Below are 72089 nucleotides of genomic sequence, written 5' to 3' on the forward strand. Positions count from 1 at the left end.
ATATAATTAAACCTAACACTACCCTATCAATAAAATAATTAAATAAACTACCTACAATTACCTACAATTAACCTAACACTACACTATCAATAAATTAATTAAACACAATTGCTACAAATAAATACAATTAAATAAACTAGCTAAAGTACAAAAAATAAAAAAGAACTAAGTTACAGAAAATAAAAAAATATTTACAAACATAAGAAAAATATTACAACAATGTTAAACTAATTACACCTACTCTAAGCCCCCTAATAAAATAACAAAGCCCCCCAAAATAAAAAAATTCCCTACCCTATTCTAAATTAAAAAAGTTACAAGCTCTTTTACCTTACCAGCCCTGAACAGGGCCCTTTGCGGGGCATGCCCCAAGAAGTTCAGCTCTTTTGCCTGTAAAAAAAAACATACAATACCCCCCCCCCCAACATTACAACCCACCACCCACATACCCCTAATCTAACCCAAACCCCCCTTAAATAAACCTAACACTAAGCCCCTGAAGATCTTCCTACCTTGTCTTCACCATCCAGGTATCACCGATCGGTCCTGGCTCCGATATCTTCATCCAACCCAAGCGGGGGCTAGACATCCACTGAAGAAGTCCAGAAGAGGGTCCAAAGTCTTCCTCCTATCCGGCAAGAAGAGGACATCCGGACCGGCAAACATCTTCTCCAAGCGGCATCTTCGATCTTCTTCCATCCGGAGCGAAGCGGCAGGATCCTGAAGACCCCCAGCGCGGAACATCCATCCGGACCGACGACTGAACGACGAATGACGGTTCCTTTAAATGACGTCATCCAAGATGGCGTCCCTTGAATTCCGATTGGCTGATAGAATTCTATCAGCCAATCGGAATTAAGGTAGGAAAATTCTGATTGGCTGATGGAATCAGCCAATCAGAATCAAGTTCAATCCTATTGGCTGATCCAATCAGCCAATCAGATTGAGCTCGCATTCTATTGGCTGTTCCGATCAGCCAATAGAATGCGAGCTCAATCTGATTGGCTGATTGGATCAGCCAATCGGATTGAACTTGATTCTGATTGGCTGATTCCATCAGCCAATCAGAAAATTCCTACCTTAATTCCGATTGGCTGATAGAATCCTATCAGCCAATCGGAATTCGAGGGACGCCATCTTGGATGACGTCATTTAAAGGAACCGTCATTCGTCGTTCAGTCGTCGGTCCGGATGGATGTTCCGCGCTGGGGGTCTTCAGGATCCTGCCGCTTCGCTCCGGATGGAAGAAGATCGAAGATGCCGCTTGGAGAAGATGTTTGCCGGTCCGGATGTCCTCTTCTTGCCGGATAGGAGGAAGACTTTGGACCCTCTTCTGGACTTCTTCAGTGGATGTCTAGCCCCCGCTTGGGTTGGATGAAGATATCGGAGCCAGGACCGATCGGTGATACCTGGATGGTGAAGACAAGGTAGGAAGATCTTCAGGGGCTTAGTGTTAGGTTTATTTAAGGGGGGTTTGGGTTAGATTAGGGGTATGTGGGTGGTGGGTTGTAATGTTGGGGGGGGGGGTATTGTATGTTTTTTTTTACAGGCAAAAGAGCTGAACTTCTTGGGGCATGCCCCGCAAAGGGCCCTGTTCAGGGCTGGTAAGGTAAAAGAGCTTGTAACTTTTTTAATTTAGAATAGGGTAGGGAATTTTTTTATTTTGGGGGGCTTTGTTATTTTATTAGGGGGCTTAGAGTAGGTGTAATTAGTTTAACATTGTTGTAATATTTTTCTTATGTTTGTAAATATTTTTTTATTTTCTGTAACTTAGTTCTTTTTTATTTTTTGTACTTTAGCTAGTTTATTTAATTGTATTTATTTGTAGCAATTGTGTTTAATTAATTTATTGATAGTGTAGTGTTAGGTTAATTGTAGGTAATTGTAGGTAGTTTATTTAATTATTTTATTGATAGGGTAGTGTTAGGTTTAATTATATCTTAGGTTAGGATTTATTTTACAGGTAAATTTGTTATTATTTTAACTAGGTAACTATTAAATAGTTCTTAACTATTTAATAGCTATTGTACCTAGTTAAAATAAATACCAAGTTGCCTGTAAAATAAATATTAATCCTAAAATAGCTATAATATAATTATAATTTATATTGTAGCTATATTAGGGTTTATTTTACAGGTAAGTATTTAGCTTTAAATAGGATTAATTTATTTAATAAGAGTTAATTTATTTCGTTAGATGTAAATTATATTTAAGTTAGGGGGGTGTTAGTGTTAGGGTTAGACTTAGCTTTAGGGGTTAATACATTTATTAGAATAGCGGTGAGCTCCTATCGGAAGATTAGGGGTTAATAATTGAAGTTAGGTGTCGGCGATGTTAGGGAGGGCAGATTAGGGGTTAATACTATTTATGATAGGGTTAGTGAGGCGGATTAGGGGTTAATAACTTTATTATAGTAGCGCTCAGGTCCGCTCGGCAGATTAGGGGTTAATAAGTGTAGGTAGGTGTCGGCGACGTTGTGGGGGGCAGATTAGGGGTTAATAAATATAACATAGGGGTCGGCGATGTTAGGGCAGCAGATTAGGGGTACATAGGGATAACGTAGGTTGCGGCGTTTTACGGAGCGGCAGATTAGGGGTTAAAAGTGTAATGCAGGGGTCAGCGATAGCGGGGGCGGCAGATTAGGGGTTAATAAGTGTAAGGCTAGGGGTGTTTAGACTCGGGGTACATGTTAGAGTGTTAGGTGCAGACGTAGGAAGTGTTTTCCCATAGGAAACAATGGGGCTGCGTTAGGAGCTGAACGCTGCTTTTTTGCAGGTGTTAGGTTTTTTTTCAGCTCAAACAGCCCCATTGTTTCCTATGGGGGAATCGTGCACGAGCACGTTTTTGATGCCGGCCGCGTCCGTAAGCAACTCTGGTATTGAGAGTTGCATTTGCGGTAAAAATGCCCTACGCTCCTTTTTTGGAGCCTAACGCAGCATTTGTTTGAACTCTCGATACCAGAGTTAATTTTATGGTGCGGCCAGAAAAAAGCCCGCGGAGCGTTAACAGCCCTTTTACCGCCGAACTCTAAATCTAGGCCATAGTCAGATAACGCACCAATTCACTGCACACTAGCATAATACTCTGCACCAGACAGACCCTTCATGTGGAGATTAGATGACCACATCCTAGACAACTAAATAGTGAAAATAGATGTAGAGAAAGTCTTAAAAGAATATTTTAACCTGAACACTACACCTTCTCTAGCCAATACAACCGTTTGGGAGGCACATAAATGTGTCATCAGGGGAGAGCTCATACAACAAAGGGCAAAACTACTCAGCCAATACAGAATAAAATATAATAATCTACTACTACAAATTAAAACATTAGAAACTATTCATAAACAGACCCCTCCAAATTAGAAATATTAACAAAATTAACACAGGCAAGAGAGGATGTCAAAACCCTCTTAAAAGAAGAAACGCTCTCCGTCTAAAACAATTATATTATGAACATAGTGATAAGGCAGGGAAGCTGCTGGCCAGAGCTCTGAAGCGCAAACAGCTTAAAACATATATCAATAATATGCCTGATAAAAAAGGTAACTCACAGGCTTCTTCCCCTGCCATAGCAGAAATATTTCACTCTTATTACAGCTCACTCTACAATATTAATAAAACAAACACCCATACTGATCATAAACACAAAAGAAAGAGTACATACAGGATGCGCAATAACCAACTTTAACACAGGAGGAGGCTTCCTCGCTGGAGGAGCCCTTCTCTGCACAAGAGGTTGCTTTGGCAATTAAGGATATGCCAGGAGGGAAAAGCCCAGGACCCGATGGCTTTAGCGTTAAATACTATAAACAATACATCCCAATTGTTGCTACGCAGTTAAATCTATTTAACACATTAGAAGAATCCAACGGTTTCCCACCATCAATGCTCACAGCCCACATCACAATACTCCAATCACTTCTAAATGTAGATGTAAAAATCTTCACAAAAATTCTGGCCAAACGTCTAAATAACCTCCTCCCAGACTGATCTCACCCGATCAGGTGGGTTTCATACCTGGACGAGAACCTGGGACAATACAATAAAAATTATACAAATCATTTCCCACGCAAAAATCCAAAAGATCCTCATGTTACTTATCTCAAATGATGCGGAGAAGGCATTTGACAAAGTGGACGGGATTTTCTCAGGGCTACCCTGTCACACATGCAATTGGGCACAAAATTCATAAATAATGTCTTCTCTCTATACTCGCAACCTTCTGCACAGGTAAACGTTAATAGGATTCTGTAAAGACCGTTTCAAATACACAACGGGACAAGACAGGGATGTCCCCTATCCCCATTATTATTTGTTCTCTCTGTCGAGGTCTTAGCCCAGAAGATTAGAAATAACGCTCTTATATCGGGAATAAACTGTAGGCAAGAGAGAACATAAAATCGCCATGTATGCGGATGACATTCTCCTCACTCCCTCTTCCCCCATCACATCCCTACCGTACACTCTCAAAGAATTTCCAGAATATAAAAAAGTCTCCAATTTCCAGGGGGCGTGTCCGTGCTGCGTTCAGCACAGGACGCATTTTCTGTAGGCTCTGACTGATTCTATGGTAATCCGCCGATTACTGCACTTTAACAGCAAGATTATACTTATATTATACAAGGACACCACGGTTGGACAAGCCGTGGACCTATATTTCAACTCTTTTCTGTTTACATGAATCTGGGGACATAATCGGAAACTTGAGGCCTAGGGCGGCGGCTCACTTTTAGGCATACACCCCCCCCCCCCCGGGAAGAAACGGGGCCACAGTGCTGCTGGTTTATTCTGACTTACTGCAATTTCTTCATCCCCTCCCGTAAGCGGAAAGCAGGCTGTAAAACTATACAAAATCTGCCCGATACTGTTATATACAGGGGACACTTGGCCTATTGGACATGGCGGGAGAAGACTGCTTACTGCAACTCGATGAACATTTTAAAAAATTGGAACTTCTCATGCAGAGGTTAATTGACAAGGCTCCTTATGACTATCTGATTCAACGCTTATTAACAAGCTCAGCCGAGACATTAGATACACAGAACCTCACTGGCATGGCGCTTCAAAACCCGCTAATCATCATACAGCCTCAGGACGATCTGCCGATAGTACAAAGAGCCTTCACGGATTGTAGCAGAGAGAAATTTGATTATCTGCGGCCCTACTCTCTCGTATCACCACTGCCTCAAACCGCTGATGGCACAGAAATATACGGTGGCTACGATGATCAGTCCGAGACGTCTCTGCTTATGGAGGCATCAAGATACCGGTTAGAGGAGAAGAGCACAGCAACCCACAGGGGAAATGATATGATCAGATAAAACATCATAGCTCTATCTCTGGGTAATCCTGTAGTATCACCCCCACAGAAGGCGCCTACAAAATCACCCTCACAGAAAGCGCCGAAGAAGCTAAGGAGACCGACCGGTTGGCTTGCTTGCCATACACTGGCTCCGTTGGGTGAGTGCAGACAGCGGAGACAGATATTTGCATCAGGTGGGGTTGCATATTGCCTACATAGTGCTGGACATTTACCGAGGTTGGGAGAGGGGTAGTCTGCAGATGCCCCTTTTCAGACAGCGTGCAGCAGTTGGTGTCCGCTGGTGAAACCTGCACGTTAACGTTCACCTGTGGATTTCATTAGGGTTTAATAAAGGTTGCTTCGGTTTATTTTTATATACCCCTCTACATGTTCTGGAGACCACAGTAATAGTAACAAGACCTTCAAAGTATAGAAGATATGCCCGGGCTTGTTAATTGAGGACTTACGTTTATTGATACATGGTATAAGAGGACAGACTATATCAGTTCAGGTCTGAGTTCATAGTTGAAAATCTTTGATTACGTTGATGTATTTTTCTTTTTCCCAAAGGAGCTGTAACAGACTAATAAGTTTACCATTGGACATTACCTATATTTATGTTTTAAGCAGGTTAATTATGCTTTCTATTTCAAGCGTGAATAATCAAGTTGAGAAGTTTAGGTAAAGGTTTTGCACAAACACTTAACAAGGCACTTATGAATAGTTGTACAGGCTTCACAACATGAGTTGCTCTGTGGACAGAATGAGTGATGCCTTTAGTTACTAACATCTACTATATACATAGATATAACACCCCAATTAGACTCTGTTGATATGCAAGGGCATATAGGGTGGTGTTACTTGTTCATATGGTTAGCACTTGACAGTCTGCACATTAATAGACAAATTAGGTATGCTGTGGTATAGCATATATAAAACCCTTTCGATAAGGTCAGCGGCCGGGACCAACGAAAGATAAAATCTCACATACCATCATCTAAGCTCATGTATGCCAGCAGGACAGACACACCATTCCATTGTAAAATACTATTTAATAGGAATTAATTTATGAACATATATCATTAATATAGCCCACAGACTTCAGATTCCATATAGTATCCTCATGTCTATTTGTTATTAACTCATATTTTCCCTATAAACTACACTCACTCCATAATAAGCTCCATATCCCGCCTACATATGATACATATGATACGATTTAGCTTTAATACTTATAAGTCCAATATTGATTAAACACATAATTGTCCTATATATCTCACTATACTGTACATTTTGTATCATGATTGCCTGCTTCCCTTACCCCCAGTTCTCCCCCACCTCTCTATATATACCCAATACTGTTCATGTGTATCTGTTATGGACCCAAGAGTGGTCCACATAGTTAGAAAATGTGGATCAAATAAGACATACAACAAATTTAAAAGGGGTCTCCAAATGTATAAGTGAATGCACGAGAGTAAGCCTCACACCTTTCTTAACGGATTTATGTGATAAAGCACTATATTGTAACAGTTTTGATGAATGATGTTCACATTTAATCTATACTATGTATATTTACCTAACCAAAATAAAGCTCTTTCGAAAACCAAAAAAAAAAAAAAAAAAAAAAAAGTCTCCAATTTCCAATTAAATCTGACCAAGTCGGAACTGTTAAATATCTGCACACCGGACATTGACCTAAAATAAGCATTAAGAAATTGCCCCTTAACCATGCAAAATCAAAAGCTAAAATATTTAGGGATATACCTGACACCTTCCCCTTCCGACTTGTTCGGGGTCAACTTCAAACCTCTATTAGATACCATTATCAGAGACTTATCATCCTGGAAAACTAAAAACATCTCGTGGTTAGGACGCATAGGAGTGAGAAAAATTAATATACGCCCCAGATTATTGTACCATTTGCAGACGCTTTCAATCCCCTTACACCCCAACTATATCTAACGGCTTCAAGCAGCAATTGACAAATACATATGGGGTGACACTAGGCCCAGAGTTAATAGAAATACACTCTACCTCACTAAAGAAAGGGGAGGTTTGGGTCTACCGAATCTAGATTTATATAAAAAAGCTATAACACTACAGCATCAAACAGAATGGTGCATGAACTCGCCGGACAAAACCTGGGTTCAATTAAGTAGGGACATACCTAATGTAGATAACATGGGCACACTGAGCTGGCTACCACCAAAAACTAGACCTACGGTAATAAGCAATTACCCAATATTAACAGAATTTTTAAATCAATGGCATAAAATTTTGGCCACACACTCACACATCTCTTCAGAATACTCACCACTAACACCTTTCATAGGAAACCCAGATTTACCACTCTCACTATCGGACTCACAACGACAAACCACTACACATGTGAGACAGTCAACCATATATCACATTACCATAGGAAACAAACTAAAATCCCTCACTGAATTACAAGAAGAAAATATACCCATCTCGTGATATTCCTATGCTCAGATAAAACATTACCTGGATACCCACATACAAAAAACAAAAATTTTAGGAATCTCATGACATTTGAATAACTATGCCTATTAAACCCGCTCCCTAAACATGTTATATCCCTAACATACAGGCTACTGCTAAACAAAGGCAAAGAGGCCCCTCCACCATACGCTTTGAAATGGAAAAAAGAACTAGACTCACACATATACAGCATGGCCTGGAATAAAATATTTTTGAATTACGCGAAAGCCTCCATTTCAGCTAAAGTACAAGAAATGAACTACAAATATTTATCTGGGTGGTATCTTACCCCACATAAACGTAAAGCTATATACAAAAACACATATGGCAGGTGCTGGAGGGGATGTGGAGAGAGCGGCATGCTATCACATATTTGGTGGGGGTGCGATAGATTAAAGCATTACTGGGTTGGAGTCCTTGGGGTCATGGGCTCCAAACTAGGCTCTATAATACCCAACACACCTCAAACACTATTATTCCACGGGCTTCCCAAGCTAAAGGATAGAACAAAAGATATTTACTCTTTCTAATGTTAAACAGTGCTAAAATGTTAATACCCAGAAATTGGAAGTCAACCAAAGTCCCTAATGTAGAAGATAGGAAAAAACAAGTAGATTGGCTTTTGCAGCTGGAGAGATACAGATATCTAAGGGATGGGAGGGCAGAGATTCATGAATACATGTTACAAATTTGGAAAAATGAACACCCATAAAATTACTTACGAGACATAAACACTGAAATCACAAACTCGCAGAAACAGTTGATCTCCCCCCCCCCCCTTTTTTCTCCCTTTTCCCTCCCCTATCCCCCCTTAATCTGTATGGAGGTCACTTACCCTTCACTTAATTGGTACTTATATTTACTAAAAGAGAAAGGTAAAATTTTATTTATATAATGTTAAAAAAAAGATTATATGTTATAAATGTTTGAATTGTTAAAAATACTAAAAAAAACTCTTGAGCTTATTTGACCAAGAGACTTGGAATTCAGCTGAAACCAGGAAAAGAATGTACATTATAAGCTTTACCAAGATCTCATAAAATATGTATATTAAGGACAATACTATAATGCATTAGGATAATAATATCCTCTGTCGTTGATCATTATGTATAAACTGTATTGCCAAATTTTCAATAAAGCTCATTAAAAAAAATAATAATTGAATGCTTTATCTGACTCATGAAAGAACATTTTTGGATTTTATGACCTTTTAACACATATACAGCAGTACTAAAATATTTCATTTCAACAGTTGTGAAAGTAGGCTCAGTGAGGTTGAACTTGGAGATGGTAGTGAATGTAAGTCATATTGAGTACATAAAAACAATTAGGCCTAGAGTACAAGGCGAGAGTTACTAATTGCATCTGACGCATTACCACGGACTCAGTATTGCTCTTATTGGCATTACAAGTCACTGGTTAAAAAATGTAACAAAAGACTTGTTTTTTTGTGTGTGGTGCAAAATTTGATTTATACTTATAATGGGAATCACTAATTACCTCAATATTATAATTTTTTATTAGTTAAACGGACATTAAACACCAAATAAATGCTAAATAGAATGATGCATTCCAAGAAAAGATTAGTATGAGAATAACATGTAGATGTACTTTTTTAAAGTTTCATTAGCTGCTTAAATGTTGACAAAATAAGTGAAACGTTTTAGTGTCTATAAAACAATTGGAGCTGCCATGTTGTAACTTAGGTTACCTTCTCTTTTGTGGCCAATTAGGGACAGTTATAAATAGGTCAGTAGACTGTGCAGCCAATGGCTGTGTGGAATATAACAGTGTTCTGCACTTTCTAACAGGAACTGAAATGTTTACAATTTCAGAATGGAATTACAGGTAAAGGGGACAAAATATATAATGAAAGTATATTGTAGAGTTTTTTTTATATACATATAGGGGTAAGCACTAAGCAGAGGGTCCATGGGAGGGGGAATATAGTTAAGGAATCATTTAAGTTAAGGTAGGGTGTTCTTGAGGTGGGAGTCCACTGTAGGGATGGCAGAAACAACATCCAAAATCCAAAATGTTGCCATTTTCTTTACAAAACTGCAAAAAGTCATCTAAGTTTTAATTAATTTTGTTTATGTTATTTATTATGTGGTTTCAACCCCTGAAGGATAAAACTCCATAAAACTAATAATAAGTTTTAAAAAGAACTACTACTGGTCTGCTTCCATCTTACAGGAAAAGTCTGTTTCTTTGTGCAGTCAACGAATGAATGTAGCACCAATATCCAAGTTTATAACTCCCCCAACGAGAACCATATATTAGACAGTTAGAGGTTCTGGCAACATTGCACTTTGCTTGGTCTCAGTCCATCTGTAGTGAGAGGGACACTGATATCCACAACATTGTTCCTGGGTGACTCCTCATTAGCCAACCTGTCCGCAATCTGCTTCTGTGATACTATGTGATAGATTTCTGTAGGTATAAAAAAGAATGCAACATTTCAGTTTTGTTTCTAGAATACGTCTGAGAAAAAAATACAGTTCAAATATTTCCTTGATTTCAAAACATGTCTACTGCACATGGTACATTAATAGTTTGTTGTTAGATGTTAATATATAACTATATTTGTATAATTGTGGAGAAAGATTGCACTGCAGTATTTTCTACCATTTAAATCCCTGTAATCACATCTAGGGATGGGCGAATGTGTTTATATCCGAATTCGAATGTTAGAACAAATGTTATTGTAGAAATTTGATTTACATAATAGAATGTTGATAAGAACAAATATTCTTAAAAATTCGATTTTCAAATGTTATTTACTGTTTTCGAATGTCACATTCGAATTCGAATGTCACATTCAAATTCGAATGTTACATTCGAATATCACATTCGAATTCGAATATTACATTTATAAAACACAATTGTAGACTAGAAACACTATTTCGAATGTCACATTCAAATCGAATATCCCAATCGAATCGAATGTCACATTCGAATTCGAATATTACATTTATAAAACACAGTATTAGACTAGAAATACTATTTCAAATTCGAATGTTACATTCGAATCGAATATCACATTTGAATCGAATATCACATTTAAAATACAGTATTAGACTAGAAATACTATTTCAAATTCGAATGTGACATTCAAATTCGAATGTAGCATTCGAATTCGAATATTACATTTATTAAACACAGTTGTAGACTAGAAATACTATTGCAAATTTGAATGTCACATTCGAATTCGAATGTCACATTCGAATATTACATTTCGCAATTGAATGAATACATAGCTAAACATTCTATTATTCGAACAAATATTTTCTAATTTTATTGAAAAATTCGAAAACGAAAATAGAATGTTATATAAACATTCAAAATTTGATTCGAACAAACGAATGTATCAAAATTCGTTTTAAATTTCAAATTTTTAGAAACATTCGCCCATCCCTAATCACATCCCTCAATTGGTCATTAACATTTAGCTTCATTGAAGAAAGAAAAGACCTCTAGAATGAAGCAAACACATTAGGGAATTTTGTTTAGCTAGTAGTGTTAGTTTGCACCTTTGGCAAGCATGAAGAGTGGCTCCTTTAGGAGGGCATTGTAGGGTACAGTCATGTAATAGAGTACCTTACTTGCAGGATGTGGAGAGCATTTTTGGTGGTGGAGACCTTTGAGGGATCTTATGACGTGTCATGGTTAGGGTTAAAAGTAATGAGGGAGGTAAAAGGTTTAAAGGGCCATAATACCCAAATGTTTAAACACTTGAAAGTGATGCAGTATAGCTGTAAAAAGCTGACTAGAAAATATCACCTGAACATCTCTATGTAAAAAAGAAAGATATATTTTACCTCAATAGTTCCTCAGTAGCCACATCCCATTGTAAAGGACTTCTAAGCAACAAATCAGTATGTCTGTCCTGGGACAGCGGAAGGGGCAAGCTTTCATGCACTCTCATCTTATTTCCCTATTCAGTGTAAGGAAGTTTACAATGAAATCTCATGAGAGTTAAGTGAAATCTCATGAGATCACAGTAAAAGAGTTCATGACCTCAGCACTGTTGATGCTGATTGGCTGCTGTTCATTTCAATATTTTTTTTATTTGTTTTACCTGCAGCTGAGCAGCAGCTGAGTATAACTTTTTACACAGAACTTACTCTGCTGAGCTGAGGCAATTGTGAGGTAAAATATCTTCCTTTTTTACATAGAGATTCTCAGGTGATATTCCTGTCAGCTTTTTACAGTTATACTGCATCAGTTTCAAGTGATTTAGCATATGAGCATTATGTCCCTTTAAGAGAATAACTATGGGAGTAGTGGCATGTGTGGTTAGGTTAAAGGAATATTGTCATATATGTGTTTTTTTGTAATATTGTGTTTCATGTCCTCTGGGTTAGGTGTATTGTGCCTTTAAAGAAGCCTGGAAGATTCTAATCCACCTGAGTAACAGGACTGTGTGCATCTTTTATATATATATATATATATATATATATATATATATATATATATATATATATATATATATATATATGTGTGTGTGTGTGTGTGTGTGTGTGTATATGTAACTTTGTGTTTTGAGTCTTTCTTCTGTGTGTGTTCTACGGCTTTCACAGAACTTGTAAGCTTTGACAGTATATGCTTCTATTTGACATCTGATTTAAACTGCTTTTGTATTTTAAATAATCCTCTGACAATTTATATTTATATTTGATTCCAGGTACTCAGACATTTCCTATTTTGACAATTTAAATTTGTATGTCTCTTAGCTTGACTTGGTTTTCCGTGAGATATTCCCCTTCCCTGATCATTTTTATTTTGGATATTGACTCTTGGTTTCATTATGTTTTTCTTGAGACATTACTCAGATTAATATTGTATCTGTCTGAGTTGTTTTGAACGTAACTATCTGACTATGTACCATCCATTTCCCTGTTTGCATTATTTGCTATTTCCCTGTCTATTCTATCCTTGTTACGTCCCTAATTGTCCTCAGCCTAAGAGAGAGATAAATAGAATAAAACAAATCCATGCACATTACTTTATCAAAACTAAAGTACTTTATAGAAACTAATGGCCAGATTAAGTGGATCACTATTTAAAGGGACAGTCTAGTATAAATTAAACTTTCATTATTCAGCTAGGACTTTTAATTTTAATCAACTTTTCAATTTACTTTTATCATCAAATTTGCTTTTTTCTCTTGCTATTCTTAGTTTAAACTAAACATACGTAGGCTCATATGCAGATTTATAAGCCTTTGAGGGCTGCCTCTTATCACATGCTTTTCAGATCACTTTTCAACACAAAGAGGCAGAAAGTACACATAGGCCATATAGATAACACTCGCCTAGATTTAGAGTTCTGCGTTAGCCGTCAAAAAGGGGTCCTAATGCTCCTTTTTACCGCCCGCTGGTATTTAGAGTCACGCAGGAAAGGGTCTACAGCTCACATCCCTACCGCGATTCCAGGCTACCGCAGATCCCCTTACGCCAATTGCGTATCCTATCTTTTCAATGGGATCTGCCTAATGCTGGTATTTGGAGTCTTGGGAGAAGTAAGCGGTAGACCCTCTACCGACAAGACTCCTAACGCCAAAAAAAGTCAGTAGATAAGAGGTTTATGGGCTAACGCGTGAATATAAAGCTCTTAACTACTGTGCTCTAAAGTACACTAACACCCATAAACTACCTATGTACCCCTAAACCGAGGCCCCCAACATCGCCGCCACTATAAAAAAAAATATTTAACCCCTAATCTGCCGACCGGACACCGCCGACACCTACATTATAGCTATAAACCCCTAATCTGCTGCCTGTAACATTGCCGACCCCTATATTATATTTATTAACCCCTAATCTGCCCCCCAACGTCGCCATTACCTAACTACACTTATTAACCCCTAATCTGCCGACCGGACCTCGCCGCCACTATAATAAATGTATTAACCCCTAAACCGACGCAATCCCGCCTCGCAAACACTAGAATAAATAGTATTAACCCCTAATCTGCCCTCCCTAACATCGCCGCCACCTACCTACAATTATTAACCCCTAATCTCCCGCCCGCACCGTCGCCGCTACTATAATAAAGTTATTAACCCCTAAACCTAACTCTAACTCTAACCCTAACCCTAACACCCCCCCTAACATAAATATAATTAATATTAGAAAAATAATATTGCTAAAATTAACTAAATTATTCCTATTTAAAACTAAATACTTACCTATAAAATAAACCCTAATATAGCTACAATATAATTAATAATTACATTGTAGCTATTTTAGGATTTATATTTATTTTACAGGCAACTTTGTATTTATTTTAACTAGGTACAATAGCTATTAAATAGTTATTAACTATTTAATAGCTACCTAGTTAAAATAAATACAAAATTACCTGTAAAATAAATCCTAACCTAAGTTACAATTAAACCTAACACTACACTATCATTAAATTAATTAAATAAATTACCTACAATTACCTAAAATAAAATACAATAAAATAAACTATTCTATAATACAAAAAAAACAAACACTAAATTACAAAAAATAAAAAAGAATTACAAGCAGTTTAAACTAATTACACCTAATCTAAGCCCCCTAATAAAATAAAAAAGCCCCCCAAAATAAAAAAATTCCCTACCCTATTCTAAAATACAAAAATAATCAGCTCTTTTACCAGCCCTTAAAAGGACTTTTTGCGGGGCCTTGCCCCAAAGTAATCAGCTCTTTTGTCTGAAAATAAAATACAATACCCCCCCCCAACATTACAACCCACCACCCACATACCCCTACTCTAACCCACCCAAACCCCCCTTAAAAAACCTAACCCCCTGAAGATCTCCCTACCTTGAGTCGTCTTCACTCAGCCGAGCCGAATTCTTCATCCAAGGTGCGCAGAGGAGGTCCTTCATCCGGTAGAAGTCTTCATCCAAGCGGGGAAAGAAGAGGTCTTTCATCCGGTAGAAGTGTTCATCAAGGCGGCGTCTTCAATCTTCATCCATCCGGAGCGGAGCGATCTTCAAAGGAGCCGACGCGGAGCCATCCTCTTCTACCGACGGACTAACGACGAATGAAGGTTCCTTTAAGGGATCAGCCAATCGGAATTAAGGTAGAAAAAAATCTGATTGGCTGATGCGATCAGCCAATCAGATTGAAGTTCAATCCGATTGGCTGATCCAATCAGCCAATCGTATTGAACTCGCATTCTATTGGCTGATCGGAACAGCCAATAGAATGCGAGTTCAATACGATTGGATTCGATTAATAACTTCCTAGTTAAAATAAATACAAATTTACCTGTAAAATAAACCCTAACCTAAGTTACAATTACACCTAACACTACACTATAATTAAACTAATTACCTAAGCTACCTACAATTAATTACAATTAAATTAAATAAACTAAATTACGAAAAAAACAAACACTAAATTGCAGAAAATAAAAAAAGAATTACAAGAATTTTAAACTAATTACACCTAATCTAATCCCCCTAATAAAATAAAAAAGCCCCCCAAAATAATAAAATTCCCTACTCTATGCTAAATTACAAATAGCCCTCAAAAGGGCCTTTTGCGGGGCATTGCCCCAAAGTAATCAGCTCTTTCACCTGTAAAAAAAAATACAATACCCCCCAACATTAAAACCCACCACCCACACACCCAACCCTACTCTAAAACCCACCCAATCCCCCCTTAAAAAAACCTAACACTACCCCCTTGAAGATCACCCTACCTTGAGACGTCTTCACCCAGCCGGGCACAAGTGGTCCTCCAGAGGGTCCGAAGTCTTCATCCTATCCGGCCAGAAGAGGACATCCAGACTGGCAGAAGGCTTCATCCAGGCGGCATCTATTATCTTCATCCTTCCGGAGCGGAGCCGGTCCATCTTCAAGACATCCGACGCGGAGTATCCTCTTCATCCGACGGCCGACGACTGAATGACTGGTCCTTTAAGTGACGTCATCCAAGATGGCGTCCCTTGAATTCCAATTGGCTGATAGAATCCTAGTTAACTACTGACTTTGCACAGTATACATACAATGTATTCATAAAAAGAACAAGAAGTGCACAAAATGCTAGGAGGTACAGAATACAAATATATAAAACAGTAATATCTGTAGCAGATAAATAGAATTGAATAAATAAGAATGTAAAAATGTATTTAAAATTGAAGCTGATTACTGAGTGAAACAGAAAATGGAATACATTAAATAGCCCCAAGATCGGTTTAGAAACCAGTGTAAAAACCCCAGGCCACTATAAATACGGGGTTATGACTAAAAATATGGAGTAATAATTAAACCAGTCATATAAATGATATAGTGATAAGTCCAGTTCTGATTGCACTGATTAGTGTGCGTTATTGTACTATAAATGGAACAAGTGAGAAAATGTCAGACTCCAAATGTTCGTGTGGTAACAATGTCCATATACAGAAGTGTGAGAAAAGGTCCTAAACAACTTTCATATGTTTAATGAATAACAAACAGGGTCAGATGTCAAAAGCTTCAACTTTTGGGTTTGAGGGATGTCAGGGCTTAGTACAATGTATGCATCACTAAACTGTTGTATTCTTTTAAAGCATCAATATACACAAGTAACCTAGTCCTTTTACTATTGATAATACTGAACAGACTGAGTTTTTCCTGCACTTTCATTAGGGAATAAAACGCTAAAAAAATCTCTTTCCATAAAAGTTCAGCTTACCTGTCAAGATGTTCTTAAATGATTCTTCTACATTAGTAGAGTCCAAAGCAGATGTTTCTATAAATGACAAGTTGTTTTTTTCTGTAAATGTTAAAGAAATAAATGGGAGTTTATCGTGGATAAAAAAATAATTTTCATTAAAGTGATAGTAAACTAGGAATCACGTGTTTGGGCCAATCAAAAGCACTTTTCCTTGCAGTGATGACCCCCGCCGGCTCCCTTCACGGTCTCTTTTTTTTAAATTTTATTATTATGTTAAAGGGATACTTAATGCAAATTTTTTCTTTCTTTCATGTAATTAGCAAGAGTCCATGAGCTAGTGACGTATGGGATATACATTCCTACCAGGAGGGGCAAAGTTTCCCAAACCTCAAAATGCCTATAAATACACCCCTCACCACACCCACAAATCAGTTTTACAAACTTTGCCTCCTATGGAGGTGGTGAAGTAAGTTTGTGCTAGATTCTACGTTGATATGCGCTCCTCAGCAGGTTGGAGCCCGGTTTTCCTCTCAGCGTGCAGTGAATGTCAGAGGGATGTGAGGAGAGTATTGCCTATTTGAATTCAATAATCTCCTTCTACGGGGTCTATTTCATAGGTTCTCTGTTATCGGTCGAAGAGATTCATCTCTTACCTCCCTTTTCAGATCGACGATATACTCTTATATATATACCATTACCTTTGCTGATTTTCGTTTCAGTACTGGTTTGGCTTTCTACAACATGTAGATGAGTGTCCTGGGGTAAGTAAGTCTTATTTTCTGTGACACTCTAAGCTATGGTTGGGCACTTTTTTATTAAGTTCTAAATATATGTATTCAAACATTTATTTGCCTTGACTCAGGATGTTCAACATTCCTTATTTTCAGACAGTCAGTTTCATATTTGGGATAATGCATATGAATAAATCAATTTTTTCTTACCTTAAAATTTGACTTTTTCCCTGTGGGCTGTTAGGCTCGCGGGGGCTGAAAATGCTTCATTTTATTGCGTCATTCTTGGCGCTGACTTTTTTGGCGCAAATTTTTTTTTCTGTTTCCGGCGTCATACGTGTCGCTGGAAGTTGCGTCATTTTTGACGTTCTTTTGCGCCAAAAGTGTCGGCGTTCAGGATGTGGCGTTATTTTTGGCGCCAAAAGCATTTAGGCGCCAAATAATGTGGGTGTCTTTTTTGGCACTAAAAAAATATGGGCGTCACTATTGTCTCCACATTATTTAAGTCTCATTATTTTTTGCTTCTGGTTGCTAGAAGCTTGTTCACTGGCATTTTTTCCCATTCCTGAAACTGTCATTTAAGGAATTTGATCAATTTTGCTTTATATGTTGTTTTTTCTATTACATATTGCAAGATGTCCCACGTTGAAACTGAGTCAGAAGATACTTCTGGAAAATCGCTGCCTGGTGCTGGAGCTACCAAAGCTAAGTGTATTTGCTGTAAACTTATGGTATCTGTTCCTCCAGCTGTTGTTTGTACTGATTGTCATGACAAACTTGTTAATGCAAATAATATTTCCTTTAGTACTGTTACATTACCTGTTGCTGTTCCGTCAACATCTAATACTCAGAGTGTTCCTGATAACATAAGAGATTTTGTTTCTAAATCTATTAAGAAGGCTATGTCTGTTATTCCTCCTTCTACTAAACGTAAAAAGTCTTTTAAAACTTCTCATTTTTCAGATGAATTTTTAAATGAACATCATCATTCTGATTCTGATAATGGTTCTTCTGGTTCAGAGGATTCTGTCTCAGAGGTTGATGCTGATAAATCTTCATATTTATTTAAAATGGAATTTATTCGTTCTTTACTTAAAGAAGTCCTAATTGCATTAGAAATTGAGGATTCTGGTCCTCTTGATACTAAATCTAAACGTTTAGATAAGGTTTTTAAATCTCCTGTAGTTATTCCAGAAGTTTTTCCTGTCCCTGGTGCTATTTCTGAAGTAATTTCCAGGGAATGGAATAATTTGGGTAATTCATTTACTCCTTCTAAACGTTTTAAGCAATTATAGCCTGTGCCATCTGACAGATTAGAGTTTTGGGACAAAATCCCTAAGGTTGATGGGGCTGTCTCTACTCTTGCTAAGCGTACTACTATTCCTACGGCAGATGGTACTTCCTTTAAGGATCCTTTAGATAGGAAAATTGAATCCTTTCTAAGAAAAGCTTACCTGTGTTCAGGTAATCTTCTTAGACCTGCTATATCATTAGTGGATGTTGCTGCAGCTTCAACTTTTTGGTTAGAAGCTTTAGCGCAACAAGTAACAGATCATAATTCTCATAGCATTATTATCCTTCTTCAACATGCTAATAATTTTATTTGTGATGTCATCTTTGATATCATTAGAGTTGATGTCAGGTATATGTCTCTAGCTATTTTAGCTAGAAGAGCTTTATGGCTTAAAACTTGGAATGCTGATATGTCTTCTAAGTCTACTCTGCTTTCCCTTTCTTTCCAGGGTAATAAATTATTTGGTTCTCAGTTGGATTCTATTATCTCAACTGTTACTGGAGGGAAAGGAACTTTTTTACCACAGGATAAAAAATCTAAAGGTAAATTTAGGTCTAATAATCGTTTTCGTTCCTTTCGTCGCAACAAGGAACAAAAGCCTGATCCTTCATCCTCAGGAGCGGTATCAGTTTGGAAACCATCTCCAGTCTGGAATAAATCCAAGCCTTTTAGAAAATCAAAGCCAGCTCCTAAGTCCACATGAAGGTGCGGCCCTCATTCCAGCTCAGCTGGTAGGGGGCAGATTACGTTTTTTCAAAGAAATTTGGATCAATTCCGTTCACAATCTTTGGATTCAGAACATTGTTTCAGAAGGGTACAGAATTGGCTTCAAGATAAGGCCTCCTGCAAAGAGATTTTTTCTTTCCCGTGTCCCAGTAAATCCAGTGAAAGCTCAAGCATTTCTGAAATGTGTTCCAGAACTGGAACTGGCATAATTACTCCAGCCAACTCTAGATCTGAAACAGGGGCTGGGGTTTTATTCAAATCTCTTCACTGTACCAAAGAAGGAGAATTCCTTCAGACCAGTTCTGGATCTAAAAATATTGAATCGTTATGTAAGGATACCAACATTCAAAATGGTAACTGTAAGGACTATCCTGCCTTTTGTTCAGCAAGGGCATTATATGTCTACAATAGATTTACAGGATGCATATCTGCATATTCCGATTCATCCAAATCACTATCAGTTTCTGAGATTCTCTTTCCTAGACAAGCATTACCAGTTTGTGGCTCTGCCGTTTGGCCTAGCAACAGCTCCAAGAATTTTTACAAAGGTTCTCGGTGCCCTTCTGTCTGTAATCAGAGAACAGGGTATTGTGGTATTTCCTTATTTGGACGATATCTTGGTACTTGCTCAGTCTTTACATTTAGCAGAATCTCATACGAATCGACTTGTGTTGTTTCTTCAAGATCATGGTTGGAGGATCAATTTACCAAAAAGTTCATTGATTCCTCAGACAAGGGTAACCTTTTTAGGTTTCCAGATAGATTCAGTTTCCATGACTCTATCTTTGACAGACAAGAGACGTCTAAAATTGATATCAGCTTGTCGAAACCTTCAGTCACAATCATTCCCTTCGGTAGCCTTATGCATGGAAATTCTAGGTCTTATGACTGCTGCATCGGACGCGATCCCCTTTGCTCGTTTTCACATGCGACCTCTTCAGCTCTGTATGCTGAACCAGTGGTGCAGGGATTACACAAAGATATCTCAATTAATATCTTTAAAACCGATTGTACGACACTCTCTGACGTGGTGGACAGATCACCATCGTTTAGTTCAGGGGGCTTCTTTTGTTCTTCCGACCTGGACTGTAATTTCAACAGATGCAAGTCTTACAGGTTGGGGAGATGTGTGGGGGTCTCTGACAGGACAAGGGGTTTGGGAATCTCAGGAGGTGAGATTACCGATCAATATTTTGGAACTCCGTGCAATTTTCAGAGCTCTTCAGTCTTGGCCTCTTCTAAAGAGAGAATCGTTCATTTGTTTTCAGACAGACAATGTCACAACTGTGGCATACATCAATCATCAAGGAGGGACTCACAGTCCTCTGGCTATGAAAGAAGTATCTCGAATTCTGGTTTGGGCGGAATCCAGCTCCTGTCTAGTTTCTGCGGTTCATATCCCAGGTATAGACAATTGGGAAGCGGATTATCTCAGTCGCCAAACGTTACATCCGGGCGAATGGTCTCTTCACCCAGAGGTATTTCTTCAGATTGTTCAAATGTGGGGACTTCCAGAAATAGATCTGATGGCCTCTCATCTAAACAAGAAACTTCCCAGGTATCTGTCCAGATCCAGGGATCCTCAAGCAGAAGCAGTGGATGCATTGTCACTTCCTTGGAAGTATCATCCTGCCTATATCTTTCCGCCTCTAGTTCTTCTTCCAAGAATAATCTCCAAGATTCTGAAGGAATGCTTGTTTGTTCTGCTGGTAGCTCCAGCATTGCCTCACAGGTTTTGGTATGCGGATCTTGTCCGGATGGCCTCTTGCCAACCGTGGATTCTTCCGTTAAGACCAGACCTTCTGTCGCAAGGTCCTTTTTTCCATCAGGATCTCAAATCCTTAAATTTAAAGGTATGGAGATTGAACGCTTGATTCTTAGTCAAAGAGGTTTCTCTGACTCTGTGATTAATACTATGTAACAGGCTCGTAAATCTGTATCTAGGGAGATATATTATAGAGTCTGGAAGACTTACATTTCTTGGTGTCTTTCTCATCATTTTTCCTGGCATTCTTTTAGAATTCCGAGAATTTTGCAGTTTCTTCAGGATGGTTTGGATAAAGGTTTGTCTACAAGTTCCTTGAAAGGACAAATCTCTGCTCTTTCTGTTCTTTTTCACGGAAAGATTGCTAATCTTCCTGATATTCATTGTTTTGTACAAGCTTTGGTTCGTATAAAACCTGTCATTAAGTCAATTTCTCCTCCTTGGAGTTTGAATTTGGTTCTGGGGGCTCTTCAAGCTCCTCCGTTTGAACCTATGCATTCATTGGACATTAAATTACTTTCTTGGAAAGTTTTGTTCCTTTTGGCCATCTCTTCTGCCAGAAGAGTTTCTGAATTATCTGCTCTTTCTTGTGAGTATCCTTTTCTGATTTTTCACCAGGATAAGGCGGTGTTGCGAACTTCTTTTAAATTTTTACCTAAGGTTGTGAATTCTAACAACATTAGTAGAGAAATTGTGGTTCCTTCATTATGTCCTAATCCTAAGAATTCTAAGGAGAAATCATTGCATTCTTTGGATGTAGTTAGAGCTTTGAAATATTATGTTGAAGCTACTTAGAATTTTCGAAAGACTTCTAGTCTATTTGTTATCTTTTCCGGTTCTAGGAAAGGTCAGAAGGCCTCTGCCATTTCTTTGGCATCTTGGTTGAAATCTTTAATTCATCATGCTTATGTTGAGTCGGGTAAAACTCCGCCTCAATGGATTACAGCTCATTCTACTAGGTCAGTTTCTACTTCCTGGGCGTTTAGGAATGAAGCTTCGGTTGATCAGATTTGCAAAGCAGCAACTTGGTCTTCTTTGCATACTTTTACTAAATTCTACCATTTTGATGTGTTTCATTATCCCATACGTCACTAGCTCATGGACTCTTGGTAATTACATGAAAGAAAACATAATTTATGTAAGAACTTACCTGATAAATTCATTTCTTTCATATTAGCAAGAGTCCATGAGGCCCACCCTTTTTTGTGGTGGTTATGATTTTTTTTTTGTATAAAGCACAATTATTCCAATTCCTTATATTTTTTGCTTGGCACTTTTTTCTTATCACCCCACTTCTTGGCTATTCGTTAAACTGATTTGTGGGTGTGGTGAGGGGTGTATTTATAGGCATTTTGAGGTTTGGGAAACTTTGCCCCTCCTGGTAAGAATGTATATCCCATACGTCACTAGCTCATGGACTCTTGCTAATATGAAAGAAATGAATTTATCAGGTAAGTTCTTACATAAATTATGTTTTTGTTATTCAGATAGAGCATGCAATTATTTTAAGCAACTTTCTAATTTACTCCTATTATCAATTTTTCTTTGTTCTCTTGCTATCTTTATTTGAAAAAGAAAGTCCAGTCCTTGGACAGCACTTGTTTATTGGTGGATGAATTTATCCACCAATCAGCAAGAACAACCCAGGTTGTTCACCAAAAATGGGCAGGCATCTAAACTTACATTCTTGCTTTTCAAATAAAGATACCAAGAGAATGAATAACATTTGCTAATAGGAGAATATTAGAAAGTTGCTTAAAATCGCATGCTCTATCTGAATCACAAAAGAAAAAATGTGGGTTCAGTGTCCCTTTAATGCATTTTGTTCTCTGTCCAATATTAAGCATAGTCGTATGACTCGCTATTTCCAATGTGAATATATAGCGCATGTGCATTGGCGCTGATTCAGCCACATTTTGTTCTCTGTCCAATATTAAGCATAGTCGTATGACTCGCTATTTCCAATGTGAATATATAGCGCATGTGCATTGGCGCTGATTCAGCCAGCCACGTGTAGCCAATCGGATTTTACTGTAGCATAAAGTAAACAGAGAATCTTGTGATTCTCTGTTTACTTTGCTAGCATCATAGGCTACACTGCGCATGTGACAATCCACCGGGGCCCACCTGAGAATACATGTAGAGCGGGTTTCACTGCTCTACGCATAGTGAGTGACATGTGAAGTGGGTGGACTGCTCTAAATGTCACTAGTTTGTTCACAGAGCGGTCGTAAAGGTTAAGGAAAGGGTGTTGATTGACATCTATTATAAAGTAAAACATTTTAAAAAGTACTTTTTCTGAAAAATAACTATGCAGTTTTGTTTAATACTTAATTCATTATCAGTTGGCATTTAGATAATATGATAGCAGGCTTTGCCCTAATCTTTCTTCCTTTAAATTTTCCCTGACGACTTTTCTGTTCAGAGAAGCCTACCACCCAACTCAATAATATATTAATTTCACTTCCCTCATCTAACTCTGCATTAACATCTCTCTCAATCTTCCAGTGCTCACCTCCTGTTTCTCAACCTCCTACCCTTCTAGATTGTAAGTTCCCACGGGAATAGTGCCCTCAATTCCTACTGTACGTGTTTGTAAATTGTGTCCTGTCTCTTACAAGTTTTATATCATTGTTTTTTTTAAATTAATTGTACCCATGGACAAAACTGCAGAATATGTTGGCGCTTCATAAATAAAGTATAATAATAAATAAAATAGCGTTGACCATCACTTTAAATAACATAACTGAATTTTCACAAGAAACTGTGCTTTTTGTTTATTTATTAACCATCCTTTCCAATAAATGTTTATCATATTGTTACAAACACTGAGGCAACGCAGCTGCTATGTAATGCTCCAGTGCCTATGTATATATGCTCTTCAACAAAGGATACCAAAAAGCAAGTGAATACAAAACTAAATCTGACCCAGTGACATTTTTGTTATCTGCCTTAAAATTCAGTTCAGCCACCTCAAATGCAGACTTGATAGGGAAACGCTATATAACTGTAGAAAATAAATGAAGCCTAACTGCTGAAATTTACCTGAGAAAGCCCGGGCCTCATCTGTTGGCACAGCTCGGAGGTGGCGTAAATCACTCTTGTTCCCAACCAGCATTATGACGATGTTATTGTCCGCATGATCCCTCAACTCCTTTAGCCAGCGCTCTACATTTTCATATGTCAGATGTTTGGCGATATCGTAAACCAGAAGGGCCCCTACTGCACCCCTGTAATAACTGCAGAAGAGAAGGAAAAACATAGAAGTATATGCTGCAGGTTAGCCATATGTAAATGATATTTTACAAGAGTTCAAGGTGTTTTCTGAGTTGTTAAAGGCACATTCTAGTGGAAATCTTGAATAAAGCATTTTTTAAATAAACAACCAATGCTATTTCAGTAATAGCATTTACTGTGCTCTAGTGACAGTTCTAAGGAGGGTGCTAGTGGGTGTTGTGCACCCTTAAAGGGATACTAACCCCTCATTTTTTCTTTCATGATTCAGATAGAGCATGCAATTTTAATCAACTTTCTAATTTACTTCTATTATTAATTTTTCTTTGTTCTCATGTTATCTTGATTTGAAAAAGCAGTAATAAAAGGTTAGGAGCCGGCCTATTTATTATCAAACAACTGTGTTTACTCTTTTTAAATCATAATGACAACAGAAACTACCCAAATGACCCTGATCAAAAGTTTACATACCCTGGTGATTTTGGCCTAATAACATGCACACAAGTTGACACAAAGGGGTTTGAATGGCTATTAAAGGTAGCCATCCTCACCTGTGATCTGTTTTCTTGTAATTAGTGTGTGTGTATAAAAGGTCAATGAGTTTCTGGACTCCTGACAGACCCTTGCATCTTTCATCCAGTGCTGCACTGACGATTCTGGATTCTGAGTCATGGGGAAAGCAAAACAATTGTTAAAGATATCCAAGGAATTGAGAATGCAAATCAGCAGTGTTCAAACTCTAATAAAGAAGTGGAAAATGAGGGGTTCTGTTGAAACCAAACCATGGTCAGGTAGACCAACTAAAATTTCAGCCACAACTGCCAGGAAAATTATTCAGGATGCAAAGACAAACCCACAAATAACTTCAGGTGAAATACAGGACATGGGTGTGGATGTTTCAAGATGCACAATAAGGAGGCACTTGAAGAAAGATGGGCTGCATGGTCGAGTCGCCAGTAGAAAGCCATTACTACGCAAATGCCACAAAGTATCCCGCTTACAATACGCCAAATAGCACAGAGACAAGCCTCAAACCTTCTGGCACAAAGTCATTTGGAGTGATGAGACCAAAATTGAGCTTTTTGGCCACAAACATAAACGCTGCATTTGGAGAGGAGTCAACAAGGCCTATGATGAGAGGTAAACCATTCCTAATGTGAAACACAGAGGTGGATCACTGATTTTTGGGGATGTGTGAGCTACAAAGGCACAAGAAATTTGGTCAGAATTGATGGCAAGATGAATGCAGTATGTTATCAAACAGAACGCCTAATTTTCCACTTCTTGATTAGAGTTTGAACACTGCTGCTTTGCTTTCTCAATTCCTTTGATATCTTTTTATATCCCTTTCCTGTTTTATACAGTTCAACTACCTTTTCCCGCAGATCCTTTGACAATTCTTTTTCTTTCCCCATGACTCAGAATCCAGAAACGTCAGTTCAGCACTGGATGAAAGATGCAAGGGTCTGTCAGGAGTACAAAACCTCATTGACCTTTTATACACACACACTAATTACAAGCAAACAGATCACAGGTGAGGATGGTTACCTTTAATAGCCATTCAAACCCCTTTGTGTCAACTTGTGTGCATGTTATTAGGCCAAAATCACCAGGGTATGTAAACTTATGAGCACAACTGTATGTTGCAAAGTTGTTTTTCTACATACAATTAATCATTATTAATATCTCTAAGTGTCTAATGTCCCTTTAAAGAAACATTTAAAAAAATTTAATCAATGCTATACATCAGTAGTTAAAGTCTAACATAGCATTTTTTTTAAAAAAATGTTTTTATTAAGTACTGTAATTTATGCCAATGAGTCCAAGTAGTATGTTTATAGTCCAGAAGTGGAGTGCCAGCAAAGTTATTAAAAGTACCTCCTTGGTCAATTGTTCCATAGGTTTGTCAACCCTGGTCTAAAACCACCTCCAATGTGCAAATAACTAGAGAAGAATACAATGGTGAGTATGCGAATGCAAGCGCATGTGACCTTTACCCATGAGCATCACACGTGGAACACTGATAGCTTTTACTTGCTGAATGTCCCTTTAAGTTTACTTCAGTTGAGAGTCACATCGACAACATAAGTCCTCACACTTGGTCCTTGTAACAAATAAACTGCAGTAAGCAGTCCTTTGTGAGTATTGTGGCCCTATGTAATTAAATCACATAATTGGGGAATCTCATGATAAACTTTATAATTTTCAGTTGTATGATTTTATTTTACTTCCTACAAAAAGGCCTTCATATTTCTTTAATATTTTAAGCAAAATTTTAATTGTGTACATTATCCAAAATATGATTAGTTTGTCCACCAAATGCCACAGAAACCAGAAATGGACATTTTCTTATAAGGGATGACAATCTGCTTTTTTTTTCTAGGTGGAAAATTATTCTCCCACAGATGGTTGTAATTATTCTAAATCTAAAGGTGGTCGTGCTTCATATGTACAGAGATACAAGGGGTGAACACACCCTAAAATGCTTAAATTGAACTACATAATTAAGCTCCACCTTATTTAACACATACAGAGACTAGGATTTTTTTGCCAGTATGTAGATAAGCGTCAAGATTTTTGAAGTCCGGAGAAGGATTGGTTACCTTTGTTTGTGGTGCTAAGCAATGCACACACACACAGGGTAAGTCAGGGTGGCAAACTTATGACATGAGTTCCAAACCATGCTTGGTTTTATTAGCTGCATTTATAGTACTTAAAGGGACATAATACCCAAACGTTGAAGCACATCAAAGTAATGCAGCATAGCTGTAAAAACCTGACTAGAAAATATCACCTGAACATCTCTATGTAAAAAAAGGAAGATATTTTACTTCCAATTTCCTAAGTATTCTGTACACTGTAAAGAGACTTTAAGCAGCCAGTCAGGATGCTTGTCCCTGGACTTGCAATGTTGTGTGCATCTGTCATGTGCAGACAGTCATGTTATTTTCCTATTCAGTGTAAGTTCTATGAAATCTTATGGGATTTCAGTGAAATCTCATGAGATCACAGCAAATGCAAAGCATTACCTTCGCACTGCTGATTGGCTGTTTTTGTTTTTAAACTTGAAGCTGGACAGAAGCGGATTTATATTTTGAGGTAAAATATCTTCTTTTTTTTACATAGAGATGTTCAGGTGATATATTGTCCTGTCAGCATTTTACAGTTATACTGCATCACTTTCAAGTGATTTAGCATATGAGTATTATGTCCCTTTAAAGGGACATTAAACTGTTTGGTACAACTACAGTAGCATGGTTACTACTTACATACTATTGCATTTCCTACTGTACTTGCACTCTCTTTGAAGCTGTTGTCTTATTTTGCCTCAGTACAGAATTAAATCGGTAAAGCTTTGCATTTTATACTGGATGCCGCCATTTTGTAGCTTGCGTATTGTTGCATCCTGTGACAGGAGCAGTTCACTTTCACAGATCTGCTTTTTGACAGCTGTACCTTGCACTTCAGTTTAGCTCACATAATAGAGCTGAAATGTTAAATGTTTGCAGTTTTTTTGCACATACAAAGTTACATAACAAATAAAAGATCCAAGATGGAGGCGCCCAGTGTGAAGAGGCAGAGTTTCAGTAACTAACACTTGGAAGGGATTAAAATAAGACAATGAGTTTGAAGACAGCTACAGACACAGGAGGAAAAACAATAGCGTGGTGCGTAGTAACTATTGTAGTTGTATTCAGCAGTTATTTTTTATTATGAGTCCATGCAATTTAGCAATATAATGAATATAACAATAAAGCTTTAGGGTCAGATTACAAGTGATGATTTTTCTAAAATACCATTTTATATATATATATATATATATATATATATATATATATATATGGTGTATATATATGTGTGTGTGTATTTATGAATTAATATAGCATATTCTGTTATGTGAAGAACATTGGCATGTGAAATATTCATATTTCATGTCGGGTTAGCACTTGAGAAAACTTGATCTGGTTTGTATTCAAGTATGGGTGTTAGTTTTTTTTTCTACTTTCTGTGCTCCATTGAAGTCTATTGGGGAATACGTTAACGTGGTCACAATATTAAAAATTCAGCTTTTTATGCGTTTCGAGTTAGGGCTTGTGTGACACACATAAAAAGACTCCGTCTATCAGAGTTAAATAAATAGCGATCCACTCGTAATCCAGCCCTGAATTGTAAGACCATTCCCTACATTGAAGAACAAGCACAGAGGGCGGGGCTTTCCCTGAGTCTGTCTGAAGTTCTCTCAGAGCCCTCATTTTGTTCTCATTTTGTTCTCCAAGTATTTTACACCTGCAGGCCACAATGATGTAGTTCAACATTTCTATGTAGATAAGTTTGCACCACACAATGTTTAACTGACAGAAAAGTAATGCATTCTAAACTAGAAGCAAGTACAAGTTAAACTGTTGTAAAAACTTTTTAATTTAATTTGTATTTCCTTCAGACTGGGAATTTATTTCAGTGCCAGATGCTCCTCTGTTAACCTCCATCTCCCCTGTCAGGGCCCGATTTTAAAAAGGTCTCTGGGCTGGTGAGATTCTATAAGAATGCTCACCAGTCCTATTTCCCTGGTGAAATTATATAAAGCCACTCTTACCCTGAAAACATGGTGTCTTGCTAAGGGGCATATACTGCATTTTCAAATAGGAAGGAGATGCATACGTTACAAAAGTGAACAATTGAAATCGTAACTTAAAAATTAAAAAAAAAAAGCAAGAAATTTGTACATAGAAGTACAAAATACAAAGCTTAATTGTTGTATTTTTTTAAAAAATGGGCTGAACATGGATGTTCCATGGGTGTGTACGAAATTGTCTCTCAAATCCCAGTGTAATTCTATAAACATTTTCGCACTCCAGTTCTCACTGGTTTAACTGGCGAGTTTTACCAAAATATTCAAAATACTAATTATTCTGAAAGGAAAACCTATGCATCTGAAAATTACAGTGAATTTAAGGTACAGTGCCCTGAAAACAGCATAATTTGATTTGTATTAAGAATAGTATTCATGTTTTAAAACAAGTCGGTTTCCCCTTCTATACTTCGTTCTCCATTGCAAACTTTTACCTAGCAGAGAGCTCTCATTATTTGTATGGGAGACATCACACCAATTTGCAGGGACAGGCCCTTTTTAAATAGAATTCCATGAGGGCTGCCCCTGCGAGCGTTGGCGTGGAAAACCACATCTAGATTTGCGATTTGTATAGAATTGGCCCCTGAGACTTTGAGGTTCAGCACCTTAGAGAATTCAGTGAAGTCAGCCCCTGTGAGGTCTGTAAAATGATTTCACTCAGAGCTGGAAAATTTGTGCGCATCAGGCCATAGTTGTGCCAGTATTTAGGGCCTTAAACCCACATCTCTTGAAACATTTTACTAAGACGTTCACCACTGGGCATATCATTGAGTATATAATTCAATAAGTGTCTACAGAGTACATCACAACAATACTATATAAATGATTTGGCAAATGAATCAGAATGCTGTCTAATGCAATGTTACCCAATTTTTACACACGGAGTGCAATTCAGCTAAATGCCTTGCATAATAACTGACAGCTCTGTTAACTTCCAAAAGGCACAATAACCCCATATAAGCCAGAATGTTTAATGGTATGTTTATCAGATAATACAGGCGTTCATGTGTGTAGAACGTGCAATGAACCTCTATTTCAATGGTAATAATAATTACTAAAATAAGTACCTAAACTCCATTACAGTTGTTAATTTACCACATTTTTGAAACATCAAATGTCTGCATGTAATTTAGTAAATGAACCCCTTAGTGACCAGACCATTTTTCACTTTTCTTACCATTAGGGACCAGGGCTATTTTTACATTTCTGCTGTGTTTGTGTTTAGCTGTAATTTTCCTCTTACTCATTTACTGTACCCACACATATTATATACAGTTTTACTCGTCATTAAATGGGCTTTCCAAAGATACCATTATTTTCATCATATCATAATTTACTATAAAAAAATATAAAATATGATGAAAAAATGGAAAAAACACACTTTTTCTAACTTTGACCCACAAAATCTGTTACACATTTACAACCACCAAAAAACAACCATGCTAAATAGTTTCTAAATTTTGTCCTGAGTTTAGAAATACCCAATACATGTTCTTTGCTTTTTTTGCAAGTTATAGGGCAATAAGTACAAGTAGCACTTTGCTATTTCCAAACCATTTATTTTCAAAATTAGTGATAGTTACATTGTAACACTAATATCTGTCAGGAATCCCTGAATAACCCTTCACATGTATATATTTTTATTTAGTAGACAACCAAAAGTATTGATCTAGGGCCATTTTGGTATATTTCATGCCACCATTTCACCACCAAATACGATCAAATAAAAGAAAATTGTTAACTTTTTCACAAACTTTAGATTTCTCACTGAAATTATTTACAAACAGCTTGTGCAATTATAGCACAAATGGTTGTAAATGCTTCTCTGGGATCCCCTTTGTTCAGAAATAGCAGCCATTTATGGCTTTGGCATTACTTTTTGGTAATTAGAAGGCCGCTAAATGCCGCTACGCACCACACTTGTATTATGCCCAGCAGTGCAGGGGTTAATTAGGGAGCTTGTAGGGAGCTTGTAGGGTTAATTTAAATTTAGTGTAGTGTAGAAGACAACCCAAAGTATTGATCAAGGCCCATTTTGGTATATTTCATGCCACTATTTTACCGCCAAATGCGATCAAATAAAAATAAATTGTTAGCTTTTTTTACTAACTTTAGGTTTCTCACTGAAATTATTTACAAACAGCTTGTGCAATAATGGCACAAATCGTTGTAAATGCTTCTCTAAGTTCCCCTATGTTCAGAAATAGCAGACATATATGGCTTTGGCATTGCTTTTTGGTAATTAGAAGGCCGCTAAATACTGCTGCGCACCGCACATGTATTATGTCCAGCAGAGAAGGGGTTAATTAGGTAGTTTGTAGGGTTAATTTTAGCTTTAGTGCAGAGATCAGCCTCCCACCTGACACATCCCACCCCCTGATTCCCCCTTGACCCCTCTCAAACAGCTCTCTTCCCTCCACCACCTCACAATTGTCACTGCCATCTTAAGTACTGGCAGAAAGTCTGCCAGTACTACAATATAAGTTGTTTTTTTTTAAATCTTTATATATATATATATATATATATATATATATATATAATTTCTGCAGTATAGGTTCCCCCCTAACCCCCTAACCTCCACGATCCCCCCAAACAGCTCTCTTAACCTCCCCCTCTTTCTATTTGCGGCCATCTTAGGTACTGGCAGCTGTCTGCCAGTACCCACGTTGCACTAAAATTGTGCTGTTTTATTAATTATTTTTTATATATCCATATTTTCCGTAGTGTAGCTGCCCCCTCTCAATACCCTCCCCCTCCCAGATCCCTTTTCCCAAGACTTATCCCCCCTCCCTTTCCCTTTCCCTCCTTCCGATCATTGTACTAAGTACTGTAGCGTGCGCACGCACTCTCCTGATGCCCTTGCACGCTCCGGACGCCCTCTCTGCACTGGATCAACAAATTGAAGACAGACAGGAAGTTATCCAGCGATGGGCCACCCACCCGTCTCCCTCCCACGCCACCACGATTGGCACTACTGTGGCCGATGCAGAGAGGGCCACAGAGTGGCTCTCTCTGCATTGGTTGCTAAAAAAAAGGGTATTGCAGGATGCCTCAATATCGAGGCATCACTGCAATACCCTGAAAGCGGCTGAAAGTGACCAGGCACGTCCTTGGTCACTAACTGACACTTTTGGAGAACGTGCCTGGCATGTCGTTGGTCGTTAAGGGGTTAAAGAGATAGAAAGGTCAAAATTTAATGTCCATTGGTTGCATTTCTATTTGAAATAGAAGCTTTATTGCAATATACTTCCTTTAGCAAAAATGCTTCTAGTAGAAGTTCTTACTGTTTTTCTGCGGCATACGCACATATCCTGTGTGAGCCTGTGCACCAGTAGTCAAACACCATGCCTGCTCAAAAAACTAACAGTGGTGCGTATTTTTTTCTGCAAAGACATAATTTGTGTCAAACAAGCCAACGCTGACTCTCTGCGAAGGTGTGGTGTTTGAATACTGATGCACGGCCCTCACAGGATATGCGCATATGCCACAGAAAAACAATAATGTCCTTTACTAGAAGCATTTTTTGCTAATGGAAGTATATTGCAAGTTTGACCTTTCGATCCCTTTAAAGTAGAATCTAGGCCATTCTGTGCAACCTCTGTAGAAAGTGCAAGTTCCATCACGATAAAAAGGATACTTACATTAACAAAATGTGCAGTCTTTTTATATTTAAACTGTTTGAGTCACCAGCTCCTACTGAGCATGTGCAAGAATTCCCAGAATAAACTTATATGCATTTGTGATTGGCTGATGGCTGTCACATGATACAAGAGGACTGGAAGTAGACAACTTTTAAAATTGTCAGAAAAAAAATCTACTACTCATTTGAAATTCAGACTAAGTGCTATTGCATTGTCTTGTTATCATACATTTGTTGATTATGCAAATCTACTGTGTTTACTGGTCCTTTCATATCATTTATAAATATTCTTTGTTAATTAAAATAAAATGTAGGCTTCATATACAGGCTCAATTGTAAAGAGACTATTGATTGTCATAAACACACTGATGATAAGAGAGTATACTGATTTGTAAAGAAGGCATAAACTAACAACTGCCAGATGATCTTAGATACATACTGTATGATTAGTACTAGATATTTACAGATATCATCACACACAATAAAAGTATAACTTTAAATGTGCAATAAATCCAAACAAGAGAACATGTAATGAGTTGCACTCACGCAGAAGTGATGGCTCTGTATCTCTCCTGGCCAGCCGTGTCCCAGATCTGGGCCTTTATAGTTTTGCCGTCTACTTGGATGCTCCGAGTAGCAAATTCCACCCCAATGGTGCTTTTACTCTCCAGGTTGAACTCATTGCGAGTGAAGCGAGACAGCAGATTACTCTTGCCCACACCTGAGTCTCCAATCAGCACCACTGCCAGGAGAAAATATGGAGTTAAAGGGTTCAAAACATCATCAATTAAAGCAAAGTCATGCGCCGTTCTCAGGAAACAGATAACAGCCATGATAATTAGTATTGAAAATTATGTAGCATACATCAAAAACTAAAGCTAAAATGATTGCTTTCAAATTTAATTCACATATACTTTATGACTATATTTATACTTTACTATCTATATTAACCTGGTCCCGTGCTGGATGACAACCCTAGTTGTGGGTAATGTACTAAATCATGCAGATTTAGTAATAACTCTGCAGCAAGTAACTTCTCTTTAAATAATGATCTACAAATAGTTTTTATTTAAAGCTTTTTCCACATCAGCATTCCTTTTAAAGGGATAGTAAACCCAATTTTTTTCTTTCATGATTCAGATACAGAATGCAATTTTAAGCAACTTTCTAAATTACTACTATTAATTTTTCTTCATTCTCTTGGTATCTTTATTTGAAAAAGTAGGAATGTAAGATAAAGAAAGGGCCCATTTTTGGTTCAGAACCCTGGCTAGCGCTTACTGATTGGTGGTTACAAGTTTACATTTGACTTTAGTGTCCCTTTAATATCTTAAAGAGACATCCATTATATTGCATTCAAGTAGACTACATGATGTTTCAGCTATATACTATGATTTAGTTCATTGCCCTCTCTTTCAGACGTGATCATTTTGTTTTATTGTAAATAAAACATATATTCTACTATATGTGCTATGCTCGCTTTATTGTTAAAAGCTTATCTCTATGAATTATGGGAGGTTTGGCTAGTAGAGCATTTTCTGCAAGAACAAGTTGGTTTCCAATATCACCAACATGGCTATAAAAGTCACAGCCAAACCATAAAAGTTCCCATAATTTCAATAGTTATCATTGGTAATAAAAAAATCCCCATTAATGTTAAAATACAGGAAATAACTGCTCCATGACAACAAATCCAAATGACCCTGAACGTAAAGATGACTTGCTACAATTTATATCATAAATATTTTATTTGAACATTTTGCTCATGTGCACAATACTTGCGTGCGTATGTATTTATGTTTGTCATGTAAGTGAGGGTGTGTTTTTGTTTAAAGGGACATGAAACCTTAATGAGTCAGATAGAGCATGCAAATTAAAGCAACGTTCCAGTTTGCTTAATTCTTTTTGTATCCTTTGTTGAAGGAGTAGCAAGGCACTACAGGGAGCTTGCTGAACACATCAGGTGAGCCAATGGCATGGAGCAGCTAGCTCCCAGTAGTACGTTGCTGTTACTGAGCCTACCTAGGCATTTTTTCAACACAGGATACCATCAAAGCAAATTAGATCTTTATTGAATGGTCTCTTAAAATTGCAAGCTCTATCCGACACATGACAGGTTCATTTTGGCTTTACTGTCCCTTTCATTGGATGAATATGTAGTATTACATGTGGGATGAGGAGAGTAGGCTAAGTCATGGGAACCACCAGTGGGCATAAGCAGTACTCCAGTAACCTGCTTAACTGATTGCTTTGCTTCAAAAGGTTACAAACTATGGTACTTATTGTATAGCTTAAAAATAGTAACCTCCTGAGTGACTTGTGGTGTGATTGTACTCATTGGGTGAGAGTCATTAAACATTAACAAGACCAAGAGGGCAGGCACTGGGGCAAACTTCTAGCAACATGGTCCTTAACCAGAGTGTGTGGAGACATCTAGCTGATGCCTTCAATATGCTCATTGTGATTGTTTTACAGTAGTGAGATGTCAATCATTCTATATGGCAACATCTTTAAAAAAAATAACCCTAAAGAGTTCACAGTTGAAAGTGAATTAAGGTCAAATACACTTTTAGAGAGTTAAATTGTATTTTTGTCAGAGACAGTTAAAGGGACACTGAACCCAAAAAATTTATTTCGTGATTCAGATAGAGCATGCAATTTTAAGCAACTTTCTAATTTACTCCTATTATCAATGTTTATTCGTTCTCTTGCTATCTTTATATAAAAAAAGAAAGCATCTAAGCTTTTTTCTTAGTTCAGAACTCTGGACAGCAGTTTTGGATTGGTGGATGAATTTATCCACCAATCAGCAAGGACAACCTAGGTTGTTCACCAAAAATGGGCTGGCATCTAAACTTGCATTCTTGCATTTCAAATAAAGATTCAAAGAGAATGAAGAAAATTTGATAATAGGAGTAAATTAGAAAGTTGCTTAAAATTTCATGCTCTATCTGAATCACAAAAGAAAAAAATTGAGTTCAGTGTCCCTTTAAGGGATATAAAACCCAAAACATTTATTTTATGATTCAGACAGAGCAAACAATTTTAAAAAGTTTCAAATTTGCTTCTATTATCAAGTTTGCTAGGTTCACAGGTAGGCATCTGGAGCACTACATGACAGGAAATAGTGCTGCTATCTTGTTCTCTTGCAAATTGATAACATTCTTGCAAAACTGCTGCCATATAGTGCTCTAGACACGTGCACACGCCTGAGCTTACACCTCTGCTTTTCAACAAAAGATACCAAGAGAACAAAGTCAATTTGCTAATAGAAGTAAATTAGATTATTTTTTTTTTTTTAAACTGCATGCTCTATCTGAATCATGTCCCTTTAGGACTGTTGTCATCTCAAACCACCATGTGTACAGTCTGTTTACATACTAAATAAAGCCAATGTGCATGTAAATAATGGATATCTACCTTTATTGAATGAAGGGACACCTTAACTTCCAAATGGTTTTGTTTTGTAATCAGAGCACGTTTATCCTCTTGTGTTTTACAGATCAGTAGCAGACACATATCTGAATGGTAAAGTAGAGGTCTTTTTCTTGATCCCCATCTCAGAAGAGAAAGAGTTAACTCTATATTGTTGTGGTAGTAAGTTGTATCTTGTACAGTAAAGACGGATGTTTGTTTTGCTGACTTTGCAGGGAGGGGGAAGACCTGGCTCAGGCTGATAGTGGAACCTCCGGAAGACTGTGATGATCCTATGCAACATCCTTCCCTCCACAAGTCAAATTGTCCAGCACAAACGTTATATGAGGCAACAAGGCACAACCCTGGCTGACTCACTACTGATGTATCAGCATGTTCTGCCAGGGGGCTGCTAGACATTTATACAGTAAGTCTATAAATGGGGTTCATTGTCACAGGCTCAGACAAGTAGGAAGACAGCATGTTTACATGATATAAGGCAAGAAATTGTTCTGTGGTTGTATAATGTATCAAAGTTAGAAGATTGTCTCAAACATGTTAATGAATAAATAAATGTCCAAGATAAAAACAATAAGACATACTTAAAAGGACAACATTAAATGTTCCTGATTTAGGTAGAGCATGCAAATTTAAGCAAATTTTGAATTTGCTTTGCATTCTTGGTATCCTTTGTTGAAGAGTAACGCTAGTGGGTCTTTAGGACTCTATGGCAGCAGTGTTTGCAACTTTGTATAACATCACTATAAACATTGTTGAAGACTGCTGCCAGATGGCTAAATACACATGCACGCTCCTGAGCTGATCTAGGTTTACTCTTACAAGAGAACTAAACAAAATAGGTAATAGAAGTAAATTGGAAAGTGGTTTTAAATGCCATGCTCTATCAAATTCATTTAAGTTTCATTTTGAATTGACTGGCCCTTTAATTTTCCTTTTATTCAGAACCTGACAATAAAATGTAGATGGATAGATAAACACATATTGATATGCTAGACTTATCAAACATCCAGGAGCCACAATTTAAATGCATTCTGTCTGCTTCTCTATTACTTTAAACTGAATACTGTGTTTGTTAACCAAGGAGAACATTTGTGGCACACCCTATATACTGTAATAAAAGGCCAAGTGTGTTTGTCCGAAGCTGTCATGCGCAGTAGAGACTGCGCGCGAGGACAAACACACCTGGCCTTCCAACTAACCTGGTGTTGTGTGGTGGAGTGGACATGGCCGGGCAGGTGCAGCGTGACTGGGCGTGATGTGGGCGCGGTCGGGTGTGACGCGGGCGGGGCCAGGCGTGACACGGGCGGGGCCAGATACCGGGGCCGGCTGCTAAGAGACAGAGAGCTCTAAAGAGGGGGGATAGAGAGAGCAGAAGAGGGGGATAGAGAGAGGGAGAGAGAGAGACAGCAAAACAGAGAGGGGGAGAGAGACAGCAAAAGAGAGGGAGGAGAGAGACAGCAAAAGAGACAGCACAAGAGAGGGGGGAGAGAGACAGCAAAAGAGAAGAGGGAGAGAGACAGCAAAAGAGAGGGGGGAGAGAGACAGCAAAAGAGAGGGGGAGAGAGACAGAAAAAGAGAGGGGGAGAGAGAACAAAAGAGAGGGGGGAGAGTGCACAAAAGAGGGGGGAGAGTGCACAAAAGAGAGGAGGGAGAGTGCACAAAAGAGAGGGGGAGAGAGAGCGCAAAAGAGAGGGGAAGAGAGCGCAAAAGAAAGGGAGAGAGAGCGCAAAAGAGAGGGGGAGAGAGAGCGCAAAAGAGAGAGGGAGAGAGAGTGCAAAAGAGAGGGGGGAGAGAGAGCGCAAAAAGAGAGGGGGGAGAGAGAGAGTAAAAGAGAGGGGGGAGAGAGAGAGCAAAAGAGAGGGGGAGAAAGAGAGCAAAAGAGAGGGGGGAGAAAGAGAGCAAAAGTGAGGGGGAGGAGAGAGCAAAAGAGAGGGGGAGAGAGAGAGCAAAAGAGAAGGGGGAGAGAGAGAGCAAAAGAGAGGGGGGAAAGAGACAGCAAAAGAGAGGGGGGAGAGAGACAGCAAAAGAGAGGGGGGGAGAGAGCACAAAAGAGAGGGGGAGAGAGCACAAAAGAGAGGGGGGAGAGAGCGCAAAAGAGAGGGGGAGATAGCGCAAAAGAGAGGGGGGAGAGTGCGCAAAAGAGAGGGGGAGAGTGCGCAAAAGAGAGGGGGGAGAGTGCGCAAAAGAGAGGGGGGAGAGTGCGCAAAAGAGAGGGGGAGAGTGCGCAAAAGAGAGGGGGAGATAGAGAGCAAAAGAGAGAGGGAGAGAGAGAGCAAAAGAAAGGGAGAGAGAGAGCAAAAGAGAGGGGGAGAGAGCAATAAGTATTAGTAGGAATTACTTTTCAGCCAAAGAGAATTAGCAGGGATTACTTGTCAGCCATTGAGCATCCACTTGTAATCTGGCCCTTTAAAAGATCTTGTAAAAGGTTAATCTGCATTAAAGGGGCATAATACTCATATGCTAAATCACTTGAAACTGATGCAGTATAACTGTAAAAATCTGACAAGAAAATATCACCTGAGCATCTCTATGTAAAAAAGGAAGATATTTTACTTCAAAATGTCTTCAATTCACAAAAGTAATTGGTTTGTGAACACTAATCCTTCAGATACTGTCAGATGCATGTTGAAAATGCAAAAATAAAAACAATCAGCTTCATCACTGCGGATGTCACATTTTGCTTTACTGAGATCTCATGAGATTTCATAGTAAGCTCCCTTGGACTAGCATCCTGATTGGCTGCTTAATGTCAGTTTACAATGGGATGTGGCTACTAAAGACATTTTTACACAGAGATTTTCAGGTGATATTTTAAAGGTCAGCTTTTTCCAGATATGCTGCATCACTTTCAAGTGCTTTTTAGTACAATTTCCTTTTAAAGGGACATTGAACACTTTGAGACACAAATATAAAATGTTTAATTGAATGTAGTAAAACTTTGCAATATACTTTCATTATTTATTTTGTTCCCTTCTCCTGTAATATAATTATGAATATGGTGGGCTTCCCAAATTCCTGTAAAAAGTGGAAGTGCAGACACAACTGTAATCCACACAGTCATTGGTTGTACTCTCTAGTAAGCCATTTATAACTGTCCCTAATTGGCTTTAGCAGAAAAAGAAACCTAAATTACAATATGGCAGTGTCCACTGCATTTTGAACATTAGAATGCTAATCTTATTTTTTCAATATTTTAAAAATGAATGTAATTTAAAAAAAAATTATTCTCAAGCTAATCTTTGCTCTGCATATAACATTTATCAATGATTTATTTTGTGTTTCATGTCCCTTTAAAGGGACATAAAACAGGTTGAGAGCTGTGCATATCCTAAAAGGGCTAATTAATTAAAAATAGTTTGCATAAAAAAATTGTTTAAAAATTGCTGGCAAGTATTTTAAAATAATTTTCAAAAATAATCAAAATGAATTACATAGCGTAGCTGGAGCAGCCAACTCCACCCCTCTTATCAGTGTTTAGACACAGGCATTGTATTTCACTGAGTTCACAGCTTCTAGGCATGCACCAGCAGATAAGCCCTATGCATTTTGCATTCTACCAAAAGAACAATAGATATAGATACAGTCATAGAAGGAAAAGTGTGGGGGGAGTTAGAGCTTTACAATTCAGAAACTAAAAAGAAAGGGTTAATGGCGAGGCACTGCAGTATAAATTTGCAGGTAAAGTTATTAAAGTACATATTGTATTTTGTCTCTATCCCAACTTGTTTTATGTCCCTTTAAGTGTAGGAAAGAACAAGATAAATAGCAGAGCATGTATCCCATTCTCCTGCCCTACTTTTTAAAGGGGTAAAGCAGAAGACAATTGTTCAATAGAAAACCATATCTATATAAGCATTCACTAATTATTCACATTTAGTGCTATACAGAAATCTCAATAACATAACAAAATGATACAAAAAAAACAGTGTGAGGGATATACAGATAGATGACATCATAAACTACATAAACTACTCTGGCCATCAGTCATAAACCTGTAGCCTAATGAAATAAGAAAAATATATTTTAAGTGTGTCTATCTAGGCCTGAACAATGACAGTCCATTTTCATCATACTTGTGCACCCCAAAACAGTTATATACCGGTATATCTCAAAATGTTGTTCAGCTATCTCCTATCTTTATATAGGTTCAATTTAAATGTTTGTTTCAATTTGAAGAACAATTGTACTCAAATATTTCTAACAAGCAAATGGGAGAGCAGCTTTAAAATAATAATAATACAATTAAAAAAATCACTGAAGTAGGGTGGATGAGTGCTGGGGTAATTGTACAAGGAGTGCTATTGCAATGCTTTTTTTTTACATTTATTTGCTCTATAAACATTTTATTTCCCTGTAGTGACCTAAGTGAATTATTCTTAAAAAAAAATTCTTCCTCTTTAGGACTGTCAGAGAACATCACCACCTAGTGGTCATTTTCAAAACTGCAAAACTATTTATTCCCAATTTATCTAGCAAGTGAATAAATACTAATACTGTTTTACAACTGTGCATACTCACAGCTAATCTCTTAATATAAATGCATAGACAGAAAAACTTGTTTTGGACAAATAGTTATTTTGTTTTGTCCAAGATTGGTTGGTGGAGCTGTTAATTTCAGATTCATTTTGAGATTAATTATTTTGATGTTAATGGAAATTTAACCCATATGGGGAACACCTTCGGGCCAGTAGAGCAGCAGCTGGATAGCAGTTTAAATATAAAGTTAAAGTTATAGCTAGTGCTACAATGCATTTTACCCTTAAAGGGACATAAACCCCAAACATTTTTTTACATGATTCAGATAGAGAATACAAATTTGAAAAAGTTTACAATTTATTTCTATTATCAAATTTGCTTTGTACTCTTATTATTCTTTGTTGAAGAGATATCTATAAAAGTATTGTGCATGTCTGGAGAACTACATGACAGGAAACACTGCTGCCATCTAGTGCTCTTGCTAATGTATAACATTGTTACAAAACTGCTGCCATATAGGGGTCGATTTATCAACCCCTTTGCCCACCTACGGCTTCAGGTTCTCATCAGACCGCTGCTTCCCTACACTTTCGCCACCTCTTAGATTGACAGCTCCTGCCCGCGCGTGATTGGCTGTGCGTGGGCAGGGGGCGGCGTTGCACATGTGCGCAAAAGAGCGCTTGTGTGCAATGCTGAATTCCGGCAGTGGAATTCAGCCCGCCAGAGGCGAGCTGCGGCGGACAGGGGCGCGTATGTGCGCCTCTGTCTGCCTCAGCTTGATAAATCGACCCCATAGTGCTGCAGACACCTGTACACTCCTGAACGTACCTTCCTGCTTTTCAACAAAGGATAACAAGAAAACAAAGACAATTTGATAATGGAAGTAATTTGGAAAGTTATTTAAAATTGTATGTTCTATCTGAATCATGAAAGAAAATGATTTTTTTTTGTTCCTTTAACAGCTAACTGATTAGCCCCTTCACTGCTGGTAATTTCAGAGATATGGTGAGCAGTTGCAATTAGCAACATTCTAAAGGCTGTAACACACTGCAAGCGAGCGGCGTGCAGCGTGTATATGCAGCTGTGCGCACTCAGTTTGTCCTGCCTTTTCATCTCTGAGCACTCTTCTGCGTCAGGTCGCGTAGCTGAGCCCTCAGAGATTAAATATTTGAACTTCAGAAGCAATGCGACGCAGTGTGAAGCAGCTACTTTGCCTCGCGACGCATCGCTTGCAGTGTGTTACAACCTTAATTTCCAAAAATCAATGACAAAGCCATGCATGTCTGCGATTTCTGAGCAAAAGGGGATCCAAGAGAAATGTTTCCAACCATTTGTCTTATGACTGCAGTAGTTGTGTGATAATTTTAGTTTAAAACCCAAATTATGTGAAAAAACATAACTATTTTTTTATATAGTGGTATTAAGCAGTCAAATGGTGTCATGAAATATACCAAAATGGGCCTAGATCATCACATTGGGTGCCTTTATATGTCTGGTGTAATGCTTTGTTACCCACAAGGTATGTGGCTTCACATTACTGTACACAGAGTGAGAAAGGGAAAATAAAGGACTGGGATACAGCAGTCAGGTAAAAAGAAGAACTGATACAATGCATGTGACATAGGAAGAGTTGGGGTGACACTTGAGGCCAGGTATTGGCAACTCGAGAGTGCATAGTACATTTAATGCAGCAATTCTAATAATGTAATCACTTGTGTGTTAGCAACTTATCTCCAATGCATGCTTTCCAATGTTTATTCTTTTAGAGAATAATTTACAGTGGTTTATAAAGAGAATTGTATTGATATATAATAAAAATAATCACTACATTGGTACGTCACACTTGCTAATCTCCCTCCCTGACAGATAACACTCTCTTCACCCTCCCTCCCACACACACTGCCCCCTCATAAACCCAATAGCCTCCTCTTCACCCACTCACCCTCCCTCCCTCACACACTGCCCCCTCATAACACTAACAGCCTCCTCTTCACCCACTCACCCTCCCTCCCTCACACACTGCCCCCTCATAACACTAACAGCCTCCTCTTCACCCACTCATCCTCCCTCCCTCACACACTGCCCCCTCATAACACTAACAGCCTCCTCTTCACCCACTCACCCTCCCTCCCTCACACACTGCCCCCTCATAACACTAACAGCCTCCTCTTCACCCACTCACCCTCCCTCCCTCACACACTGCCCCCTCATAAACCTAACAGCCTCCTCTTCACCCACTCACCCTCCCTCCCTCACACACTGCTCCCCTCATAACCCTAACAGCCTCCTCTTCACCCACCCAGCCTCCCTCCCTCACACACTGCCCCCCTCATAACCCTAACAGCCTCCTCTTCACCCACTCACCCTCCCTCCCTCACACACTGCCCCCTCATAACACTAACAGCCTCCTCTTCACCCACTCACCCTCCCTCCCTCACACACTGCCCCCTCATAACACTAACAGCCTCCTCTTCACCCACTCACCCTCCCTCCCTCACACACTGCCCCCTCATAACACTAACAGCCTCCTCTTCACCCACTCACCCTCCCTCCCTCACACACTGCCCCCTCATAACACTAACAGCCTCCTCTTCACCCACTCACCCTCCCTCCCTCACACACTGCCCCCTCATAACCCTAACAGCCTCCTCTTCACCCACTCACCCTCCCTCCCTCACACACTGCCCCCTCATAACACTAACAGCCTCCTCTTCACCCACTCACCCTCCCTCCCTCACACACTGCCCCCTCATAACCCTAACAGCCTCCTCTTCACCCACTCACCCTCCCTCCCTCACACACAGCCCCCTCATAACACTAACAGCCTCCTCTTCACCCACTCACCCTCCCTCCCTCACACACAGCCCCCTCATAACCCTAACAGCCTCCTCTTCACCCACCCAGCCTCCCTCCCTCACACACTGCCCCCTCATAACCCTAACAGCCTCCTCTTCACCCACTCACCCTCCCTCCCTCACACACAGCCCCCTCATAACCCTAACAGCCTCCTCTTCACCCACCCAGCCTCCCTCCCTCACACACAGCCCCCTCATAACCCTAACAGCCTCCTCTTCACCCACTCACCCTCCCTCCCTCACACACAGCCCCCTCATAACCCTAACAACCTCCTCTTCACCCACTCACCCTCCCTCCCTCACACACTGCCCCCTCATAACCCTAACAGCCTCCTCTTCACCCACTCACCCTCCCTCCCTCACACACTGCCCCCTCATAACCCTAACAGCCTCCTCTTCACCCACTCACCCTCCCTCCCTCACACACTGCCCCCTTATAACCCTAACAGCCTCCTCTTCACCCACTCACCCTCCCTCCCTCACACACAGCCCCCTCATAACACTAACAGCCTCCTCTTCACCCACTCACCCTCCCTCCCTCACACACAGCCCCCTCATAACCCTAACAGCCTCCTCTTCACCCACCCAGCCTCCCTCCCTCACACACAGCCCCCTCATAACCCTAACAGCCTCCTCTTCACCCACCCAGCCTCCCTCCCTCACACACAGCCCCCTCATAACCCTAACAGCCTCCTCTTCACCCACTCACCCTCCCTCCCTCACACACAGCCCCCTCATAACCCTAACAGCCTCCCCTTCACCCACTCACCCCTCCCTCCCTCACACACTGCCCCCTCATAACCCTAACAGCCTCCTCTTCACCCACTCACCCTCCCTCCCTCACACACTGCCCCCTCATAACACTAACAGCCTCCTCTTCACCCACTCACCCTCCCTCCCTCACACACTGCCCCCTCATAACCCTAACAGCCTCCTCTTCGCCCACTCACCCTCCCTCCCTCACACACTGCCCCCTCATAACCCTAACAGCCTCCTCTTCACCCACTCACCATCCCTCCCTCACACACTGCCCCCTCATAACACTAACAGCCTCCTCTTCACCCACTCATCCTCCCTCCCTCACACACTGCCCCCTCATAACCCTAACAGCCTACTCTTCACCCACTCACCCTCCCTCCCTCACACACTGCCCCCTCATAACCCTAACAGCCTCCTCTTCACCCACTCACCCTCCCTCCCTCGCACACTGCCCCTTCATAACCCTAACAGCCTCCTCTTCACCCACTCACCCTCCCTCCCTCACACACTGCCCCCCTCATAACCCTAACAGCCTCCTCTTCACCCACTCACCCTCCCTCCCTCACACACTGCCCCCTCATAACACTAACAGCCTCCTCTTCACCCACTCACCCTCCCTCCCTCACACACTGCCCCCTCATAACACTAACAGCCTCCTCTTCACCCACTCACCCTCCCTCCCTCACACACTGCCCCCTCATAACACTAACAGCCTCCTCTTCACCCACTCACCCTCCCTCCCTCGATCACTGCCCCCTCATAACACTAACAGCCTCCTCTTCACCCACTCACCCTCCCTCCCTCACACACTGCCCCCTCATAACACTAACAGCCTCCTCTTCACCCACTCACCCTCCCTCCCTCACACACTGCCCCCTCATAACCCTAACAGCCTCCTCTTTACCCACTCACCCTCCCTCCCTCAAACACTGCCCCCTCATAACCCTAACAGCCTCCTCTTCACCCACTCACCCTCCCTCCCTCACACACTGCCCCCTCATAACCCTAACAGCCTCCTCTTCACCCACTCACCCTCCCTCACACACTGCCCCCTCATAACACTAACAGCCTCCTCTTCACCCACTCACCCTCCCTCCCTCACACACTGCCCCCTCATAACCCTAACAGCCTCCTCTTTACCCACTCACCCTCCCTCCCTCACACACTGCCCCCTCATAACCCTAACAGCCTCCTCTTCACCCACTCACCCTCCCTCCCTCACACACTGCCCCCTCATAACCCTAACAGCCTCCTCTTCACCCACTCACCCTCCCTCCCTCACACACTGCCCCCTCATAACCCTAACAGCCTCCTCTTCACCCACTCACCCTCCCTCCCTCACACACAGCCCCCTCATAACCCTAACAGCCTCCTCTTCACCCACTCACCCTCCCTCCCTCACACACTGCCCCCTCATAACCCTAACAGCCTCCTCTTCACCCACTCACCCTCCCTCCCTCACACACTGCCCCCTCATAACACTAACAGCCTCCTCTTCACCCACTCACCCTCCCTCCCTCACACACTGCCCCCTCATAACTCTAACAGCCTCCTCTTCACCCACTCACCCTCCCTCCCTCACACACTGCCCCCTCATAACACTAACAGCCTCCTCTTCACCCACTCACCCTCCCTCCCTCACACACTGCCCCTCATAACCCTAACAGCCTCCTCTTTACCCACTCACCCTCCCTCCCTCACACACTGCCCCCTCATAACCCTAACAGCCTCCTCTTCACCCACTCACCCTCCCTCCCTCACACACTGCCCCTTCATAACCCTAACAGCCTCCTCTTCACCCACTCACGCTCCCTCCCTCACACACTGCCCCCTCATAACCCTAACAGCCTCCTCTTCACCCACTCACCCTCCCTCCCTCACACACTGCCCCCTTATAACCCTAACAGCCTCCTCTTCACCCACTCACCCTCCCTCACACACTGCCCCCTCATAACCCTAACAGCCTCCTCTTCACCCACTCACCCTCGCTCCCTCACACACTGCCCCCTCATAACCCTAACAGCCTCCTCTTCACCCACTCACCCTCCCTCCCTCACACACTGCCCCCTCATAACCCTAACAGCCTCCTCTTCACCCACTCACCCTCCCTCCCTCACACACTGCCCCCTCATAACCCTAACAGCCTCCTCTTCACCCACTCACCCTCCCTCCCTCACACACAGCCCCCTCATAACCCTAACAGCCTCCTCTTCACCCACTCACCCTCCCTCCCTCACACACTGCCCCCTCATAACCCTAACAGCCTCCTCTTCACCCACTCACCCTCCCTCCCTCACACACTGCCCCCTCATAACACTAACAGCCTCCTCTTCACCCACTCACCCTCCCTCCCTCACACACTGCCCCCTCATAACCCTAACAGCCTCCTCTTCACCCACTCACCCTCCCTCCCTCACACACTGCCCCCTCATAACCCTAACAGCCTCCTCTTCACCCACTCACCCTCCCTCCCTCACACACAGCCCCCTCATAACCCTAACAGCCTCCTCTTCACCCACTCACCCTCCCTCCCTCACACACGGCCCCCTCATAACCCTAACAGCCTCCTCTTCACCCACTCACCCTCCCTCCCTCCCTCACACACTGCCCCCTCATAACCCTAACAGCCTCCTCTTCACCCACTCACCCTCCCTCCCTCACACACAGCCCCCTCATAACCCTAACAGTCTCCTCTTCACCCACTCACCCTCCCTCCCTCACACACTGCCCCCTCATAACCCTAACAGCCTCCTCTTCACCCACTCACCCTCCCTCCCTCACACACTGCCCCCCTCATAACACTAACAGCCTCCTCTTCACCCACTCACCCTCCCTCCCTCACACACTGCCCCCTCATAACCCTAACAGCCTCCTCTTCACCCACTCACCCTCCCTCCCTCACACACTGCCCCCTCATAACACTAACAGCCTCCTCTTCACCCACTCACCCTCCCTCCCTCACACACTGCCCCCTCATAACCCTAACAGCCTCCTCTTTACCCACTCACCCTCCCTCCCTCACACACTGCCCCTTCATAACCCTAACAGCCTCCTCTTCACCCACTCACGCTCCCTCCCTCACACACTGCCCCCTCATAACCCTAACAGCCTCCTCTTCACCCACTCACCCTCCCTCCCTCACACACTGCCCCCTTATAACCCTAACAGCCTCCTCTTCACCCACTCACCCTCCCTCCCTCACACACTGCCCCCTCATAACCCTAACAGCCTCCTCTTCACCCACTCACCCTCCCTCCCTCACACACTGCCCCCTCATAACCCTAACAGCCTCCTCTTCACCCACTCACCCTCCCTCCCTCACACACTGCCCCCTCATAACACTAACAGCCTCCTCTTCACCCACTCACCCTCCCTCCCTCACACACTGCCCCCCTCATAACCCTAACAGCCTCCTCTTCACCCACTCACCCTCCCTCCCTCACACACTGCCCCCTCATAACCCTAACAGCCTCCTCTTCACCCACTCACCCTCCCTCCCTCACACACAGCCCCCTCATAACCCTAACAGCCTCCTCTTCACCCACTCACCCTCCCTCCCTCACACACTGCCCCCTCATAACCCTAACAGCCTCCTCTTCACCCACCTCACCCTCCCTCCCTCACACACTGCCCCTCATAACCCTAACAGCCTCCTCTTCACCCACTCACCCTCCCTCCCTCACACACTGCCCCCTCATAACCCTAACAGCCTCCTCTTCACCCACTCACCCTCCCTCCCTCACACACTGCCCCCTCATAACCCTAACAGCCTCCTCTTCACCCACTCACCCTCCCTCCCTCACACACTGCCCCCTCATAACCCTAACAGCCTCCTCTTCACCCACTCACCCTCCCTCCCTCACACACTGCCCCCTCATAACCCTAACAGCCTCCTCTTCACCCACTCACCCTCCCTCCCTCACACACTGCCCCCCTTCATAACCCTAACAGCCTCCTCTTCACCCACTCACCCTCCCTCCCTCACACACTGCCCCCTCATAACCCTAACAGCCTCCTCTTCACCCACTCACCCTCCCTCCCTCACACACTGCCCCCTCATAACCCTAACAGCCTCCTCTTCACCCACTCACCCTCCCTCCCTCACACACCGCCCCCTCATAACCCTAACAGCCTCCTCTTCACCCACTCACCCTCCCTCCCTCACACACTGCCCCCTCATAACCCTAACAGCCTCCTCTTCACCCACTCACCCTCCCTCCCTCACACACTGCCCCCTCATAACCCTAACAGCCTCCTCTTCACCCACTCACCCTCCCTCCCTCACACACTGCCCCCTCATAACCCTAACAGCCTCCTCTTCACCCACTCACCCTCCCTCCCTCACACACTGCCCCCTCATAACCCTAACAGCCTCCTCTTCACCCACTCACCCTCCCTCCCTCACACACTGCCCCCTCATAACACTAACAGCCTCCTCTTCACCCACTCACCCTCCCTCCCTCACACACTGCCCCCTCATAACACTAACAGCCTCCTCTTCACCCACTCATCCTCCCTCCCTCACACACTGCCCCCTCATAACCCTAACAGCCTCCTCTTCACCCACTCACCCTCCCTCCCTCACACACTGCCCCCTCATAACCCTAACAGCCTCCTCTTCACCCACTCACCCTCCCTCCCTCACACACTGCCCCCTCATAACCCTAACAGCCTCCTCTTCACCCACTCACCCTCCCTCCCTCACACACTGCCCCCTCATAACCCTAACAGCCTCCTCTTCACCCACTCAGCCTCCCTCCCTCACACACTGCCCCCTCATAACCCTAACAGCCTCCTCTTCACCCACTCACCCTCCCTCCCTCACACACTGCCCCCTCATAACCCTAACAGCCTCCTCTTCACCCACTCACCCTCCCTCCCTCACACACAGCCCCCTCATAAACCCTAACAGCCTCCTCTTCACCCACTCACCCTCCCTCCCTCACACACTGCCCCCTCATAACCCTAACAGCCTCCTCTTCACCCACCCAGCCTCCCACACACACTGCCCCCTCATAACACTAACAGCCTCCTCTTCACCCACTCACCCTCCCTCCCTCACACACAGCCCCCTCATAACCCTAACAGCCTCCTCTTCACCCACTCACCCTCCCTCCCTCACACACAGCCCCCTCATAACACTAACAGCCTCCTCTTCACCCACTCAGCCTCCCTCCCTCACACACTGCCCCCTCATAACCCCAAAAGCCTCCTCTTCACCCACCCAGCCTCCCTCCCTCACACACTGCCCCCTCATAACCCCAAAAGCCTCCTCTTCACCCACTCACCCTCCCTCCCTCACACACTGCTCCCCTCATAACCCTAACAGCCTCCTCTTCACCCACTCACCCTCCCTCCCTCACACACAGCCCCCTCATAACACTAACAGCCTCCTCTTCACCCACTCACCCTCCCTCCCTCACACACTGCCCCCTCAGAACACTAACAGCCTCCTCTTCACCCACTCACCCTCCCTCCCTCACACACTGCCCCCTCATAACCCTAACAGCCTCCTCTTCACCCACTCACCCTCCCTCCCTCACACACAGCCCCCTCATAACACTAACAGCCTCCTCTTCACCCACTCACCCTCCCTCCCTCACACACTGCCCCCTCATAACCCTAACAGCCTCCTCTTCACCCACTCACCCTCCCTCCCTCACACACTGCCCCCTCATAACCCTAACAGCCTCCTCTTCACCCACTCACCCTCCCTCCCTCACACACTGCCCCCTCATAACCCTAACAGCCTCCTCTTCACCCACCCAGCCCTCCCTCCCTCACACACTGCCCCCTCATAACCCTAACAGCCTCCTCTTCACCCACTCACCCTCCCTCCCTCACACACTGCCCCCTCATAACACTAACAGCCTCCTCTTCACCCACCCAGCCTCCCTCCCTCACACACTGCCCCCTCATAACCCTAACAGCCTCCTCTTCACCCACTCACCCTCCCTCCCTCACACACTGCCCCCTCATAACACTAACAGCCTCCTCTTCACCCACCCAGCCTCCCTCCCTCACACACTGCCCCCTCATAACCCCAAAAGCCTCCTCTTCACCCACTCACCCTCCCTCCCTCACACACTGCCCCCTCATAACCCTAACAGCCTCCTCTTCACCCACTCACCCTCCCTCCCTCACACACTGCCCCCTCATAACCCTAACAGCCTCCTCTTCACCCACTCACCCTCCCTCCCTCACACACTGCCCCCTCATAACACTAACAGCCTCCTCTTCACCCACTCACCCTCCCTCCCTCACACACTGCCCCCTCATAACACTAACAGCCTCCTCTTCACCCACTCACCCTCCCTCCCTCACACACTGCCCCCTCATAACACTAACAGCCTCCTCTTCACCCACTCACCCTCCCTCCCTCACACACAGCCCCCTCATAACCCTAACAGCCTCCTCTTCACCCACTCACCCTCCCTCCCTCACACACTGCCCCCTCATAACCCTAACAGCCTCCTCTTCACCCACTCACCCTCCCTCCCTCACACACTGCCCCCTCATAACCCTAACAGCCTCCTCTTCACCCACTCACCCTCCCTCCCTCACACACTGCCCCCTCATAACCCTAACAGCCTCCTCTTCACCCACCCAGCCTCCCTCCCTCACACACTGCCCCCTCATAACACTAACAGCCTCCTCTTCACCCACTCACCCTCCCTCCCTCACACACTGCCCCCTCATAACACTAACAGCCTCCTCTTCACCCACCCAGCCTCCCTCCCTCACACACTGCCCCCTCATAACCCTAACAGCCTCCTCTTCACCCACTCACCCTCCCTCCCTCACACACTGCCCCCTCATAACACTAACAGCCTCCTCTTCACCCACCCAGCCTCCCTCCCACACACACTGCCCCCTCATAACCTTAACAGCCTCCTCTTCACCCACTCACCCTCCCTCCCTCACACACTGCTCCCCTCATAACCCTAACAGCCTCCTCTTCACCCACTCACCCTCCCTCCCTCACACACTGCCCCCTCATAACCTTAACAGCCTCCTCTTCACCCACCCAGCCTCCCTCCCTCACACACTGCCCCCTCATAACCCTAACAGCCTCCTCTTCACCACTCAGCCTCTCACACACACTGCCCCCTCATAACCTTATAACAGCCTCCTCTTTACCCACCCAGCCTCTCACACACACTGCCCCCTCATAACCTTGGGTTTTTCCAGTGGCAGAACTCCAGGGCAACCTTTGCGACCCTGGAAGTTCTGCCACTGTGTGGTAGAGCAGTGATGGCCAACTTTCTAACACTTGGGGCCGCAGATCAATTTTTTACAGGCTTGGAAGGGACATAAAAGCCAAATTTTATTTTTCAAGATTTAGATAGAGCATGCAATATTAAACAACTTTCTAATTTACTTCTATTATAATGTTTTCTTTGTTCTCTTGATATCTTTTGTTGAAAAGCAGCGACACTTGTCTGGAGCACTATATGGCAGCAATTTAGCTACAATGTTATCCATTTGCAAGAGCACTAGATGGCAGCACTAGTTCCTGCCATGTAGTTCTCGAGACACCAACCTAGATATCTCTTCAACCGAAAATACCATGGGAATGAAGCAATGTTTATAATGTTCTTGAATCACAATATTACATTATTTTTTTTTTTGGGGGGGGGGGGGGGTGGTTCATGTGACTTTAAGGGCTGCAAAACATTATCTAAGAAATCTAAAGTGCCACATAAATGTATACCTATTAAATACACAAATATAATATATTTCCTTGGTAGCCCACTTACCAGCTCACTTATTTAGTTTCACTTTTCCCTGGGGCCAAAAAAAAAAACAATAGCACACATTTTGAGTTCTATTTTTTTCCCAGGGGCCACAAAAACTAGTGCAGAGGGCCACATGTGGGCCATGGGCTGCCAGTTGGTCATCCCTGTTGTAGAGCAATGGATTTATAGAATATCACATGTATCAGTGAGATTTGTATCATTTGGAAGGTTTCTCCATTAGGCCAATCTTAGTGGGAACGGCACTATAATACCAATACTAATAGGAGGTGCACAAAGTGTTGAATCCAGCCAGGCTATCTGCCAAGAACAGCTGTCTGGGTGTTTGAATAACTAAATCATTTCCAGCAACAACAGTGTATAATTTGAATGGCAGTTTCAGTTCTCTTTGTGCCTCTATACAAGCTTTTGTGTGTCATATACAACAGTAAATTGTGTCAGTCTGATGGATATTGTACTTTAGACACCACCCTATAAAATAGACACACAAGGCACCCTGCTGTGATTGTGTTTACTATAACACAAGTTTAATTAGGATGTAACGCCTTAGGCAGGCTTTATTTCAATTTTAATGGGAACCCAGAAAAGATTTGTTTTGGGGAGTTTTCTTTCATTCAAATCTAAAAAGATTTCCCCTAACAGCATTACTCCTAATATAGGACCATATTACAAGTGGAGTACTAAATATCGCTTTCATGAAAGCGATATTTGCGCTCCACTGTATAATACCAGCTCACACTAATGTGTGCTGGTATTACAAGATGTCAGCAATATGAACACGCGTTCGCATTGCAGGAAAGCATTGCACTCACAAGAGAGCACTACCATAGGCTCCAATGGAAGCATCGTTCTGATGCTATCAGAGACAGCATCAGAACCTAAGCACAGCGAAGGGGGTAAGTCGCGCAGCGATGGCAGCAAATATAAATATATATGATATGATTATATACATATATATATTTATGTGTTAATATGTGTACTGTATATACACATATTAATACATAAATATATATGTATATAAGCAAATACATATATATTTACAGGGAAAACACAGTTCCCATAGACCGCAATGTTAAGGCACTTTTCAGTGCTGATTATTTTCTAACACCCCACTCTTGCCAACTTTAGTCCCAAAATACTGCCTAGTGCAGCTATTTTATTAAAACATAAAGATGTTGCTATCTTTATTTTTTAATAAAATACACTACACTGTATATTTGGGGCATTTGAGGCACATTTATAAAATTAACCAGAGATCTGATCTCTGGTTCATTTTATAAGCGCTAATTGCTACTGCAAGCTCGCAGTAGCAATATCCAGCCACTTGTAGTGGCCGATTAATTATCGCTTGCCCTCAAACAGGCAAATTTTCCCTTTCGCAGGTGTGCGATAATTTAGCGCTCCACTTGTAATCTGACCATAATGTATTAATGTGATTTTTAATGGCAATATTGAGCCTACTGTATTTAAAATTATATATGTTTGGTAATCAATTAATACACTAAATTCTCGTATTTAGGCTAGTATTTATTATTCTGCATGAGGACAATGTTCTCATAGAGGGAACCTGTCCGCACGTCTTTGGGATCTCTGGAGCATCAGTTGCCAAAATTTAAAGGGCCATGAAACCCAAACTTTTTCTTTCATGCCTGAGAAAGAGAATGCAATTTTAAACAACTTTCTAATTTACTTCTATTATCTATTTTGCTTCATTCTCTTGATATCCTTTGCTGAAAAGCATATCTAGATAGGCTTAGTAGCTGCTGATTGGTGGTTTCACATAGTTGACTCGCGTGATTGGCTCCCCCATGTGCATTGCTATTTCTTCAGCAAAGGATATCTAAAGAATGAAGCAAATTAGATAATAGAAGTAAATGGCAACGTTGTTTAAAATTGTATTATCTACCTGAATCATGAAAGAAAAATGGTGGGTTTAGTGTCCCTTTAAGACTGCAAAATAAATTGCTAGTGCAACCCCTCCCCCTTCTCTTGTACAAACAATAGCGAAAGAGTAGGGCTGATTACACATCTTTATAAATGGGGTCATAATAGATTCTACAACATGGACAATATAGTATATTAGATTTGTCTGATACCAAATTGAACATAATTCAATGTTGGCCACAGAAAATTGTACTACCTGAAAAACTGTGTGGGGGCAGTGTAATACTTTGCAATATTATAATATTTTCTTCTATTTATAAATGTTAATTAAGCTTTGTAAAGTACAAATTAATTGCATACTTTACCATATGACAATTTGTGTAACACTAATTTAAATAATAATACTGGCTAATTTTAGCATAATATTAGCTTAAATTTTAGTGGGTAATCAGTAAGATCAGCTGAGTGATCCAGGGGAGAACCCTATAATATAATGCTTGAACCTATTTTATGCAGTCTTGTTATTAGTCATTTTCTCATTAGGTGTACTTATATTGTTCTGTAGTGCTCAGTTGCAGCAAGTTTATTGATGTTGAGTAGTAATTGCACTATGACTATTTTTTTTTTAACAGATCAATGGGGAGCTCCTAGCAAAACTAATATTTCCTTCCTGCTTCTTAGGCTTTGCTAGACCAAGATATAAAAAAGGATCCTGTTTATACAGAGAGGGAGTGAGGATGAGACACAGAGATGTCATTGTGTGACACTCAACAACCCAAAACAATACAGCCACTGATAAGCCACAATACACATTACAGCAGCCCCAGCATAGACACATCAGACCTGTTATAGTCACAGTACAAAATAAATAGGCAACCATAAAAAAGTGATAACTGATAAACTGCTTTGTTATATAGGGCTGCAGATCCGGATTTATAGATAACCCTTTTTCAGTATTATGAAGAAAAATCTTGAATACCGTATTATGCATAATATATAGTGTATATATAAATTGTCTCTATGTATAGAATACATTTTATGTGTGATTTTAAAAGATATGTGTATACATGAACTGCCTCTATGTGTTTGTATTTCTGTGCGTGTAGACAGATACTGGTACCTCCATCTACATGTGCAAAAATTGTCTTAGTAAATTGATGAATCAGGTATCGTTGCTATTTATGACATTTCTAGATAGAAACAAAAATATCCACAAATTATTGTGTTGAAATAGAATATTAAATATATATTATGTGTTGGTATATAGTGTATACATATGTATATAAGCTGGAATCGTAACAGCAATGCACATGTAATGTCTACATGCAATATACATAGATTCAGATCATGAATGCAAGGCCATTGTGATCCTGCAACATTCCACCCTCAGTCACAAAGCTGCTCCTATTACTCACCTTTGAATAAATAGTCATACTCATCATCTCGGGTGTCCATGTCGCGATCCCCCGCTGATTTCGGTAGTGACAAACCAGAGCTGTGATCTTCTATGTAAGGGGGGGAAATAAAACGCAGCGGCACCTGCTGGTGTTATAGGGTAACACCAGCCCCTTAAGATGGATGAAGACACTTATGTAGAAAGTAATATAGCGGCATCTGCTGGTGTTATAGGGTAACACCAGCCCCTTAAGATGGATGAAGACACTTATGTAGAAAGTAATATAGCGGCACCTGCTGGTGTTATAGGGTAACACCAGCCCCTTAAGATGGATGAAGACACTTATGTAGAAAGTAATATAGCGGCATCTGCTGGACAACATAGGACACAAAATTTAGTTACTTCTGTGTGTACAATTTGCATTACTAGCATCAGCGGGTCCCTGGGACATTGCTGATGATGAATGACAGACAGCGACAAAGCAGAGTTAGGACTTGCGTACATTTTAGCAAGTTCCGGAGCTGGTGATTACAGTTTATTGGCACCTGACAGACAAGACACAAGAGTTATAGAAGAGTAAGTGGCTTATATTAGCTGAACAGATAAACATTGGGGAGCTGAGGGATATTTAGCACCAATTGCTCTAGATTGCTAATGAGGCACAGTGGCACACGGAGCAGTACAATTTGGTGGATAGAGTGGCAGCAAAAGACACCTGCAGGACAAAGCCAGAACAGCACATTCTGAAGATTTAAAGGCTTTTTAACCTCTTAAAGGACCATTAAACTTCACATTGCAGCAACGCATACAATGTTTCATTATTGCAAGTGAAACATTATTGCAATATACATTCATTATTTATTTTGCTGGCTTTTGTAAAATACATCCAAAAAATGTGCTTACTTTACTTTCTCTCAGGGAGGTTTTGGTTAAAGTGAAGGTCCATTTTGATGAATTAGTGCCCGGTTTTTAATAAACCTATTAAAAACAAGGGCACTTTAATTCATCAAAATTGACATTTCACTGTTTTCTTCAAAAACTTACCTTTTAATCCTGAATGCCGCTCCATCGATTCCCCCGACCGTCGGAAGCCTCTGCAGACGTCAGAAATGATGAATCAGACTTCCTCCAATCACAGCTCCCCCCCCCCCTGGGGGAATCTTGGCCTGATGCAACGCTGTGATTGGAGGAAGTCGGATTCGTCATTTTGGCATGCGAATACGGCTTGCGACGGGCGGAAGAAGTGCTGGAGTGTCTGCCAGGATTAAAAGGTAAGTTTTTGAAGAAAACAGTGAAATGTCAAATTTGATGAATTAAAGTGCCCTTGTTTTTAATAGGTTTATTAAAAACCGGGCACTAATTCATCAAAATGGACCTTCACGTTAATACCAGGGGCAGACTGAGACTAACCAGGGCTCTCGGGCAAAAGTGTGGCAGGGCCCTCACCTCCCTCCTCTGCCCCTCCTCTACCCTATTGCTCCTCCCATCTCCTGTGCCCATCCCACCTCTAAGGTAGTGCTATTAGGTGGGACATTGTGTGAGACAACTATTATGGTGCCCATCACAGATTGTCCAGTATATTGGTGGAGGACAGCTGGAGTCTGGTTTTGAGGATACAAATAAAAAGCACCTTTAACTTAGCCTTGGTCATGTGATGCTTGGTTGAAAAGAACATTTGAAATAAGGGAGGCGAGCTATATGGTCTTTTAAAAGGACAGAAAGTGAAAATTAAACTATCATATTACAGAAAGTGCATGTCATTTTATACAATATACCAATTTACTTTTATAAAATTTGCTTAACTTTGTTGGTATCCTTTTGTTGAAATAGTAACTTATGGTAGGCTCAGAGGCAACAATGCAGTAATGTGAGCTAGCTGAACATATTGGGTGAGCCAATGACAAGAGGCATATTTATATATATATATATATATATATATATATATATATATGTGTGTGTATCCACCAATCGCCAGCTAGCTCTCAGTAGTGTATTGATGCTCCTGAGCCTACCTAGGTATGATTTTAAACATAGAACAAAAAAGAAAAGGGGGTAGTGTATCAGCGCTAATATGTATATCCTATATAAAAACTCAGATAGATATATCACCTTAAATACCTTTTAGCATTTGTTAGGTGATTTTAACTTAAAATCTATATTTAGATATAAGGTAAAAAGAAAAGGATTCTGTGGTGCCACCTAATGGCTAAATATATATAGGTATTTAAAGGGCCATACTACCCAAATGTTTAAACACTTGAAAGTGATGCAGCATAGCTGTAAAAAGCAGACTAGAAAATATCACCTGAACATCTCTATGTAAAAAAGAAAGATATTTTACCTCAAAAGTTCCTCAGTAGCCACATCCCATTGTAAAGGACTTCTAAGCAGTATATTAGTGTGTCTGTCCTGGGACAGCTTAGGGGATGAGCCTCGTGAACTCTCATATTATTTCACCAATCAGGTAAAGGAAGTTTACTATGAAATCTCATGAGAGTTAAGTCAAATCTCATGAGATCACAGTAAAAGAGTTCATGACTTCAGCACTGCTGATGCTGATTGGCTGCAGTTCATTTCTTCATTTTTTTTTATTTTTTTACCTGCAGCTGGGAGTAGCTGAGTATAACTTTTTACACAGAACTTAACTCTGCTGAGCTGAGGAAATTGTGAGGTAAAATATCTTCCTTTTTTACATAGAGATGCTCAGGTGATATTTTCCTGTCAGCTTTTTACAGTTATACTGCATCAGTTTCAAGCTTTTTAGCATATGAGTATTATGTCCTTTTAACTCGGAATCTGTTGGCGCTCTACAAATAACCAATAATAATAATAATAACTTAAATGACCTTTCACTTATGAACAGATGCTTTCCCAGCAAATTGGATGTCTCCAAATAAATGTGAATTAATTAACTCTTGAGTACGGTTCTATAATTTTTTACAATGTTCACCAAATATTAGAGGAGGGAGCCTTGAATTATTTTTAAAGGATGGAACTTTGAATTATTATTAAAGTTCAGTATTCATGTATGACGGGTATTATAGGCTAAATGGGGTAATAAATTCCAAACCTTGGGTAAGATAGAAAGATTAGCTAGTGTTCAAGATGGATAGGACTGTACAATTCAATGGTTGAATACTTTTAAGCAAAAAGGTGTAACGGGCAAAGTAAATCTCTTACTCTCTAAATATACAAAATATGACAGGAGCAATAGTACCAGTCTAATATAAGTGTAGTTTCAGACACTCAGAATTTCTTCAGTAAAAGATATTAAATTTATTTATAATTCACATAAAAAATAAAAATGAGCACTTAAGTACATATACAAGATAAAATGTTACAATACATGAATATGCATACAGTGTTATAAACAATTCTTGCAATCTGCCGCAATATCGGTTACAAATTACCCTCCATTAATCTCAGGGCTACTTTGTAAGTCTCCTGCGTAGAAAATCTGAGGTCTTCGGTGACAGCGAGCAATGTGACGTACTAGCTCCTAATTACTCTTCGTGTGTGTTTTCACATATACAGCTTTCTGTGGGATCCGTAGTTTGTCCGCAGTTTTGTTTTGGAAGCAGAAAGGAGAACAAAGAAAAACCAGCAACTTCTTGTCTGGAGAAAACGAGTTCACTAAACATCCGTATAACGCAAGGAGAACAATAAGGATCAGTCCGGATTGCACCATCCACTCGTCAACACCAAAGCTATGGTGTAAGTAACTAAAGGTACCTTATTGTTAAATACTTTGCCATGCGTTTGACAATTATCCCTTGTCCCTTCTGTTTGTTCTTTAGGAAAACCGGAAGAAGAAGATTTTCATTTGAATTCATAACCATAATATTGGACTCTTGATCTAACTTACAAAGTAGCCCTGAGATTAATGGAGGGTAATTTGTAACCGCTATTGCGGCAGATTGCAACAATTGTTTTTAACACTGTTTGTATGCATATTTATGTATTGTAACATTTTATCTTGTATATGTACTTAACTACTCATTTTTTTTTTATGTGAATTATAAAGAAATTATCTTTTACTGAAGAAATTCTGAGTGTCTGAAACTACACTTATATTTAGTGTGAAAAAAACCAGTGCGCCAAATACCTGTGTATAAAAGGTGAAAATATCAACATATAGTGCAATACTATAATAAAATACCCCTATATATATATACAGGAGTGAACATTACAAAATATATATACAGAGTGAAAAAAAAAAAAAAAAAAGGTCCCAATCAAACCAATCTGGTAGATGGTGAAAATGTGATATTGGACAGTTCGTCTAGTCCATAATCCAGATTCAAATGTCTGGAACAGATGGCAGGCTGCTTCTTCGAAATTCTTGTTGGTGTCCCAAGATGTTATGATCTGTAGATGTGAAAGATAAAAAAAGAAGGCGCCACCATAGTGCACAATCAGATGATTCAAACACGCCAAATGTACAAGTAAGACCGTACTTACAAGCTGTATGACACTTGAGAAGTGTCACAAATGCCTTCTGGACTGTTGGGAGTCGTCCAGCTAACTCACACTGATGGATGTCAGAGCAGCTCTGAAGCGTGGGAGCGGCGACAGGCAAACAGCAAGCAGTGACCAGCCACAAGCTTAGCGCCAAGCCGGATCGTCCACTGGTGTTAATGGATACACCAGTAAAAGTAGATACACTATTGGATACAATGTATCAAAATGAATCCAAATGTTGAATAAAATTATAGATTATATGATTGAATAAAGATGATGATTCGTGGCAAAAGTCTAGTAAAAACAAACAGACTTTATTTAGAGTATAGCAGCACAACGTTTCTCGGTCTTTCCTGACCGTTTCCTCAGGTGCAATATACAAAATGATTAAAACCACGAACTTTTATTGCCGAGTTTTCGGCGTCTTCTAAAGTGAACAGCGCATGCGTGGAGGTGTGACCACTACAAGAGCTACCATTGGTTATCATTGTCCAATGTTAGAGGAAATAATGTTCAAGCCTCTATGCGATGTGAACAGCATGAGTAAAAAACTGCCACTTGTGTCATATATGCAAAATCGTGCAGGATTATATTAAACAAGCACTTTTATAAGGGGTATATAAAATACACATAGATGAAATAAGTCTATGTCCATATATGTAGTATGAATACGAAAATGAAAATAATTAGTAATATATATATATATTTTTTTCAATGGGAGGCTCTTAGTGGTGACACCAATCGCGCGCACTAAAAACAAACATAAAGCAGGTAAAACTAAAATATCTATCAATCTGGATAACAAATAATATAATATTTGCAGGATAATACATCACAATACTGTATACATTAGCCTCATATGAGAGACCTAAAGTTAAAGATATCTATAGCATAGAACGTAAATAAATACGAAGGTGTACACACAGATAAATTATGAAACTAAATGAATAAATAAATGGTGCAGATAAGACCTACTAATAAAACATATTTATAAATAGTATGCAAGTAAAATATCTAGCTATACATGCATATATGCACCTATGCACGTCTCATATCTCATGAGTATGGCTGAAACCACAACCCATAAGGCAACCCACATGAAATACGATATATCCATCCCTATCTATATAGGTATAACAATCATGTTATATCTATATTTGTTTTCACATAAAGTGCAGATAAAACCTACTTATAAAACATATATAATATGCAAATATAATATCTAGCTATACATGCATATATGCACCTATACACGTCACATATCTCATGAGTATGGCTGAAACCACAACCCATAAGGCATCAAACATGGAATACGATATATCTATCCATCGCCAATAATGTTGTATCTATATTTATTTTCACATAAGGCAATGGTAGTAGAAGTCACCATAAAGATACCATCAGCAAAATATATGTTAAAATATATTAAAAAACTAGTTAAAAGCTGCCATATCGATATTGGCATTGAGACCACCAGGGGACAGACTTTTGAGTTTCCAAATCCAAAAGGTCTCCCTTTGTCTCAAATGTAAAAACCTGTTCCTGCCCCACTTGGGTAGGATCTGTTCTAATGGGAATATAGAAAAACAATCAGTAGGTGAAGAGTGGCAAAGACTGGCATGTTTGGGAATACTATGGTTTTTGATATTGTTTTCTATGTTTCTTTTGTGTTCCCCCCACCTCTTTTTTAGGGGCCTGGAGGTCCTCCCCACGTATTGGAGCCCACATACACATTCTAAGAGGTAGACAACAAAGGGAGAATCACACGTAAAATGTGAATTAATGTTAAATTTTTCTTTTGTGATAAATGAACTAAATTCAATTCTATTTGGATTTGTGAAAACACATAGGCCACAGTGTGCACGATTACATTTATAGAAACCTGGTTTTCCTAGTAGTGTAGAATCCCTATTTTTAAGGGTATAACCATTTGCTTTGTTTGTAGGCTGATGTACTTTCATGACTACCTTGCTGGGTGCCAGCTTATTTTTTAAGGTGGGAGCTCTTCTATAAGTACATATTGGTTGCTTACTCAAAGTGTTGGTAAGAAATGGATCATTCTCTAGGATGTACCAATATTTTTCTAAAATGCCTTTGATCTTTTTGTGGTTGTTATTAAATTGTGTTACAAATCTAACCCCAGTATTATTAAACTCCCTGGGATTTTTGGACTTATCTTCTTTATCGGTCACATGGTTGTCCCTTGTGTATTTAAAGAAAAAATCTTCTCTACATTTCCTTCTGGCCTCAAGGAAGCTGGTCTCAATTAGACTACTCGGAAAATTCTTTTCCAAAAACCTTTCTTTTAAAAGGTTAGCCTGTATATCAAAAGTTTTCAAATCAGTGCAGTTTCTGCGCAACCTACAGAACTGATTGTATGGTATATTCTTTTTCCACGGTAGGTGGTGGTTGCTTTTAAAATTAAGATAGCTGTTTGCATCCACTGGTTTGAAAAAAGTTTTGGTAATGATGTTGCCCAAATTGTCCCATTCTAATATCAAATCCAAAAAGTCTATACTTGTTTCATCCATTTTGGATGAAAACTGCAGCCCCATATCGTTATCATTTAATTTGTCAACAAAATTTTGGGCTTCTATAGTGCTGCCTTCCCAAATGAACAGGAGGTCATCAATGAAACGGCCATAGAAGACCAGATTCGCCACCGAGTCGGAGGAATAGATGTATCTGTCCTCAAACATGCCCATAAATAAATTGGCAAAACTCGGGGCGAATCTGGTCCCCATGGCCGTTCCCTTGATCTGCAAAAAGAATTTTTCTTGATAGACAAAATAATTGTTCTTAAGGACAAATAGGATACATTCCAAAAGAAATTTCCTTTGTTTCTCTGGCATATACATGTCTTGTTTTAAGTAGTATTCAATGGCATTTATGCCTAAATCATGGGCTATATTTGAATACAAAGCCGAGACATCACAAGTAAGCCATAAAAGTTTCCTGTTTTCCTTCTTAATTTTAGATATCTTATAAATGAGATCCGGAGTGTCTTGAATATATGAAGTTAGAGTGACTACTGATTTTTTTAGGAATTGATCTACATATTCGGATAGACTACATGTGAGATTGCCAATACCCGAAATGATAGGCCTCCCAGGAGGATCCACCAAATTTTTGTGGATCTTCGGGAGGTGGTAATAATAGGCCAGATTCGGATTAGTAGGGATTAAAAAATCCCTTTCTTTTTTAGTTAAAATACCTTCTAACCAGCCACGGTCAACCATTTTGACCAGACTGGCCAGAAATTTGTTCGTGGGATTGAAAGTAAGGATTTTGTAATACTGTTTATCATACAGGATCCTATCGGCTTCTCTTATGTAGTCTACACGATTCTGTATGATAATTCCTCCACCCTTATCCGCTTCTCTGATTATTATGTTATTATTAGAAGCTAGTCTGGATAGGGCCTTAACTTCATAAATGTTCAAATTGGAATCTTTGGTTCTAGCTCTTGGTAGTTTTCCAAAATCTTCCAATACTAGTTTTTGAAATAATTCAATATTTAAACCTGCATTGGGTGGGTTAAAATTAGATTTAGGCGTTAGATTTGAATGTATACAATCTTCAAAAAGATCAGCATAAAGAGTCTCTGGATCAAAATATATAATGTCCGTGGAAGGACGTTCACTCATGTCATTAGTTAAAATTGGTCTATGGCCTGAATCTTTTAGTTTCTTTTCACAGAAGTAACGCTGCAAAGATAATTTGCGAACAAACTTGTTCAAATCAACAAACAAGTCAAATAAATTGTGTTGGTTTGATGGACAAAACGATAAGCCCCTATTTAAAACACAAATTTCTTCGTTGGAAAGAACATGATTGGATAAATTATATATATTTTTACTCATGCGTTTAAGTTTCTCTTTTTTGGAAGTCTTACCTCTCCCTCTGCTGCCACGTTGGCGTATGATCTTTTTCTTGGTGTAGTGGTAGCCATTTTTTCCCCCTCTTGGGCCCTTTCTAATTGTTTTAATCTGATTGGTGCATGTCTGAGGTGTGGCGGGGTGTACATCTGTTTTTGTTCGTATTGAAAAACCTGAGATTTATTAATCTGTCTGTTTTCATCTCTTTGATAGCTATTATTGTAATTAGTTTCATTTGGTTGGACTCTAGAATTGTTCCCATGGTGCCTGTTTTGAAACCCACGGTTATTGTATTCTATCTCTTCCTCCCTGTGGTGTTGTTGATTGTTATTTTGATACTGGTTATATCTATATGTGTGTGGACTGTTGTTAAAATCCTCTCTTTCCCAGTTCGAGGTTGAGGGTTGACCATATTCTCTATGGTTAGAATTAAATGAGGTATTATTTGGGTTTCTAAAACTCAAATTTTTCTTTTTATCTCTGGGTTTCTTATAATTAACTTTTACCCATGGTTTCTCTTGGGGTGTATCAGTTTCCAGTGAGCCACTATTGTGTTCACTTTCTAAAGTTCCCTTTTGAAAATCATATACTTTGCCTTCCAGATAATCTTTCTCATCTCTAGCTAGTTTTTTGATTTTGGTGTGTATAATTTTCTTTTGGAATGTATCTGATTTTTCTTGTACTTCTTTTATGTGTTTAGTATAATCAGTATTAGATTCATGTTTGATTAAAATATTCTGAATCTCCTCAATATCAGACTCTGTTTTGTTCAAAAGAGTTGTTCTAAACTCAATTAGTAAATCTATGAGTTTTAGTGAACAGTCTGTCAAAGTAGCCTGCCATTTTTCAGTCAACTCTACATCTTGTTTGAAGGAACATAATTTTAAAATTCTGAGACCTCTAGGGATCTGACCTCTCTCTTTATACTTTTTAAGTGTATCTATATCCCACCAATGTCTGTGTTCATTTTTTAAGGCATCCTCTAATTTGTGGAATAATTGTACCATGGAGAGATCATCTATGATTTCATCTGACATATCTTGTATATTCTCATGGTTACTCAGGGCTTCCCTATGTTTGAGTCTTTGGTCTCTGTTTTGCATAGTGAATGTGTTAAAAAATGGAAATTCCTAGAGCAAATATGTTGAAATCAATAAATCACAATAATCTGGTAACCCAGTAATATGATTATAGTGTGTAAAAGTGATAATGTGATACAATAATAATAAAATAATAATAAATGAAATCACATGTGGTACAGCAGATAGAGAATTAAAATATATAAAAGGTTTAATAACAATGATAAAAACAACAGCAACGCGTTTCTCAGTGATACACACTGTTTCATCAGACTACACTGAGAAACGAGTTGCTGTTGTTTTAATTTCTATCTGCTGCCGGTTATCCTTTTTTATCCTTGGGCTTGGGCCTGGTGAACTTATCCTGGTCCCCCCTGAGCATTTGGCTGGAAGTTTGGTGCATAGTTCCACATCCATTCCACCTTCTTGGATTTCCCTGGACTCTCCCTGGTGAGACGAGGATCTCCATCTGTGCAATTCCATCCATTGTGGTCGACCGGACGACGTGTGGTTCCGGACTGCGCTTTCTGCACTTTTATGTGCGCTACAACTTGTGAGTAGGATTCTTACTATCACATCGCTGTGTTATATTTACCTCATATGATCTGCACCATGTGGCGCCCTCTATCTAATTTGTTCTAGATTATTCATCTGTGTTCATAACACTAAGGAGGAGCGGCCTACCTTCATCTGGAATTTTGCCCACTGCACACACCTTTTGGGCCACACTCTTGGACTCTGTTGGATTAGATAAGTTCACCATATTGATTGGACTAATATAAATCATATCACCCTTATATTGTTTATTATTGTTTTTTATAGGATCTCCATTGCTCACCAAACATTGTTGTTATTTATACCCCTCATTGCTAGTATTATCCCTCTGGTATTATCTAGTTAAAGTGCTTCACTAACCTGAACCTATATTGTTTCACTCTTGCCTTAGGCGCCTCTTTACTGTGCTCTGGTGACTTTGGGTCTCCAGTGGCACCTATTGTTGTTGTAAACCTGTGCATAAATGTCAGAGCTGCCACCCTTATTCCAATACCTGACCTTAGACCATACTTGCACACATATATCATGGGCAGTAAGATGTTGGTATAAGCCCTGTTCCTGCACACTTTGCAGTGCATTTTCATTATTTGATTTGCTTTATTTTCCTCCACATTTTCCTGTTTTTTCACTGCCAAATGATAGAATGCAACATTCTACACAGTTATTGCTGAATCACTGCAAGAGCTCATGTATATCTGCCAATGCAGCCCAGCATTTCGAGCATGGGGGCAGAAAAATTGGTGGAAAATTGTGCAAATTAAATAATTAAAATATATATTTGTGTGTGTGTGTGGGGGGGTGTCCGAGCAACGGCCATGATAGACTGCATTAACAACTGCTGCAGACTGATTATGGAAAATCCACAAATTATCTTAAGACACCTTTAACGTCAGATGTCGTAAACAATATATTTTAATGGACTAACGCTTGCTCTATGAAATGGTACCGATTTACAACCTGGTTCAGATGGCTGGTTATCAGATGGCGGCCTACTGCGTGTTCAATACCCCATCCAGATATACTAGGGACTACAGCAAGACTACTCACTGGGCCGCGAGAGATATGGAACGCTTCACGTATACACTACTAGAAGATTTGCGTGCCATACTAGATGACCATTTTCTCAGGCTGTCACAACGCATCGCTGAGTGTTTTAAAGAGAATGGAAATCCTCACTCACTGAAGCTCCGCACCAGACATTGCAAGACACCATACCTCAGGAGGAGCTGACACAATCTTCCTATGGGAGTGTCACAACTAGTGTGGATAGAACAGTGTGGAGAGAGATCCAGACCGGGAAGCCATTGCCAGAGCCAGCTCACCTACCACTCCCGGGAGTCCTAGAACACCGCAGATACAGTGGCGCAACTATTACTCTTCCCACATGCCGGAATGATCCGAAACAGCTATTTCAGGCATTGATCACAACCGCTACTAATATGGGAGCCAAGCTCAGATCTAAAACCTCCTACCTACGATCAAGACGCTCTGCACACCACAGATGTGACCACCATGTGCAACACTTCCACCTCCGGGGCCTCGAAAACATTAAAGTAGGGGAAGGCTGACTCACTTATGAACATATATAGCAGGTTACTATGCTCATGTAACCAAGATCATCTTATGTTGCTGCTTAAAAACAAAGTTAAAAGCAACTCATGCTACAGCAATGCAACACGTTTCATGGTGACAACCGTTTCATCAGGCATCAGACATGCCTGATGAAACGGTTGTCACCATGAAACGCGTTGCATTGCTGTAGCATGGGTTGCTTTTAACTTTGTTTTTATTAAACTAGCTTGTTAAGCTTTATATAATAGCTATCATTGCTTTGTGCATACTACACTACACTACCTGGGGAGGTACACAACCTAGCCTCTCCTATATTTCTCTGATTTCTTCCTGGAGAGTGAAGCAGTACCTGAGCCCAGCTGTTCCTCTTGGAGCTACTTCATCGGTGTATCCAGCACATCACCTTGGTTCAGCTAGCTGGTCTGCTGCTAAAAACCAGCCTGCTCCTATCGGCACAAGTGGGTGCCTTTACATCATGTGAGAACCCTGTGTGATCTATGTACTCACATCCTGTTGGTTATTGATTCACACATACGGCGCCTCTTTCCTTGTCTTTGTTATATTCAGAACTGCCTTTTCTTGCTGAAGTTAGAGAGCAGCCTGTTCCGAACGGACTTTCTACCAATATCCAGTACCACTAAAGAAGTTTATTACATCAATAGGACTCTCTCTTGGACTGGTACATTATCTCACAGTTATACCAGTTCATTGGTATCGTATGTAAAAAGAGATAGTTTCTCATGGTCATCAGATACACATGTGGTTTGTTTTAATTTATTTTTGAGAGTCCACATATCCACAGATGATTTCTGTTTAATCTATTTAGCGCCTCCTACAGGGCCTTGTGACCCTTTTCCTTTCCTCAGTATATAAATGTATATATATTAATCACAGGTATTTATGCATAATAAAATACTATAACTATGGGGCATAATACTAGCAAAATATTGCTTCTGGTTGCAAAAAAAATTTCTTGGCACAAAAAAGAAAATAAATTACTAGTTCTAAAGATAAACATAAACATAAGCTAAAGAGAAATAACAAACTAATTTGTAAAATAAGAAATATCCCACTCTAGGTTCATACCTTTGGGATGTCTAGTATCTAATTTAAGGGTCCAAAATAGTTCTCTCTTAGTTAAAAATGTATGTCTGTCTCCCCCCCTAGGGTGTCTTTTAACTATCTCTATGATTTGAGCCCCAAAGTTAGGAACACTGGTAAGGTTCAAACCATTAAAGTGTTTGGCTAAAGCAGAGTCCTTATTGAAATTTTTAACATCCCTGATGTGTTCCCTGACCCTGTCCCTGAATTCACGAGAGGTTTGGCCAACATACTGTATATGACAGTGGTTACATGTAATGAGATATATGGATTTGCATGAAAATGAATGTCAAACAATTTTTTAGTAACTGAGGATTTAAAATTAGTGCCCAATATTACAGTTTGACAAGCTATGCAATTGAAATTATTACACTTGAAGTTTCCTTTTTTATGTAACCAAGTCCTAGTGTTTGTATTCTTTTTAGTAACAACCATACTTGGTGATAGTTTTGAACCTAAGGTTTCAGGTTTACGTGAAACAAATAAGATCAATAAAGGAACAAAAGATAACTAATGGGCAGAGGGAAGGGACTAATAACACAGCATATATATATTTTTTTGCTTATATTACTTAAGCTCATATTTTTCAACCTCCTATTATTATAGTGGTATAGTAGATGCGCTATATGTACTCATGTTACTTACTTTACTTAATTGTCAAGTCGAGCTGCACATTCTTCAACGCCTCCTGAGAACGGCGTGCAACAATACCAGGCCGCACATCCAGTGTCTCCGCTCCATGACATAATTGTCATGGGACAGCTGGAGTGTTGCACGCCATTGTCATGGAGACCGACCAGCGTGTGAAGAAGGAATAACATAAGTCTTAATTATAATAATGGATTATACAGAAACCGAAGAAACAGTGTACAACACCAAGTGTAAAATATAAAATATAACATGTGCAGGGTTTACAATCAACAGATGCATTAAAGGCCAAGGAAATTATTAAAGTAGATTATACAACGTGTTGAACATGATAAAATAAATAAAAGAAAAGAAAGAAAGAAAGAAAGAAAGAAAGAGGAAATAAAGAAAAAGGAAAGAAACAAAAGTAAGATCAGATAAGATGTAATGAGCCGTCTCAGCCTAGAATGAAAAAAGTACAAGAACAAAAACAGAAGCAGAAATACAGACATGTGTACATACATACATATATATATATATATATATATATATATATATATATATATATATATATATATATATATATATATACCACACACACACACACGTATATTTCTATATACACCCCGGCCTAGATCTACAACTGGCTAAATAATATCAGAAAGCTAAAATACTACTAATACTACTAATACATTTCCCCTGATTGAGGATGTCTCATCAAGTGTAGGCCAGAAGTTATTCAAATAGCAGACATATACCTTAAACGAAGAACATAACTAAAAATATAAATGAAAGCATAACTAAAAACATAACTTTCCTGATATGGTGATACCCTGTAGACTCCACAGATAACCCATGTCAAAGAAATCTTGATTCTAATGTGGCTCACTACATATATTAAATTAAGGCTGATGAATCTTCCTTATAGACCCTATCCAAATTGTGAAGTGGTCATTTACAATCTAACGGCTAGATTACAAGTTTTGCGGGATTAGTGAAAAAGCAGCGTTAAGGCTCTTTTTCACTACCGCAACGTAATTACCGCAGCTTTCAAAAAGTCCTTTTTCAATGGGACTTCCATAGTGCCAGTATTACGAGTCTGCTAGTGTTAGGCTTTTTTAAGGGTTTATTGGGTGGGTTTTATTTTTAGATTAGGGTTTTGGGCGGAAAAAGAGCTAAATGTCCTTTTAAGGGCAATGCCCATCCAAATGCCCTTTTCAGGGCAATGGGGAGCTTAGGTCTTTTTAAGTTAGGATTTAATTTGGGTGGTTGGTTGTGTGGGTGGGGGTTGTTTGTATTTTTTTTTTACAGGTAAAAGAGCTGATTTCTTTGGGGCAAACTATTGGTAGTTTAGTTTAGGCTAGGGTTTTTTTTATTTTGGGGGGGCTTTTTTATTTTGATAGGGCTATTAGATTAGGTGTAATTAGTTTAAATATCTGATTTCTTTTTTTATTTTGTGTAATTTAGTGTTTGTATTTTTTTTTGTAATTTAGGTAATTGTATTTAATTAATGTAATTGATTTAATTATAGTGTAAGGTTAGGTTTTAGCGTAAGGCAGGTTAGGTTTTATTTTACAGGTACATTTGTATTTATTTTAGCTAGGTAGTTAGTAAATAGTTAATAACTATTTAGTAACTATTATACCAAGTTAAAATAAATACTAACTTGCCTGTAAAATAAAAATAAACCCTAAGCTAGCTACAATGTAACTATTAGTTATATTGTAGCTAGCTTAGGTTTTTTTTACAGGTAAATATTTAGTTTTAAATAGGAATTATTTAGGTAATGATAGTAGGTTTTATTTAGATTTATTTTAATTATACTTAAGTTAGGGGGTGTTAGGGTTAGACTTAGGTTTAGGGGTTAATAAATTTAGTATAGTGGCGGCGACGTTGGGGGTGGCAGATAAGGGGTTAATAAATGTAGGTAGGTGGCGACGATGTTAGGGGCGGCAGATTAGGGGTTAATAATATTTAACTAGTGTTTGTGATGCAGGAGTGCGGCAGTTTAGGGGTTAATATGTTTATTATAGTGGCTGCGATGTCTGGAGCGGCAGATTAGGGGTCAATAAGTGTAAGATTAGGGGTGTTTAGACTCGGGGTTCATGTTAGGGTGTTAGGTGTAAACATAAATTTTCTTTCCCCGTAGGAATCAATGGGGCTGTGTTACGGAGCTTTACGCTGCTTTTTTGCAGGTGTTAGGCTTTTTTTCAGCCGGCTCTCCCCATTGATGTCTATGGGGAAATTATGCACGAGCACGTAAAACCAGCTCACCGCAGCTTTCAGCAGCGCTGGTATTGGAGTGCGGTATGGAGCTCAATTTTGCTTTACGCTCACTTCTTTTTTGCTAACGCCGGGTTTTTGTAAACCTGTAATACCAGCGATGTAGGGAGGTGAGCGGTGGTATTAATGTGCAAGTTATTACCGAGCAGCTCATAACGCAAAACTTGTAATCTAGCTGTGAGTCTACATCTATCAAGTGTGGGAACCCAAGACCAAAAGGCAGGTTCAAAGGATATATATATGCACACATATATGTATGCATACACATACAAAGATAACATATATAAATATATATTATATATATATATATATATATATATATATATATATAAATATCCAAAGACAGTTGAGCGCCCCAAAGCGCAAAAAGGACTCCACGAATAGTAGAAGGACTTCACTTTATTGAATATTGGGTAAAAACATGACAGCATAAAAAGCAGCTGTAAAAAGCACTCATAAAAGAAACAGACACAATGTCAGCAATCAGGACCTCACGCAGACATGTTTCGTGCGGTTGCGCACTTGATCACTGCTTGAGAACAGTCCTGACTGCCCATTGCTTTATAGCACATTTTGTTAAAGGAACAGTTTATCTTTTTGACATTGTGTCTAAATACACTGATCTCTTTTTCTCGTTTGTTAAAGATGTATGTAAATTCATAATAAATTTCCATACAGCGTATTACCCATTTTCTATTATTGTATAAGGGATTTGATATATATAAAAAATATGTTGAACAAACTTTCATCAAATAGCTAAGTAATAAATATAATAAATTCATTTCCAAAAAATAAATATATATATATATCATTGATATCTTTAGTTCTAGGTTATTACTTCATAGAATATAAGTATGGATAAGATAAATAATAGGAAGAGAATGAAATGTAAGGTGTTAGTTAATCACTATTTTTAAAGTTAATCATTATTAATAAATAAGGAACTTTAAGACATTTATTCTGTGTAAAATGAATAATTTTTAATGAAACACAAAATAGGTAAATTTAGATTATTTGATATGGCAGTCAGGGATATTTTAGTTTACAAATAGATCCAAATCTCGTCTCATATTCAAACCTAATGGGTTACAAGTTTTTAGTGTAAATATCCAAAATACCTCACGTTTGTTCAATTTATCTTCTCTATCTCCCCCACGTTTCCATATAGGGACATGGTCTATACCCTGGATTTTTAGGAGAGAGGCATCTGAATTGTGATGGGTTTTAAAATGTCTGGATACTGGAGTATCCGTGTCATCATCCTCAATTGATCTTAAATGTTGTAGGAATCTGTCTTTTATGCTACGCTTCGTTTTACCTACGTATTGGATATTGCAAAGTTCACATTTAAGTAAATACACTACATGTGTTGTAGAACAATTTATGTAGTATTTAATATTGTATTCCTGTTGCGTAGTATTAGAGGTAAAGTTGTTTCCCTCAATTACATGATTACAGGTTTTGCAAATATTTCTTCTGCAT

General features: G+C 40.1%; 1 protein-coding gene across 1 annotated transcript; it reads right to left on the reverse strand.

The window, feature by feature from the left end:
- Window positions 1-9305: 9305 nt before the first annotated feature.
- LOC128648029 (ras-related protein Rab-11B-like) lies at window positions 9306-55128 on the reverse strand. The gene is made up of 5 exons (XM_053700716.1): window positions 55071-55128; window positions 33036-33231; window positions 24031-24224; window positions 16488-16568; window positions 9306-10242 (listed from the first exon to the last, which is right to left on the reverse strand). The coding sequence occupies exons 1-5, from the start codon at window positions 55108-55110 to the stop codon at window positions 10097-10099; spliced, it is 657 nt and encodes a 218-aa protein (XP_053556691.1). The 5' UTR covers window positions 55111-55128; the 3' UTR covers window positions 9306-10096.
- Between the last annotated feature and the right edge of the window lie 16961 nt (window positions 55129-72089).

Source organism: Bombina bombina, chromosome 2 (assembly GCF_027579735.1).
Source record: "Bombina bombina isolate aBomBom1 chromosome 2, aBomBom1.pri, whole genome shotgun sequence".
NCBI lineage: Eukaryota > Metazoa > Chordata > Amphibia > Anura > Bombinatoridae > Bombina > Bombina bombina.

Bases quoted from the DNA above. Each gene is read 5' to 3' on its own strand.
- LOC128648029 (XM_053700716.1), bottom strand. From the start codon at position 55,110: ATGGACACCCGAGATGATGAGTATGACTATTTATTCAAAG. The intron at 24,225-33,035 runs GTGAGTGCAACT...TCTCTTCTGCAG, and splicing joins TACAGAGCCATCACTTCTGC to TTATTACAGGGGTGCAGTAG. The intron at 10,243-16,487 runs GTAAGCTGAACT...TTATACCTACAG, and splicing joins ATTTAAGAACATCTTGACAG to AAATCTATCACATAGTATCA.